The sequence below is a fragment of the Myotis daubentonii genome, chromosome 17 (genome assembly GCF_963259705.1).
Source record: "Myotis daubentonii chromosome 17, mMyoDau2.1, whole genome shotgun sequence".
Lineage (NCBI taxonomy): Eukaryota > Metazoa > Chordata > Mammalia > Chiroptera > Vespertilionidae > Myotis > Myotis daubentonii.
Window position 1 is genome coordinate 4,597,541 of NC_081856.1, and position 72,089 is coordinate 4,669,629.

Genomic DNA, 72,089 nt, shown 5'->3' on the forward strand with positions numbered 1-72,089 from the left:
AATTCAGGTTGACCCCAGTACTATTTTATTTTGTTGTTCAAATTGTTACAGATTTAGCCATTGCCTCCTGTGTCCTTTTGACTTACCCAACGCCGGGAACCAATTCCAGCATGTCATAATTTCAAGAGTTTCATCAAAAAGGTTGATGAGACTAGGGGACTCAACAGGGTTGAGTCACACATGTAGTCACCTGTTGGGAATGGCTAAAGCATTTCCCCAAACCTGAATAGGAAACGGATTGTGGCTGCCAGACAGCTAAAGGGCATCTTAATCTACATGTTATGCCTCCTACTGGCCAAACACCTGAACAGCCGTAGGCTATCCCCCAAACTGACAATGCTGCTGTACCCTTTGAAACCTTACCCTTTGAAGTGTATTATCTCCACCTTGCCTTAGGACAAATTGTGTTAATAAAAGCAAGGGTCCTAGACAAGGAGGGAGTCTCCAGTTCCTTTAGCTGAAGGTCCTCTGACCCCCAATGCCTTTCAAAGTTATATCTCGTCTCCGGACTCTTTATTAGTCTCTGGACTCTTCAAACTACGCATGGCCTTCTCCAGATTCCTGAGCCCTGCTTGGTGCTGGGACAAGAACCCCGGCACCCATTATTATTATTTTGTTTGATTGTTTTGGATTGATTTTTGTTTTTGTTTTTGTTTTTTGGTGTGTGTTTCTTTTTAGTACTTTCTTATTTTCGGGCACTAGAAGATGATTAAGGCTTGTTTTCTATATTTTCAGACCCAGTTCTAAAATTATACCAAATTCCACACATATTCATGTTTTATAACTTTCCTATGATTTATCATTCTCTCTCTTCCTCTCTCTCTCTGTCTTCTTCTCTATCAATTGCTTTTAATATTCTGCCCCAATAACTTATGTAATTGATTTCTCAATATATTTTGTAACATTCCTCAAAAATAAATACTAACAATTTTAATTGAATTTAAAAATACCATTACCTAGTCTGCAGACCTCAGTCACAATCACAACTGTTCCTTTAATATCTTTACTGTAAAGTAAATAATATTTCTGGGAGGGGTTCAAATGGAGGATTACTCATTGCACTCATGTCATCATTTTTGTTGGTAAACTGAAGTTTGGAGCACTTTCAGTCTTTTTCTTTTGTCTTCAATGACCTTGCCATTTCTGAAGTATGTGAGTTTTGTTTTGTGGAAATGTCCCCCCAATTTGGTTGGTCTAGTATTTACTCACGATATGATTATGGTTAACATTTTGGAAAGAAAATCATTGAAATGATGCAGTATATACAGATGATATTTATTGCTTTCTTTACTGGCGACATTAATTTCAATCCCTTGGTTAAGGTAGGGTCTGTTACATTTCTCAACTGTACAGTTATTATTTTTCTCTTTATAATTAAAAAGTTCCATGTAAAGGATAATGTAAGACTGTGGAATCATGCCATTTATAGTTATGTCCACTTACTAGCTTTAACATTTATGATTTTTCTTACTTGAAACTTTTATTACTATGGTGATTGCCAAAGGGTAATTTTCTAATGCCATCATTTATTTAATATTTTAGATTTCATATTTATATGAAGAATGTTGCTCCTTTCCTATGTCTCTATTTATTTGATTAAATCAGTATGGACTCCTGGGTTAATAAAAATTCAATGGTTTAAAATCAATTGCCCGTAACCATGTATTTTAATGTTCAATTTGCCCCTGGTTTAGCAAGTGGGACCTTATCTATGATACTTTCTCTATATTGCAATATTTGCAGTTGATTGTTATATATGTAGTAGTGTCTCAAGTAATGATTTCCAGGAAGTTAGAGGTACAAGATATCATCAAAATATAAATCCTTTCCTCCCTCAATAAATTATTATTAGAATTGCATTAAACAAACTATATAGCAAGCATTTAATGTTAAACAAAATTATGACTAAAAACAATTTTTAGAAAATCCTTATCATGTTAGTCATTATAGGTATACTAGGTAGAAGAATAATTGTTTTTTAATTTTATTTTCTTAAGAAAACAATCTTAAAAGGAATGACTGAGATGTTGAAATTTGATTTCTAAATTGGGGCAACAGTTTACCACAAAAGCTTTAAACAAGGGGACCTTATCTATGATACTTCATGAATTTCTTCAAACTATGCCAAGCTCACATTTCTCTGGGCTTCATCTAGAAGTGGTCTTGCACAGTAATGACTGGTAAACTTGGTGGAGATCTGTAATTTCTGAAGGTCATTGTCTCTCCTGCTTTAATGCCTCCCTGCTGAGTTCAGTGGGTTAGGAACAGTTGATGATGATGGCTTCATAATTAATTCATTATAGAAAATCTTAAGATTTTCCCTTCCTTGTTGTTGTCTGTTTAAATAGATTGTGAGCAAGAATGAATGGAAAATCTTATATTTTATTGCAAAAACAAGGAGCATGTTAATTTTCATAGCTTGTATGCTTTTGATGTTTTGACCAGAAACCTGCTTGACTACTCTAGTGAAAATAAAAGAGAAAAAGTTTGGGAGATAATTAACACCTTTCCTTTATTATATTTTGAATAATATATGTTATTTTAAAACTTAAATTCCCCCAGATAGTAGACATCTAGTTTTTATAAAATGTATTTTAAAGATACATATTTGTAGGCAATCTCAGCATTTTCAAACTTCAACAGAGAATTATGATACTAGTGAGTTTAAATAAATATGTCTCTTGTGAAGAGAATGACCTTAATCTAGCTTTCTTGAAGAATATTGAAGGATGTGACTAATTGTATATATAGATAAACCATCAGGGACAGTCATCTGTGGTGATTGATAAAGAACTAAAAGCAAGAGGTGAGATGAATCCCAGCAAAGCATGCCTGAGTAAGCTCAATGTAACTACTATTTATTAAAGTAACATAGTGTGTAAGCAACACTTAAATTCTATACGAGTGGAGCTGGACATCCTCCCCAGCTTGGTAATTACTGTCTCACTATTTGCTTGCTCAGTGATAAATCAGCTAATTTTACGTTTGCGAATCAGAGTCGTTTCCCCCCCCCCCCCAACACTCCACGAAACTTTTTAAAATTTATAGTTATTGTTGGAAGTATTACAGACATCCCTCTTTGATCTCCTCCACCCGACTCCTGCCCCGTCCTCAGACCTTCACCACACTATAGTCTGTGCCCATGGTTATGCATATACGTATCCAAGTTCTTTGGTTAATCTCTTCTGGATCTATTTTGTTCATCATCAGATTCCACATGAGTGAGATCATGTGATACTTGTCTTTTTCTGACCGACTAATTTCACTTAGCATAATACTCCCCAGGTTCATCCACTTTTACTCGAACCCAGTGGTCGGCAAACTGTGGCTCGTGAGCCACATGTGGCTCTTTGGCCCCTTGAGTGTGGTCATGAAGTTTCAATCGCACTGTACGTGCGCACCCACACGTGGTATTTTGTGGAAGAGCCACACTCAAGGGGCTGCAGTTTGAAACTTTAACAATTGTGTGAATTATATTACAGCCTTATTTGGGTCTTGGATGACATGAAGCTAAAAACAAAAACAAAAATTGAACTTTTATTTTCTGAATGTGCACTCATTAGGCATCTGCCATGAAATAATGAAATGATACATGTTAGAAACGCAGTGTTTTCTTCTTTTCCTTAAACATCAAGTACCATTGATGAACTATTCTTTCCTGAATCATTGAGAAAGCAAGAATGATGGAACTGTTTGTAAAATCATTTTAATTTCGATCTAGATTATCCAATAAGATTCTTTAATCAGATAACCAATGTGGAGATTGTTTTGCAAAGTAGGTGATTCTTCTTTGCCTCTTGGCACTCACAAGGCAACAACAAGAATAAAAAATAGACATGAAAAGATTAGGAGAAAAATGCCAGGGGCTGCTGATCTCAGGAAGCTCCAGAATAACAAATATTTCACAGACGAGGGAGTCAGGAGGAGGAACAGACCCACATGGCAAAGTTTGCAGAGAGAAATAGAGTTCCTGCATGTGGCATTAAGAAGAAAAAAATGGCAGTGTGAACATTCACATAATTGTCTATCCCCACTGGATAATCAGACTCAATTGTAGAAACGCAAGGCATTATAAAGGCAAAGTAAGTAGATGCCAGTGTGAGAATGCACTGAGGAAGGTTGCCATAGAGCAGGGCTGAGAAACTTTTTTTCTGATGGGCCAGATAGTAAGTATTTTAAAGTTGGAGGTCCTAGGGTCTGTCACAACTACTCCAATCTGCTCTTGTAGTGGGAGAGCATCCATAAACTGCAGGTGAATGAATGGGCATGGCTGTTTCAGTCAAAGTGTACATAGGGACACTGACATTTGATTTGCATAATGTTCATATACCATGAAACAGTATTCTTCTCTTGCTTCTTAAAGATTTTGAAAATTTATTGATTTAAGAGAGAGAAAATAAAGGAAGGAGGGATGGAGGGAGAGAGAGAAATGTTGGTTTGTTGTTCCACTTATATATGCATTATTCATCGGTTGATTCTTCTATGTGCCCTGACCAGGGATCGAACCTATAACTTTGCGCACTGGGGCATTCTAACCAACTGAGCTACCTAATATTCCTCCAAAAGCTAAATACGTGTGTGTATCAAAGCCATTGCCTATAGAAAGTAGTGGCATAAAACAGAAATATTAGAGCAAAGACAAGATATTTTGAGGCAAAGTAGGTAAAATGTGAGCTGGTAAAGTTCACAAAGTGTAAGAAAAATAGAATAGAAGGATATGCACATACAGTAACATACCTTGTGAAAATATTAAAAGACATAGATGATACAAATACTTAAAGAATCAAAAAAAGAAAATGACCAGGAGTTGAAGAATGTTAGAGAAAAATGATGCTTCTAAATGGCTGAGTAAACAACCTACAGTGGAATTTCTAAAGAAAGGTATGAATGGTGGGACAGAAAGCTATTTTTGTGGCGATATAATTACAGGCAATGTTCAAGAGCAGAACATATAGGGTCCCATAGGCCATGTGCAGGGGCTCCCACCCTTTGATTGTGAGACAGAAAGAGCAGTCAGTGGTCCTTCTGTCAGCCTGAGGGATGCCACAGGTGGTGTGCTATCCAGTGAAATCCAGAAAAAGGAAATTCCATTAGATTCAGGGAAAAGATGGGAAGTTAACTTTTTAAATGGTAATTTTGGGATATCTATGTTCATATTTTAAGTTCACCCAATGAATTTATGAATTATAAATTCAATAGTTCTTATTTGCGAATATTTTTACTAATCTTAACCATATCTAATTTAAATGTATCACCTATAACAGTGGATTTTAATAAATCTGAGATATTTTCACCTTGTTTCTTGTAAAAAGAATGCTTTGAATGAATGCAATATTTGAATCCTTTGTTGGAAAAGAATGACAATTTATAGAATGTTATGGAAAAAATCTGGAAATTAAACTAATAGATATGACTACTCCCTAATAGGTTAATTTCACAAATGTGGACAACAACATTAATATTGGTAATATTGGTTAGATCATGAAGCATTTTTTATTTCCAAAGAAAGTTATTGAAAATAGTTACCTTCCTCATTATATTTGGTTTATCAAAATCAATTTATTACTTTAAAATATTTTATAAAACTCCATTAAAAATATATTTATTTCCTGAAAATTAATTTAGTATTTTCTTGGTATGTAAGTGATAAGATATTTAACAATACAGCCTACATTTTTTAACATCGTGACCAAAAATGTTAACAGTGAAACTTCTGAAAAGTGTTCTATGGTGTATTGTTGCTCTTAAAATTCATCTCATGATAATATCTATAGGTTCCATTCTAAAATAGAGAAAGCTTTAGATTGATAACATCTAAGATAGGTAGTTCTTTTTTGCAGATAATTCTCCTCTATAGAAAATAGAATAGTTTGTTTCTATGGAATCACATTTACTCATTCCTCTTAGAGGTCACTGAAGAAAGTCATGATATTATACCAAAAAGAGGGAGAGAACAGGAGTACATTTCTGAACATAGAATTTAATTTTTGCAACACCAGAATGAATTGTGCTTTTGATAAAGATATAAATTTCAAATAGGCAATATAAAAATGGTAATATCCTAATATTATGGAAAAATAGACTAGATTTTCTTAATTTTTTGGTGTGTCTTCTACAAATCTCTCTCTCTCTCTCTCTCTCTCTCTCTCTCTCTCTCTCTCTCTCTCTCGTAGATATCCTTTCCGTTATTTTTTCATCATGACTCTTGATCAGAAGGGATTTTTGTATAAAGATTGACAAATCATAATTCTCAAATAAATGTTTTTCTCTGTCCCAATAATTAATATTTAAAAAGACATGTAGCATTATGAATTTAAATTAATTTTGGTTTTTAAAATTACCCCTTCCCACAAAATATCGATTTGGATGGGCATATATGGGCTTCAGAGTACTGTGGTGTAATAAAACTATGGTCTATAAAAATAAAGATAACTTGCTTGTAAGGTCAAAATCTATGGGCCTGATATATAATTAGAAAACATATTATATGTCAACTGAAGCAGAGATTATCATGTTTGCTGATCTTAAGATCCAGAGAAAATCAATAGCATAAAATACTATTTTCATATCAGAAGCTTTCAAGCTTCTAGAATAATTTAATAAAAATGTGACTAAATAATTTTATGAAAAGAGGACCTTGGTAATGAACTGGGATTTCAAATAGAACAAGTAACAAATGTATACTTTGCAAGAAAGCAAATAAAGTATTAGGTTTGCATGGACCTAGCTATTATAGCAGTAAGATTTAAATCAAGTTATATTGATAAAACACTAAAAATTACAGAGTATTGTTTAAATGAGATTACACTTAAAGACATCAAAGCAGAAGAGAGCCATTCAAGCAGCTTAAAATATATTGGATGTGAACCGTAATGGTTGCTAAATTGTACTAAATCATATGCATGAGCAGCCTGAGAAATGATACCCGTGCTCCTGTGTTAATTTGAGTACCATCTACGCTGTGCCTGTGCAGTATGGGTAAGAATCTAAAGGAAAAGGGACCAGATGCCTCAGGTCTGTACTGTTTTGGTTTTTGATTCTATTATCATGCCTGGTACTTATCTAGGCACTGTCTGTTTTTTCATATGTCTGGTAACTTATTTTTTAAAATATATTTTAACTAGAGGCCTGGTGCAGGAATTCATGCATGGGTGGGGTCTATCGGCCTGGCCAAGGATTGGGGCAATCAGGGCTGTCTCCCACCCTGATGAGGATCTGGGGCTGATCAGGGTGAGCTGGCGGGGGGGGGAAGGAAGGGGGTTGCCTGTGGGAGTCCACTGACCACCAGGGGGCAGCTCCTGCATTGAACGTCTGCCCCCTGGTGGCCAATGCACATCATAGTGACTGGTCAACAAGTCGTTCAGTTGCTTGGGCTTTTATACGTATAGATTGATTTCAGAGAAGAAGGAAAGGGATAGAGAAATAGAAATATCAATGAAGAGAAAGAATCATTGATTGGTTGCCTCCTACATGTCCCACAAAGGGGATCAAGCCAGCAACCTGAGCATGTGCCCTGACCAGGAATTGAAACATGACCTCATGGCTCAAAGGTGGATGCTGAACCACCGAGTCAAGTCAGCCAGACTGATAACTTTATCTTTAAATGGAATTTTCACTTTTTCATGTGTCCATTATTTGGGGTGGGAAGAGGGTAGCATGGGGGGAGGAGTTTAAACTCTCCCAGAGGGTGAACCTTGTACCGCCATCTTCACATCTGATATTCAGTCCATGCCTGTGCCGAGAGCTGTGCTGCAGCCCCACTTGCAGATATACTCTCTCAGCAGGACTGATTCCAGGGCTGCAGACACCCCTCTAACTGAGCATTTATTTTACTCTGTGGATCAATGCAGCTGAATACAGGGTTTAATTTCATTTATTTTTTGCTGAATGAATCTTTTAATTGATAGCATTAAACATTTTTATCTACATTGAAAAGCCAGATATAGACTCAAAATCACTTAAATGAATATCCTATATAATAAAGAGGTAATATGCAAATTGCCATAATGCCCTCACACAAGATGGCCGCCCCCATGTGGTTACAAAATGACCACCACACATGGCCACCAGCGGAGGGCAGTTGTGGGCAATCAAGCCAGCATTGGAGGGCAGTTAGGGGTGACTAGGCCTGCAGGGGAGGGCAGTTGGAGGCAATCGGGCCTGCAGGGGAGGGCAGTTGGGGGCGATCGGGCCGGCAGGGGAGGGCAGTTGGGAGGGACCGGGCTGGCAGGGAAGGGCAGTTGGTGGTGATTGGGCCATCAGGGAGGTCAGTTGGGGACGACCAGGCCTACAAGGGAGGGCTGTTGGGGGCAACCAGGCTGGCAGGGGAGGGCAGTTAGCAGTGACCAAACCGGCAGGGGAGGGTAGTTGGGGGCAATCGGGCTGGCAGGGGAGCATGTAGGTGTCGATCAGGCTTGCAGGGGAGTGTTTAGGGGGTGATTAGGCTGGCAGGCAGAAGCGGTTAGGGCAATCAGACAGGCACGCAGGTGAGCAGTTGGGAGCCAGCAGTCCCAGATTGTGAGAGGGATGTCTGACTGCCGGTTTAGGCCCGATCCCACAGGGGCAACTGGGCCTGCAGGGGAGGACAGTTAGGAGTGACCAGGCCAGCAGGGGAGGGCAGTTAGGGTCATCCAGGCCAGCAGGGGTGGGCAGTTGGGGGTGACAGGCTGTCAGACATCCCTTGATGGGTCCTAGATTGGAGAGGGTGCAGGCTGGGCTGAGGGATACCTCCCTCCCAGTCACAAATTTCATGCACTGAGCCTCTAGTTTTAAAATATGTTAGGTTAGGTTAATCAGATAATTTATGAACTGAATTTTAGACTATTTTTATTTACTGTTAGACACAAGTAAAAATAAGTAGAAAGACAATATATTCCCATGAGAGAACCAATGTATTCTCTAAGTACACATTGGTTAAATTAAGACTAAAATATAAAGGTGGACACAACCAGACATAACCTGTCATTTTCTGAGGCACTATATATCACAATCTGATCAGCTCAGGAATGAAACTCTTAGCAACTATTGGGTCTCTCAAAAAAAAAAAGTTTATTTATTTGGAGTGATAGTGTAAACCTTTCCTTCTGCCACTAAGAATTTTCTTTTCTCTTGAAAAGTTTTTGAGTATGACACTCTAAATCATCATCGACAGATTCTGAGAAACAATAACAACAATATTTGGCAATATTTTATTTCAGTACCGTTGGTCCCAGCAGAGCCTGAGACAGGGATTTATTTATTAATTCTCCTCCCATCTCAGACTGTCTCCCGTGTCTAGTTCCAGGAGTTGATTTATTGAAGAGCACGTTTTCTCCCCAGGTAAGTCTAACACCACTTTCTATGACATCTAGTTTTTAAATTCCATTTTCACTATCTTGAAATTAAATTCACAATAATATAATCTAGCTACAAGTATACTTTACTAACAAGTATAACTGTAACACAGGGGAGAAATACAACAAAAGCAATTGGCAGTGAACTGATATGTATCCAGTATTTCAATGTTTGGGAAAAAATACACAATACACATAATGAGGTAGCCCGATTCTTGTATCTGTGTGCAGGTCGCCACAGATGAGTTTTCAACAAATGTACAGGAATACAGGTTTGTTTAAATTAAGTTGGTGTGTGTATATGTGTGGTGTGTGCATGCATGCTTGTGTTGATTGATTGGGAGGGGAAGCTGTTGGATAGTAAACATAAACAATTGAGAAAGACATATGTAGGCTTACTTTTAAAAATATTATATATCATGTGTAAATACAAATAACCAGTAGCTCCATGAAAATATTGACAAAAATAAGAAAATTGAAGAGTTCCAAGTTTGGTTTTACTTACCTTCTGATATGTACTCCATGTAATGCTTTAACCTATTAAATAAAATTTCAGATAAGATTAAATTTAAAAATCCAAAGTTAGAGAGTGTTTACTTCTTGCACCTGTTTGAACATAAACTCGTGTTTTCTGTAAGTCTTGAAAAATGTGATAATGAGAGATGTCCTAACTTCTACTGTAATCTAGGCAACACACTTCTGTTATGTTCACCATTTTTATGACAGTAACTGGGAGATCGGTATGTGATGGAAAGTTTGAGAGTTTGGCTGTCTGAGCCTCAGTTTCCAAATGGCTTTGCCCTTGCGGGAGGGCGGGGGGGAGGAGGGAGGTGTAAACGGTGTGGTGATGGAGCCAGAATGTCTTATATGAGCTCTTGATTTAATTCTGGAGCTGATCAGATTTTAATTCTCAATAATGCATCTAAATTGTGATCTCTAATAGGTGCTTTGATATATATATATCACCTTAGAAAATGACAGATTATGTCTGGATGTATCCACCTTTATATTTTAGCCTTAATTTAACAAATGTGTACATTAGAGAATACATTGGTTCTCTCATGGGAATATATTGTATTTCTACTTATGTTTACTTGTGTCTAACAGTAAATAAAAATAGTCTAAAATTCAGTTCATAAGTTATCTGATTAACCGAACATAACATATTTTAAAATATTCATGAAGATTCATTCAGCAAAAAATAAAATAAATGAAAGCCTGTATTCAGCTGCATTGGTCCACAGAGTGAAAACAATGCTCAGTTAAAGGGGTGTCTGCAGCCCTGGAACCCGTCCTGCTGAGAGTGTATCTGCGAGTGGGCGCAGCGCAGCGCTGGGCACAGACAGGCGTGGCCACCTCAGACATCATTACAGTTGCCCTCGCCCTGCTTAGTTGTCCCCACAGTATCTAAGTGAGGTGTTTACCATGGCATGTCCCACCTAGGGTGCCAGGCCCAGCAGTGGGCAGGGCAGGGCTGGAGGGAGGCCAGGGTGAGCCAGAAGGACAACAGTCTGAGGGCGCTGGGAAGGACCCTGGGCATTTTGAAGTGGCTCCTAACCCTTCTCCTTCGCAGGACTGGGAACGTTGCTACTGAGGGGGATTCCTTTCCCAGGTTCATCAGCCTTCCTTTCCAGACCTGCAGTCTCTCGAGCCCCCCGCCCTGGCCGTCCACAAACCCGAGGTTCGCTGTCCAGTGTCTGGGCACAGACTGGGCCCCGCGCGGGTCCAGCGAGGCCAGAGCCATCTGAGCGCTCTCTCTGCCAGGCTGTCCCTGGGCGGCACTTCCTCTGCGCCCCCCCTCAGCAGCTCAGCTGGATTTTAAAGCCACCCACAGATTAACCTGGAGGAGCAGATCTTTTCTAGGGACTAGAACTCAACACAGTGCTTGGGAGAGCGAGGTGAACCCAGGGCTCAGTCTTGTGTTCGAAACACCAAGATTTCATTCCCGTTTGCCCCTGAGTAGTTCAGAAGTTGTTTTATCAGGTTTTGCTGAATATACAGTGTAACTGAGTGTTAAAATACACACACACAGAGAGCAAATGGCTTTCTCTGAGCATGATTGCATGCGAATGCACCTGGTTTTTGAAGCACAAATATATTAATTAAATCTGTTAATATACTCTTCACATATTATCCTCATTCCAAGCCCCTCCCTCCAGTTCTGGGCAGATCAGACTGTTTCACTCCAGTGCCACCAGGACCATGGTCTGCAGAACTCAAGATTTTTTGCTTGTGCATGTTTGTTTGTTTGTTTCTTGAAAATTCTTTTCCATTTTAATTGCATTGTATGTGGTTTGAAGTTGAAAAGAATCATAATAATTTAGATGCCTTGGACGACAAACTTAATATACTCTACATTTCTCAATGAAATTTTTCCAAATACATTTTTATAAATGCAGAATGAAGCCTTAGCAGTCAATTATGATTCCTTCAAAACAGAAGTTTTTAAGCCACTGTCCTTAGTTAATGGGCAAAAGGCTGTCCAGTTAACGTGCTATACTGTCGGGTGCTGCGCTTCGGGGAAACGGAGTGGATGGGTCATGGGTGGAGTCTACAGAAAACATCGCTCCGTTCACAGCCCCTCCCGTAACCAAACATCGAGCTTGTCTAACTCTCTAGAGAATGTTCCGGGCCTTTGTTTCCACAGACATTCCATACGGGTCCCACGCCCCATGCCCTCGCTATTTATAAAATGCAAACCAGCAGTGGCAGCTGCAGGGGCCCTTGTCACACCTTCCTCTGCTCATGGGACTCACGCGTCAGCTGCTTGAGACGCTGTGTGCCGGCCACCAAGCCACAAGTGAGTGCTCAGTGTGCACCGGTTTTCTCAGGCTGTTTGTAAAGGTGCTTGCATGTTCTGGTTGGCTTCTCTTCTCTTGGAGAAAATGAAAGTATATCTCACTTTAAAAGTCCTTTTATTGATGACAGCAGGATGTGGACAAATACAGAAATCACTGACATTTAAGCTTTAATTAGACCCACTTTGGACAGAGCTTGTCATTTGGATTCACTTTTGGATGTAAAAATAGAACATTAAGGGATTCTAGAAATATGGAGCATTTGAGAATGGGTTTCTCAGGAAAGTGCCTGGAGGGCCTGAGGCTGAGGATGGCGGGGAACTCCTTTTATCCACTCTGTTCTCCGCTACAGAGAAACAAGCCAGCCGGGTTCTCGTCACTGAATGACAATTTCCTTCACATTTCAATTTTCCTTTCATCAAAATAGATGCCACTGGAGTTCCGATGTTTATCCATGTATTCACCTGCTCACCAGAGGGGCATCTGCTTACACTGGCACTGTCCCTGCAGCACTGACCAGTGGGGGTTGGCAGTGGTTACGACGAATAGCTGACTCCAAAGCAGATGGATTCTGCTTAAATGGCCCTTCACATCTCAAAGAGGGTGCTGCTCAAGCTAAAATATAATCTCAACAAAAACAAGCCCATTTACATTTTCTACCCTATTACTTGGCTTGGAATAAATAGGCGAGCAGCCACCCTCACCGACACAGAATCCCGTAAACACACCCCAGATCACAGCCTGGTGTATCACTGGGCTGTGAAAACGCTGGCTCACTCCCTGCTTCCTCCTGGGAAGCGGGCAGCTCCGTCCTGGAACGCCACGAACACAGCAGACACACAAACAGTTCATGTAACTTGTTGGCACTTACTATAAACTTCAAATCTGCTTGTGTCTTCTAACATCCACATCGACACGGTGCTTGGTTATGTTTCCAAGTGTGTTAATAACTAATGTGAAACTTGATCACTGAGAAATCTTAAAGTACGTGTTCTTCAAAGAGCCCAGTGGCACGTAGATGCAGGGTGATTTAACTAAGGAAATCAGACTTAGGGACATGTGTGCTCTGGTGACTTGCTACAGGAAGTGTGGTTCCCTGAACAGGTACTGGATCACCCTAAAGGCTGTCAGCACAACCTCAGGCTGGTCGTTGTGCCTCCACAACCAGATAGCATTTTCAGAAGGTCCCCGGATTATTCTAAAGCAGGTTCACATTGGGCGCGTCCTGCTCTGTCCAACGCTTATGTATTTAGAATTCAAACCGAAATTCTACTTACGTCAAATCAATGTATTCTTTGTCTCCCATTCAACGGTGTCTCTGAGTATTTAGAGAGAGAACGACAACAGAGAAGTTTGTGTTTCTTTATTTTAGCATGGATTCTGGAAGCATGTCCTAAGTATGTTTTGTGGGGGCCCTGGCTGGGTGTGGGTCATACAGACATGATGAGACCACTGCTCTACCGAGTAGGCACCCCACGTCCAGGGCAAAAACAGGTGGAGAAAGGATTGCAGTGCTGTGTAGGTCTGACCTACACTGTAGGAGGTGCTCTTTCCAACAACTCACAGGTGAGAAATTCACCTCCACGTGGCCAAACTACTTTATAAAGAGGTAGAAATAATTTGATAGATGGGCCTCCTTATAAGTTGCCTTTTGAAGCTAAGTAAGTTTTCTTAAATAGTTGACAAAGACTATGCTTAGCAGATTGTACACTCAACTTCACATAGATGTGTTTGTGTCTATATTTATATAGTTTAACCTATATGCAATGGAAATATAAATAACATAGTGCACATATCTAGTTGATCCCATACACACATTTTAAATTTAAATTTTACAGACAGGGTGATTAAGAACAAAAGAATCACCTAATTACCCCAAGGTCACAGAAGGTGTAACAGATCAGTTTGGAATTCACATTTTTTGAGATGGAATTAGAGAGTATTTAAGGAATTGACATAATAATAATTCACTTTATTTGCAACAGTTTTTGCGTTTGGTTATATTGGCAGCAAAATCTTTGATTAAGGCATCACAGGGATGCTTTTCTGTCCATATATGTAACATAGATGGCCCAGGTATCTCATAGCAGACATTCCATAAACTTGACTTAGAACACCTGTTCCCGAAGGCATTTGCCTCAAAGGAAATTGTTGGAAGAGAAGAAAGAGCTCAATTATGCATTTCACAATTATGTTAAAATATTTAAAGGGTTTTAATTTTGTTTTTTAATTATGATCTACCTTTAAAACATCAAAATGATGACTTCCTACATGTTAGTTGTCCAGGGAGATCTTGCTTCACTGCCTCCAAGTGACATAAACTGGAGCCACTGGGGCTCCAACCGAGCAGATGGCCTTCCGGAGGCTCCGAAGCCAGAAAGCAATGGACGGTGTTCAAAACCCGAATGCAGGAAACGGGCACGCTTTCTGGGGTTTGTTTGGTAAACTCTGTGACAGCTGGGCTTCTGCATATCATAGAAAGGAAGCATTTTAAAACTCTCATTGAAACCTGTCCATGTGAATTAGCAGGCCCATTCTCTGTAATTAAGACTAAGTAGTAGGTGTCTGTCAGTAGCCAAATGAATAGAAATGAATTAGAAAACCTTGGAAGGGACATGGCAGGCTGATCTGTGTGGCCTGACCCTGAAGAGGGCATTTTGTTAGAGTAAGATTTCCCTGTCAGAAAGACATGCCACTCCTGCAAATGCTGAGGCAGGCAGGCAGGTTTTTCAGAGGGCACAGTGCTTATCAATTACATGCAAATGAGCATGTGCAGGGCACCATCTGAGAAATAAATGGCTGCTTCCAGAAAACCAAATGGTGCCCTTTGGCACCAAAAGTCATTCACTGGAGGGTGAGGACACTGCTTTGGAAGCCCAGTCTATTTATTGTGCAATCCTATTTGCTTCCTCTTTCATTTAAAGAATGGCACCGTGTGTCCTGGCTGGTTTGATTCAGTGGATAGAGCACTGGCCTGGGAACCAAAGGGTCCCAGGTTTGATTCTGGTCAAAGGCACATACCTTGGTTGCAGGCTCCTCCCTGGCCTGGGCCCTGGTCAGGGCTCATGCAGGAGGCAACCAATGTTTCTCTCACATTGATGTTTCTCTCTGTCTTTCCCTCTCTCTTCCACTCTGCCTAAAAGAAAAATCAATGGAAAAATATCCTTGGGTGAGGGTTAACAAAAATAAAAAATAAATAAGAAGATAAAGAACGGCATTGTGTGGTTAACATGCCCAATGGTATCAGGGTCATGAATGAAAGCTGGATTGTTGAAGACCTAGTGAACAACCTGGTGTATTTTCAGCAGCCCCTCATGGTACAGCCATGGAGGTGGCGAGCAACCAGAGGGAGCCAGCTCTGATCAAACCAGTGATATCGCTGCACCACAGTGTCTAGAGCTGCCCCATCGTCTCAGGGCAGAAGGCTCTGGAAACTCTGGTAGTGAACTTTCCTATATCTGTTTAGCTCTACAATTCTGGGCATTGGGGGCCTGTTATTTTTTGCATGAAAATTTCAGCTCAGCTCCAACAATGTTAAAATCATACTAATGATTATTTTCTTATGAGAATGAGACAAAATTGTGAATTGGTTTCTATCCTTATAAAATCTCCAAAGAAATGTTAGCACAGGCTCCTCCACATGTATTGAATTTGAGCTCTAGTCTTCACTGATATGTTTTCCCATTTTTTTTTTCTTTTTCTTTAATTTGTGCCTTTTTATGTACATACTAGAGGCCCGGTGCACAAAAAATTTGTGCACCTGGGCAGGGTCCCTAAGCCCGGACTGTGCCCTCTCACAGTCTGGGACCCCTCAGGGGATAACCACCTACTGGCTTAGGCCTGCTTCCCGGGGGATTGGGCCTCAGCTGGCAGTCAGACATTCTCTGGCAGCCTGGAAGCTCTCGGGGAATGTCCAGTTGCCAGCGGGGAGCAGGCCTAAGCTGCAGTCGGACATCCTTAGAGCTGCTGAGGAGGCGGGAGAGGCTTCCACCACCATTGCTGTGCTGGCAGCCGTCAGCCTGGCTTGTGGCTGAGCAGAGCTCCCCTGTGGGAGCTCAATGAACACCAGGGTGCAGCTCCTGCATTGATATCTGCCCCCTGGTGGTCAATGTGTGTCATAGTGACCAGTCATTCCCAGTTGTTCTGCTGTTAGGGTCAATTTGCATATTACCCTTTTATTATATAGGATAGAGGCCTGGTGCATGGGTGGGGGCCAGCTGGTTTTCCCTGAAGGGTGTCCCGGATCAGGCTGGGGGTCCCTGCTGGGGTGCCTTGCCAACCTGGGTGAGAGGCTGAGGGCCGTTTTCAGTCTGGCCACACCCCTTTCAGGGAGGGGGGTCCTGCTGGGGTGCCTGGCCAGCCTGGGTGAGGGGCTGATGGCTGTTTTCAGGCTGGCCAAGCCCCCCAGCCGGGACCCTCACCCCATGAGGGTGTGGCTATCTTGGGTGAGGGGCTGATGCCTGTTTGCAGGCTGGCCACGGCCCCCAGCCACCCAAGCTCCCAGTGGAGGCTGGCTGGAAGCAGGTATCTGGGATTTATTTATCTCTATAATTGAAATTTTGTTGCCTTGAGCGGAGGCCAAGGCCGGCCAGGCTTGCTCCAGCTCCGTGGCTGATGGCCGCCATCTTGGTTGGGTTAATTTGCATATAGTTGCTCTGATTGGCTGGCGGGCGTGGCTTGGAGAGTAGTGGAGTTGCAGTCAATTTGCATGTTTCTCTTTTATTAGATTAGATTAGGGGCCCAGTACACAAATTCATGCACCTTAAAAGGAACTGTGCGTTGTGAGGCTGTGATGGGCACAGGGGCGAGTCTCAAGCCATCCTCTGTGACCCCATCTAGCCCCTCCTGCCGTGGCCCTTGGTCCCATCTGCCGGCAGCCCTGCTCCAGCCACTGCCGCTCCTACGCACTGACAGTGCTGGCCCTGCTCGCACCTGATTACAGTGCGAAGCAATTGGGGATGGCGCCAGCAGTGGGTGCAAGTGGAACCGGGGCCATCAGCAGGTGCAAGTGGTGGCTGCTGCCCGAAGTGCCCCTCAGGTGCAGGGGGAGGTGGAGAAGCCCTGAGGGGTGATCGGGGCCAGCAGCTGCCAATAGCACCCGCTGATACCGAGTGATCAGTGCTGGCACCAAGCACCGGCAGTGGGTGAGAGCGGCGGCTCTGGCACTGGCAGCAGGTGTGAGCACCGGGCAGGATTGCAGCATGTGGGAGCAAAGAATTTTCAGTGACCATCAGAGGCTCGCCTCGATGACAGTGACCAATGCCCCACCTTGGTCTGGCACCCCCTCTCACCTGCTCGACCATCCCGCCGTGGCCGACGCCTGCCATGTTCTGCATGCACCTCTGCACCTCTTGGTGGTCAGCGCACCTCATAGCAACTGGTTGTTTGGTTGTTCTGCTGTTAGGTCTATTTGCATATTAGGGTTTTATATATATAGATATTTTGCGTGTTTTCTTAAATATAGTAATGGCTCTTAAATTTGTCCAGCTTTATGGAGATATTGATATGTAATAATATCAAGTTTAAGGTGTACAATATGATAATTTGATACATGTATATGTGGCAAAAAAAAGAGACCACAGTATGGTTTCTTAACACCTTCCTCCATGCCCTCACATAATTTTCATTTCTGTATGTGTGACAATGATATTTAAGGTTTATTCTCTTAACAACATTCAAGTATATAATAAGTCATCATTAATGTAGTCATCATGCTGTACAGGAGATTCTAGAACTTTCTCACTTTTACAACTGGAAGTCTGACACTTTGACCACTGTCTCCTCATCCCCCCAACCCAGCCCTGGTAGCTACCCATCTACTCTCTGTTTCTTTTTACATTCCACATATATGTGAGAACATGCAGTATGTGTATGTTTCTGTCTGACTTATTTCACTGAACATTATGCCATCTAGGCCCATGCCGGTGCAGATGGCACAGTTTCCTTCTTTGCACTCCCATTCTGTGGTGTGTCTCTGTGGTGTGTCTGTGTGTGTGTGTGCACGTGCTGGTGTGTTTCTTTGCTCAGATTGGAGGTGCTGGGATGTTCCTTCAGCCTGGTATGTGGCAGTTCATTGGGAATCTGGGCCATAATGGCCCCCTGGAGTGGTGGGAGCTGGCAGGTGCCAAGATGAATTGGATCCCTGGTTAAGGGGGGCATCTAGGAGCCTGGAGCTGAGGAAGCTACTGAGCCACCAGGGGCTTCTGGAACAGGCAGGCGCCCATGGGGGCTGGGATCCTGGGTTCCCAGCATCCTCTGGAAGCCTCAAGCCCAGGGTGCTGCCTGGGTCTGCTGGGCCAGCAGGGACCATGGTGAGCCAGGGACCTGCCCTAACAGGATCCCGCTGGGATGCTGGTGGCAAACCTTTATGTTACCTCTATCTCATTTTCCCCCTCTTTTCAACCTGTGACTGCATTTCCTGTAGTTGATATTCCTAAGGCCATCCTCCCTCTCTCACTCTCTTATCTTACTTCTACTCTTCTGTTTTCCATCGCATCCCCTTCCCCGTGTCTTCTGCTTTTCTTTCTCCGTCCACTCCTTAGCGCTCCCCTTCTCCCTTCCTCTCCTTCCCACCCCTAGGTTATCCTCTCCATCTCCTCTCCTTCAGCCAGGATGACCCCGTCCCAACCACACTGTTTTCAGCATCTTGCCTGTGGGGGTCTAGGAGAAGGCTTCCATGCCATCTTGCCTGTCTGACTATCTGAACCCAGGGCCCAGTCATAGATCTGTGATTCTTTTAGGTTGTTGCTGGTTCTAGTTAAGTGAAACTTATTATTGCTTCAAAATTATATGTTTTTATTTTATGTTGAACAAAGGATAAAAATAAACCTTCTGTTCATCCTTACATATGGGATATATATTCCCAGACAGTAAAGGCTGGTTTCTCAAAATTCTCTGATTACATATTCAGGAAAGAGACGGAAATCATGGAAGAAGGCAGTCATTCCAACTCATTTCTCCCCTTCCTCCTGAGCTGAGAGGTAAGTCTAGATCAGTGATGGCGAACCTATGACACGCGTGTCAGAGGTGACACGCGAACTCATTTTTTTGGTTGATTTTTCTTTGTTAAATGGCATTTAAATATATAAAATAAATATCAAAAATATAAGTCTTTGTTTTACTATGGTTGCAAATATCAAAAAATTTCTATATGTGATACGGCACCAGAGTTAAGTTAGGGTTTTTCAAAATGCTGACACGCCAAGCTCAAAAGGTTCGCCATCACTGGTCTAGATCCTGATGAGTGGCAAAATGCAGATGGACCTTCAGAGACTATACTGCTGCTGAAACTGTGGTTTGAGTTTAGCCACATTTCCCTTAAAAAAAGAGGATTTGTTTAATAACACAATCTTGAATGTTACTTTAAACAAATTTCAACACAATATGTGGAAACTCAAATATAAGATAACCTTTGAAGCGTTGAATTTAGTCTTTGTTTCAACATGTCCTGAAGGTAATCTGTGCACAATTAGCTACACTGTTGTAATTAATTGCATTGTATGGTAGATGTAAATGATTGAGATAATTTCCTATTGAAATTCCATTGTAAGACAATTTAGGAGGTAAGTCCTAGTACCAAATTATTCTCATCCACCAATTATTCCAAATGCTTTCTCCCTCCAGTCAAAACTTCCCTTGGCTTCATGACCATGAAATTACGTCAAAGATAAGGAATCTATGCCTGCTAGTTCCTTGGTGCAAGGGCCACGGGTGTTAATGAGAGCATATTGAGCTCAACCTGCAGACCTAGCAAATGTGAGAGAGTGACATTAGACATGAATGAAATAATAGTTGACGACGGGAGTTTAATGAGATATTGATTTTCCTACAGTTGTGAGGTTTTATAGATTTTGGTTGACCTTCCAAATGGCAACGTTCAGTGACCACTACTTTTAGTAGCTAATTCATGCTTACAGGTTCCCATTCAAATCAGGGCTTAAACAGAGGAGGTCGACTCTGTGACTGTACACTTACGATTTTGCATTTTGTCAGTTACCTGCACCTGTGTGCGGACAAAATAGGCGTCTTTGTAGATTAAAGGTGAATAGGGAGAAGTATGAAATCAAAGGAAGGTTCATAGACTCTGAAGGAAATTTGCTGGGGGAGTACTTTGGGGACACAAAAGGCAGCATAAAAAACATATCTTACTTTAAGTCAATATTTTGGCTCTAAACCACTTTGCTTTCCACTATTTTTTTCCAAATGTCCTGGAACTCCTTTGGATATGTAACTTTGAATAACAACTAAATATATATTTAAAAAATAAAGAAAGGATTAAAGGTTATTATTAGTAAGAGAAGCACTGCTCATTCATAAATCCAAATTGGTTGATCTTTTTGTTTTGGAAAATTTTGAATGTGTTGTCTGAAAGCATCCAATACAACAAGACCTGCATCAGTGAAGCTTCTTTAGTTCATTTTATGAAGTGGAACAGCAAACATTTGAAATTAAACCACATTATCTTTAATTGATCAATAGGTTTTTAAATTACATTAAAATATATATACCATCCAATTGAGTATTTCAACCCTGTTAAGTGTCCAGGGAATGCATCTGGGGAAGGAGGGGGCAGGCCTGGGCAGAGAGCAGCTGCGGGTAATTTAGTCTGGCCCCTGGCTAAGCAAGCCCACAGAGGCCTGGGGACTTGTCCTGAGTCACGGAGAAGGCCCGCCTTTATGTACCTGTGACAACTGGTAATCCTGCGAATGGGGTGGGACGATGGACCCGAGGAATCTCTTTGGCCCAATCTATTCCAAGGTAACAGAGAGGGCTGTCTGGGGGCAGTGACACCCCCAGCAGGAAAACAATGTTGGTCCTGAAAGGTCACCTGGGCAGCTGGTGGCAGAAACCCTTCTGCGCAATTCACACCTGTTCTGGGTGCAGGCGGTTACCTCACAGGAAGCAGGTTAACCAGGGGGATTCGGGTTTACACCACACAAGGAGTGCTTTCCTTTTATTAACTGCAGAATTAGCCATGTTACATTAGCGAAGGGAAAGTATGTAAAAGTGGGCACTTATTGACAGTTTATCTTGTAGTAAGAATGATTTTGAGTAATTTGGTGCTAAGAGCAACAAAGAAAATAAAAGCAGAAACAAATTTCTGGTGATTGATGGGGAAGCTCAGACCTCTTGCTGTGATTCAGCAGTAATTCTGGCTAATATCTGCATTTAAATGTTTACAAGCCACTTAGTGGGAGGTAACTAGCGGTGAGAGAGCTCCTAGAGATTTTTCTTTGTCCATCACTCTTCCCCCCCCCCCCCCCACACACATTTTTGTGCGCTTTCTGGTACTAAAACTTCCCAGCGTCTCCTGCTGAGAAATGAAGGTAGGCACCGCGGTGCATCATGTTTTTGACAAGCTCGAGCTCTGCGACCCCTGAAGAATGTACTCACCTGCCTCTTCCCCTCAACACCTTGGCAAGGTCGCTGTGCATTAGAGTCCAGCATGCGTGCAGGCTCTGACACCGGAGTGCTCACTTTTCCCGAGGAAAGTGTGCAGAAAGGTATAATTTTAACACATCGCCATCACTGCTGACTGCATGGTAGGCAGTTTTATTTATGGTAAGTGAACTTCTTGCATTAAAATACATCAATCAGAAAGCAAAGTGTTACCAGAAAAAGCCAGCTACATCTTTCAAAGATGCATTGGTTGACCTCTAAATATCATTGTGGCTTAAAACTAAACCAAGTGTTTTAAGCAAGTTGAGCCATTGAACCCTTTCATTGAGCAAAGACTAGGAAGAGAGTTATCTATCATCTATCTATCTATCTATCTATCTATCTATCTATCTATCTATCTATCTATCTATCATCTATCTATCATCTATCTATCTATCTGTCTATCTATCTATCTATCATCTATCTATCATCTATCTATCTATCTATCTATCTATCTATCTATCTATCTATCATCTATCTATCATCTACCATCTATCTATTTATCTATCTATCTATCTATCTATCTATCTATCTATCTATCTATCATCATCACCTAGATATAGGGGTATAGGGTGTTTTCCCTCCATCACCTCTCTCTCTCTCTCTCTCTCTCTCTCTCTCTCTCTCTCTCTCTCTTTTTCTCTCTCCAGAGCTTGGAGGCTAGCTTATTTCTCCCTCCATCCAAGCATAACTAAGACTTTAACCTTTGAGCACCCTAATATAATCTAGGTAAAATTTTGAAAACCTCTGTCAAATTTTAGAGTGTAAGGAAACTATATAATAGATATTTTTAAACAGAATGACACATTTTGAACATCTATTTTAGCAATTTAATGCCTATAAAAGGCTAGGTTATATTGTATACATTTTATCTACCTGCCTATATTTTGATTCAGGATTATGATTTTTTTAATATTCTATATATTTTTTTACATTAACCTAATAAAAGTTTGGCACAGTTACATTGGATTGAACAGAACAAAATTTCATAAATATTTAACTTAATATGTCATAAAGTCCTCCATAGAATACTATTTCTACATTAGTTTCCCAGTTATACAATCCTAATACTAACATGGAAAGACTATGAGCCAAATACTGTAATGGCTACACATCAGAATCTTCTCTTGGTCTTTTACTCTTTTTCTCTTCCCCTGCAAAGCTTAATAATATGTATATCATATCAAATACATAAAACACACACACACATATATATATATATATAGTAGAGGTTCAGTGCATGAAAATTCATGCACTGGAGGGGGGGGGCGTCCCTCAGCCCAGCCTGCCCCCCTCTCACAGTCCAGGAGCCGTCAGGGGTGGGAAGCAACCTGACCATCAGGGGAAGGTGACTCCCCATCACACCTCTGCTGCTGCCACTGCCTTCAGCGCAAGCCTCGGCCAGCCCTGGTTACCTGAGCCTCGGGCGGCCTGGGCCGCTGGAGGGCTGAGGGGATTGGGCACTGCCATCTTGTGGCTGTGGACGCTGCCATCTTTGAGGGAAGGGAAGTCAATTAACATATTCCCTCCTTATTGGCTGTGGGTGCCACCATTTTTGAGGGTGGGGCAGCAAATTAGCATATTTCCTCCTTATTGACTGTGGGTACCGCCATCTTTGTGGCAGCGTGAGGGTCAATTAGCATATTCCCTCTTTATTAGATAGAAGGCCCAGTGCATGAATTCATGCACCAGTGGGGTCCCTCAGCCTGGCCTGTGGGATCAGGCTGAAAATGGCTCTCTGACATCCCCCAAGAGGTCCCAGATTGCAAGAGAGTGCTGGCCAGGCCGAGGGACCCATGGGTGCACAATCAGGGCTGGGGAGGGATGCGCGGGTTTTACCCGCTGGGGAGGAACCACGGGAGGGCTCCAGGGTGAGTCCAGCTTGTCTGGCTCAGTCCCGATCAGCCGGACCCCAGCAGCAAGCTAACCTATGAGTTAGAGCATCTGCCCCATGGTGATTAGTGCATGCCATAGCGAGTGGTTGAGCAGCCTTAGCATATCATTAGCATATTATGCTTTGATTGGTTGATGGGTCAACTGGAAACTTAGCATATTAGCCTTTTATTATATAGGATACATATACTAGAGGCCCGATGCAAGGATTCATGAAACAGTGAGGTCCCTTGGCCTGGACTGTGGGGAATGGGCCGAAACCAGCTCTCCTACACCCCCCAAGGGGCTCTAGATTGTGAGAGGGTGCAGGCCAGGCCAAGGGACCCCACCGGTGCATGATCAGGGCTGGGGAGGGTCTGCAGAAGGGCTTCAGGGCATATCCAGCCCATCTTGCCCAATCCCGATCAGCAGGAACCCAGTAGTAAACTAACCTACCGGTCAAAGGCTTTGGCCCCTGGTGGTCAGTGCACATCATAGCGACTGTTTGACTAGTCGAACACTTAGCATATTAAGCTTTTATTATATATGTAAATAATTAGGCTGATAACTTCAAAGATTTTAAACATTTGGGGGAAATCCCCAGTTTAATAAAATTGTCAATGTCCTCTATTATGTTAATGAAAGACTTTGAACATTGGTACATGTAGACCCTGGCACACCCCCACAGGAGCTTTGCAGCAAACCCTTCGCATCCGTGGCAGCACTCTGCTGATGCGTGTGCTCCATCCTCCGGGGAGCTGCTGGCCCAGCACAGGCTCAGGAGCCACAGGGCGCTTGGGAGGCTTCTGTTCCCCCAGCAGCATTCATGAAGCACAGAACATTCCTAAACTTGTGTGCAGAACATAGTAAAGATGTCGTAGGCTTCACTGAGACTCTGGTTAATAAGCTTTTCATGAAACTGAGCAGTGGACACTGTGACCAAGTCCTCAGACCTGGAGCAGTTGGCTGCAGACTCATTTACATAGACTGGGAGCACATGTGTGACTTCATGCCAAGGAGTACAGTTAATGTGTGAAGTCACATGCTGGGTTGACACTAAAAACCCCATTGTTTTCAGATTTAAAAAATAAAATTAATTTATTAATTAATTTATTTATTTCCTTTCTATTGAATTGATGGGTGAAACTGGTTAACAAAATCATACGGGTTTCAGGTGTATAATTCTGTACTCATCATCTGTGTATTGTATTGTGTGTTCACCAACCTGAGTCAAGTCTCCTTCCATTACTATTTATCCCCCTTTACCCTCCTCCACTTCCCCTACTTCCCCCAACACCCCGCACCTCTCTACCCTCTTCCCACCCCTCAGCAGTCACCACACTGTCATCCGGTTAGATAGGTTAGATATTCTGTTTATTGCACTTTCTATTAAGGCTTTAAACTATTGGCAAACATTGAAAGCTTTTAAACTCAGTCTTTGCATTAAAAACAGACTGTTTTCTAAACAGTCTGTGACTTGGGAAATCTAATTTCTTTCTTAGAAATGAAAGAAAGAAGAATGAAAGAAAGAGAGAGAGAGAGAGAGAGAGAGAGAGAGAGAGAGAGAGAGAGAAAAGAAAGAAAGAAAGAAAGAGAGAGAGATAGAGAGAAGAAAGAAAGAAAGAAAGAAAGAAAGAAAGAAAGAAAGAAAGAAAGAAAGGAAGGAAGGAAGGAAGGAAGGAAGGAAGGAAGGAAGGAAGAAAAAAAGAAAAAAAGAAAGAAGGAAGATAGATATTGGTTGTTGTTTATTTGTTTTTCAGAACTCTAGGTCGACCTGACTGGCTTGGCTCAGTGATTGATCGTCAACCTAGGAACCAGGAGGTAACAGTTTGATTCCTGGTCAGGACACATGCCTGGGTTGCTGTGTGAGGTGTGCAGTAGACAGCTGATCAATGATTCTCTCATCATTGATGTTTCTATATCGCTCTTCCTCTCCCTCCTCTCTGAAACCAATAAAAATATATTAAAGAGTAAAAAAAATAAAAAAGAAATTGAGGACGAACTTGGTCAATATTGTAAAAAGTCTTACACGTTCATAAAAGCACGTGGTTTATATACCTGCTGACATCAACTCATTTGAATTTTGATATTCACAATTTAGTGATCTTGAAAAGTGAACTGTGCTTATTTCAACTTTTAACAAACTGAATTTGTCAATAAAGAATCGAAAACCAATCAGAAAACTGGGACTTAACCTAATTTATTTATTTTATTTTTAATGTTAAGTATCATGTATTTTCATATATATATAATATATATATTATAGGTTTCAAGTGTACAATCTTATATACATCATCTGTGTGTTGTATTGTGTTTTCACCACCCCAAGTCAAGTCTCCTTCCATCATCCCCCCTTTACCCTCTCCTACATCTCCCCATCTCTTTCTGAGGTTTTTCATTCTTTCTTTTTGCTTAATCCCTTCATCTTTTTCACCCAGCCCCCAAAACAGCTGTCGGTCTGATTTCTGTATCTATGAGTCTGTTTCTATCTTGTTTGTTTATTTTTGTTGTTATTTATATCCCTTTAAAATGACTTCAGGGCTGCTTCCTTAGGTGGTTCGGATTATCTGAAGATGTCCCTGTGCTCACCGTCAGACACCGCCGTGGACCTTCTCCGGCAGCGGCCTCTTGGCACCAGGCGCTGAGGCGGAGAGGCCTGGCAGGGAGGGATTCCAGTGGGCGGGAAAGGCGATGGGGAGGTGCTGAAGGATGTTGCTCTCCACTCTTGCAGCTTGAAAATGCAAATGTTGCCTTGAAGAGAAAACAAAAATCTAATTTGAAGACATTGAAAATATACCCTCCAGCAATTAGTAGCTGTGAATCCCAAGTCCACCTGAGAAATTCTTTCTGCTACTTAAACGTGCTCTCGAGGAGATAAAATCTTTTCAGTACTCAGGACATTTTCTGCCTAAACAGGTAAACACTGAGCTGACAAGATCTAAGTTTTAATATGTAAAGAGAAATATTCTACCACAGCTCCCTGATGTTTTCCTCCAGGCTGCCCCAAGGAATGTTTCCAAAAAGCTAAAGCCATCATTTCCCACGTTTCATTCATATTCTTTAATTATTTCACATAATAGAGTTGCTGGTTAGGTATCATATGACCACTCGGAAATGGTACGTGTGGCTGTTGGGAGCGATGAGATGAGAAAACCATGGCTGTCGCCAGGATGAGCAGGAGAAAAGGTGCCTTTCTGCCTGCTGCCATCTGCCGCACAGAACGGAGCAGAAGCCTGCGGACTTTCAAAGCGTTCACCTGTGGTTGCCTCAGCTCTGCTCCCTTCCGTGGCCCATGGCCCTGGGAGGATTCTGGGTCTTCATGAGCCCTGCCCTCTGTGACCTCACACCTTTCTCAAGCTCTTCCTCTGCTTGGAATTCCATGCTGTGCGTGAGCCAGGGTGGCCAGCTTCTGGGTCTGGGAAGACTGGATATAGCCATCCTCTCTATGCCAAAATCTTCCCTGATTCATTCAAGCACTGAAAGTTCTGCTCCCTCGGCGACTCTGTTTGCCTGGGTGCACAGCTTAATCCTGCACACTCCATCATGGCTCCTTTCACTTAGCAAATATTACACCAGTGACGGTGTACAGAGTCTATGCAATGAACTATTCAGGGACTTGAGTTTGGGTGGTAAACACACAATACAATATACAGATGAGTGTGTGTGGTTGTGAATACCTTAGACATGCTTATATGAATATGATCATGCATTCTTATAAGCTTAGGGCCTCGGTTAAATATCCTAACTGTATTCAGGTGCTTATTCTGTCTCCAAAATTAAAATATAAGCTCTTTGGAACACTGATTAGAGCATATGTTATTTGGATTCCTAGCATCTAGTACAGTGCCTGATATAATGTAGACGTGTAGAATGTTTTGACAGACTAAGTTGATTTAATAACACATTTGGATAGTGCCACTAATTATATTTTTTTCTTCCACTCAGTTATGCATGCCTAAATTACATACTTATATGATTTTTAGTATAGTAAAAGATCTGCAGTGGATCACACAGGGGAAAATTGAAAGGAGACTGCTCTGGTTGCTGAAATCCAATGCCATTTCCAGGAGTGCTAAGTGCCAGAAGAAGCACAATATCATAGCTGATTATATAACAACTAGTGGGTTAGCAATTCAAATGTCTTCTCACTTGAAAGAATGACTTGAACATATTTTGAGGCAATTATTTTTAAACCCTTAGAAAGAAAAAACAATAAATAATGAGAAAACAGTATCTAAGGAGAGCTAGTAATAATAATTTACCAACAAAAGTCAGTGGAGACAATCCAACCCATCACTTCATAATATTGGTGATGTGATTTCAAAACATGGGAAAAACTCAGATAAACTCTATCTGATTATCTGTCTAGAATCAGACTAGAAAAAAAGAAGGGGTCAATAAGCAATTCATTATTTTACATCTGCATGTAACTAAATGCATACCATTGATTAATTTAGAGCTCAACTTAAATAGATATCCAGCTTAATAGAATTGGGTCTGTCAAAATTAAACATTGCAAGACTGTGGGCTCTTAGTAGTTAATAGAGTTTCTACAAGCTTATACTTGTGTGTGTGTTTTTATAATTTAGACTTAAACCTTTAAGATTTAAAATAATCACTGTCCTTTAAAATTCTATTTTTCTCAAAGAAGGATTATTCTTTAAAGTGCTTTATTATTTTATTTCATAGTAATTGTTTTTAATTAATGTGTGGGGAAATGTGTGCCCATCTAAACTGTTTAAATGGCCAGGGCCAAGGAATGTTAGAAGCTGTATCTAAATAAAAATTAATGATGTTAAACCTTGAAATATTTGCTAATTGCTCTGGCAGGTGAAAAAACTTTAAAATGTAAACTATATCATCAATTACAAGGAGTTATTTTATAATTGTTAATGAACCTTGTTTATACTACTAAGAAGAAGAGATGTCAGACATAATTACAATGCCAGGTAGATACATAACAGGATACTAGTATTGGGTGTAGGTGTAGGGGTAGGTATAGGTATAGATATGGATATAGATGCTGATATAATTGCCTGCCCACCAGAGACACGGAGCCCACTTCCGTGTGCAACCCGGGGTGGGCCGGGGCTGGGGCGAAGGAACGAGGTGTCCATCGCCTTGCCCGAGCCCTCGCCCGCCCACCAGAGACACGGGGCCCACTCCGAGAGACAGAGAGAGAGAGGAAGAGAGAGAGAGATTTAGAGAGAGAGGCGGAATTTGGCATCCCGCATCCCTCCCTGATCGACCACTGCGATTCCAAGCCAGCGAGGGCTGCCTTCAGGCCGCAGCTCCAGGTCCCTCACCCCCACCCCAGGCCTGAGAGCACAGTGCTGGGCAGGGGCACCCAGGGGTTCTGGAATGCAGTGCGAGGGGCCAGCACGACATGGGGGTGGGCGGGCTGTGTTTACACCGCCAAGTTCCCCACTTCTGCCCTGGCTAGCACATGCCTCCTCCTTTCCCTCAGAGGCCCAGCTCCTGCCTACATGCTTGCTGGGCAGGCCCAACTGCACCGGGGAGTGAGCCATGGTGATCAGGATGGCCACTTCCTGGGATAGGACGGCCAGACCACGGCAATTCATGAGGGCGATGAGGTCCGTGGGGCATGCGCAGCCCTTGGGCGGTGGGGGTGGCTGGCCAAGCCAGGTCTGGCTTCAGTGGGGTCAGTGGGAGCCCGTTGAGGCCACCCCAACCCCCACAGGTCCTGGGCGGATGGTGGCTCAGTGGAGAGCAGTGTCTCCATGCATGGTGCCCAGGGGTGGCTGTGAGCTGCTGCAACCCTGTGCCACACTTCAGGGAGGGGGAAAAGGCTCGCAGCCATCAGCACCCTAGGCTGCACCGCCTGTGCCTCAGCCTGCCAGATTGGCAGGGTCCAGAGCAGGTGAGCTGCTCCCTTCCCCCAGTGGTAGAACAGGGAGGAGAGTGCTGGGTGCAGGGAGGGGACCTCAGCTGGGATCCTCCTGGTGTGGGGAAGGGGCTCAGCCTGGGCCCGGTGGGGAGCTTAGGAAGTCTGGCTAACCAGGCGCTAGTTCATACCAACTCTTACTCTGCCATCTTCCTCCAGCTCTTCAAGCTAGCCCCCCTGCCCCACCTGTCCAGGGGAATGGGCTCTGGGTGACCTCCCTGAGCTCAGATTGTGGACCCAGAGACCTCAAGGAAGAGTTCAGGGGCCGGTGCAGAAGTACCAGGGCAGAGTTGCTTTGGTGTCTTGGTGAAGTTTGAAACTGAGCCAAGGAGGAAACCCGAGAGGGGAAAGGCCAGGAGGCATGAATTGCCAGCACTTTAGCCACTTGAAAACAGCTCCACTTGGAATGTGAGGCAGTTGTATGTTCAGCTGAGAAGTGAGGGGGCTGATCTCCACCATCGCTGGGCTCCTGTCAGTCCGAGGCCCAAGCGTCCTACCCTGCCTGCAGTATGCAAATTAGCCACCATTTTTGTTAGCGGTTAACCACCATCTTAGTTGGCAGTTAATTTGCATATCACCCTGATTAGCCGATGGGAAGTGTAGCAGAGGTATGGTCAATTACCATGTTTGTCTATTATTAGATTATCTACATACTAGGGGCTCGGTGCACGAAATTCGTGCACTGGGTGTGGGGCGGGGGGGAGTGTCCCTCAGCCCAGTCTGCCCCCTCTCACATACTGGGAACCTTCAGGCGTTGACCCCCATCACCCTCCAATCGCAGGATCGGCCCCTTGCCCAGGCCTGACGCCTCTGACAGAGGCGTCAGGCCTGGGCAGGGGACCCTCATTTCCCCCCATCACTGGTTCTGCCCCCAGCCCAGGCCTGATGCCTCTGGCCTAGGCGTCTGGCCCGGGCAGTGGGGACCTGCAGTGGCAGCGGGGGGCGCCGCGATCACGCGGGCTCCGCCCCTGCCCCTGCAGGATGCCTCTGGCTGAGGCGTTCGGCCTGGGCAGCGGGGACCCACAGCTGCAGCGGCCCCATGATTGTGGGCTCTGCTTTAGGCCCAGGCAAGGGGCCCCTAGCTCCCGGGACTGCCAGCTTCGACCGTGCCCAGCTCCCATCGCTGGCTCCACCCCTACTTCCTGCTATCACTGGCCAGGGCGGAAAAGGCTCCTGATTCTCTGATCATGGCTGGGGGGCAGGGCAAAGGCGGCCCCAGGGCCGCCCCCCAGCTCTTAGCTCCCTCCTGGGTTTCCTATCACTGTCAGTGGCAGGGGGCTTCTTCCTGCTTTCCCTTTCACCTCCCTGCATTGTGCCTACATATGCAAATTAACTGCCATCTTGTTGGCAGTTAACTGCCAATCTTAGTTGGCAGTTAATTTGCATATAGCCCTGATTAGCCAATGAAAAGGGTATCGTCGTATGCCAATTACCATTTTTCTCTTTTATTAGTGTAGATATGATTTATGTAGTCTAATTCTATAAAATAACTAATTTGTATGTTTTAGTCTGCTAATTTTGGTATATGCTGGTCATTATCCAATAAATTGTTTCAACAACTTGCTGAGTAAAGACTTGTATGTTTACCAGTGGTGGGCAAAATCTGAATTAATTATTTCTATGATATCTCAACAAAATGGAAGTTTTTTGCACAATGTAGAAGGAGAAGGTTGACTGTTAGATTACAAACAATTTTGTGGTGTTTGTAGCACAAGCTACTTGCCTATACATATTCCCTTTCTGTGATTTCTTGAACTAATTACTATAATTATTTAAGGCCTAAAAGCACCCTTTCTATAAGAAGTTGTACTTAGTTACTACAAAATGGATTAACTGTCTGTCCCGTGGTCTCCTGCATTAAATTTTCCTTACCTTGATCACGCTTGTGTGAAGCTTTGATGTAATTGTTAGACTGAGGTCATGCACTTCTTTTTTTCTTTCTTTTCTTATACTTGACTGTGCACTTCTCATGGCTTCACGTATTATTTAATGATCTGTCCACTCACCTTCTAACAGAGCGTCTGGCATGTATACTTAACATGGATTCTGCATGACAGAATTTATAGATTTTGAGTAAACCTTCAACATGAAATTTGTAAGTTTTCCATCATTTTACTGTATTTATAGGGTACACTTTAATATATACAAAATTATCTTCTCTTATGATTTTAATGTGGATGAAATTTTGCCTTGCAAAGGGATGCACACCCACTTTTATATCTTTATGTACTAATGAGTGAGTTGGTCATAGCTGCTCTTGCTAAAAACATCATGACTGCAATGATTTAGCTGTAATTATGGTGTCTCTCATCCTACATTTTTCTTACCTTGATCATGGCCTGTTTGTACAACAAGCACTACAGGGAAGGGACAAGTACAAAGTTATTGTTATTTTTATCATTAGATGTTTATAGAATGTGAAGAATGACAGGATAGAGATATCTGGAAATGTTCTTAGTTCATCATTTGTTATATCAGAGACATCACAATCCCATATTACAAACTCAACGCATTCTAATTCCAGTACACATTTATGAAATTAGCTTGTTTGTTTGTTAATTCAATCAAAACCTGAACAATCTACCAATTCTTGTATGTTGAAACCATTATATTTTTTCTTGGAATTGTGGTATAGGTTTACTTTCTGAAATAATTTATATTTGACTTATAATAGAAGTTTAATATACACATATATACATATACATGGAGAATTTTATGTGGTGAAAATAATATGCTCTCACATGTTGTAAGAAAGAACAATTAGCTAGCATTTATGTTTGCATTTGAAGCTCTGAAAATGAAACAAATACCTCTGCCTTCAAAGTGTCCACATAACAGTTTTATTTTTTTTAATTAGTTAAATCAAAGTTCATTAGAAAAATTCAAATGACAGAGTACACCTAACTACTTAAGCAATTTAGTGAGCTGAGGTTGATGGTGAAGAAATTAGTCTTCATTATACTCAGAATTTTCTGGAAAAAAAAATCAGGATTTAATGGTAGGTCAGTTTTGTTCAAAGATGGAAATTGAAGTCATACTCTTTATTAGATGTTCTTTTTCTCGTGGATTTACTTTTTCTCATAAAGGGAATATGGACAAGAATCAACACTTTTTAAAAGAGTTAACATTCAATCACTTTCTCCATTAGATATATTTTATATATCTGTTTTCTTCTTTAACACAATCATTGTATTCTAAGTAAACAAGCTATAATTGTCAAAATATTCTCATAATAGTAAATAACAAAAAAACACTTATTACATCTTTATGTGAAATCAAAGCTCTATGTTGCACATAGATTCCTATAACAACAAGGTAAACTATAGGACACTTCTAATCTCACAATAATTAATTATTATTTTCCTCATATTGAGCCAATGACATAGGATAATTGTTGCAGGGTTTTGGATTTCAAAAATAATGAGAAGACATTAGGGGATTGTGTGATGTAATCTATATATATAAAAGACTAAGTGACCTTAATGACCATAACAACCTGTCTCTATGATGTGCAGTGACCACTAGGGGGCAGACACTCAATGCAAGAGCTGCCCCCTGGTTGTCAGTGTGCTCCTACAGCCAACCTCCCCTGGTTGGCCAATCTCCCGTGGTCCCTTCCCCACAGCTGGCCAATCTCCCATGGTCCCTCCCTCCGCTGGCAGGCCCCGATTATCTGATCGAGGCTGAGCCTGAAGCTGGGATTGGGAACCAAGGGTGGGTGGTGGCAGACATGGCCCCTTTCCCGAGGGCCAGCTCCCTCCTTGGGGCTGGTGGCCAACCTCCATGCTCCATTCTTCCCCTGGCCAGCCGGCCCTGATCAGCCTTATCAGCCTGCTGCCTGCCTGCTGAGGTGGCAGCAAGAGAAGGAGAGTGGGGGGAGGCAGGAAACCATGCAGTTCTGGGGCACAGATGATGGTGGCATCAGCATCATGCATCTGTTCATTCTGCACCTGACCTGGTGACCATCGCCTCCTCTCTCGACCCCGCTGGGGCCTTTGTGCCCCAATCAGCCTGGCACCAATCGACATGGCCCTGATCAGCTCTGATCACCAGCCAGGCCTAGGGACCCCACCCATGCATGAATTTCATGCACTGGGCCTCTAGTTGACAAAATTTTATTAGGTCAAACTATCAAAAGCAAATCATATAGGCAACTCAAAAGAAACAAAGAAGATAAAGAGGAGAAAGAGGAGGAGAAGGAGAGAAGATAAAAAGATAAAGGGAAACACTGGCACACATCAGCATTGGATTGCAGGTCAAAGCATTTGTGACATTTTAGGTCCTTCATTTTTGGGGAAAGGCGTTGCCTTTAGACAGTCCTGCTTGTTTGGAACTTTTGCTGAACAATGATGGAAAATATCATCTCTAAGGAGATAAAAGTTATTTAGGACTTTATAGACCTTAAATAAGTATTATTTTTTTTCACAGTTCATAATAAATTAACCTTATGCTGTGAAACCTGCTGAAATAAACAGTAGTTTGTTTTAGTAATTGGAACTGTAGATTATAAGATTTGGGGAGAATATATTTGTTGATACTTTATAGGAAAAAGAGAAAGATACAGTGGAATTTGGGAGAATCATGTATTTTGGGGATAAGAAATTAAGGAAGCACAAGCACTGAACCCAGAAACATCCCTCCCCTAGCCATACATGGGAGCAGGTGAGTCTGAGGAATTTTCATTTCCTATTAAAGACACTGGGAAGCCACCGGGAAGGAATTTGGGTGACTAAGGCTTTCTCAGTAATGGACAATAATGTCTAAAGAAGTAATGTTTGGAAAAGAAAGAGGTGATAATCATGTCAAGGAAAATGGGAAGATTTAAAGGTCAACAACTCTTCCTATCTCCAGCATCACCAAGGGAAGAGTGTCCCTAAGATTTCTAAAGGTACTTCTTTTCCCCCTCCATGCCTTATGTGGTGTTGCCACATTCAAGCAGGTTGCATGCTCATTGGAAATAGCAAACTTATTTCATTTGTAGCTGATCCTTGAATGTGATGCCCCCTGCCTAGTAAAATAAATTACTTTTTGTTGGCACAAAGTAATAACATTTTGAACACACCTGTGTGTTAGACACCTGGTATTATTTTTTGCAATCACTCTCACAACTACTAAAATTGGAGTTAGTAGCAACACTTTACAGTTGGGAAATATAGGTCAGAAGATTGAAGTTACTGTTTAACAGACACACGGTTGGTAGAAAAGTCATAAATTGAACCCACCTATTCTTTTTGTAATTGAATTTATTGGGTGACATTGGTTAATAAAATTATAAGGTTTCAGGTGTGCAATTCTATAACACATCATCTGTATATTGTATTGTATGTTCACCACCCTGAGTCAAGTCTCCTTCCATCACCGTTTATCCACACTTTACTCTTTTCTCCTTTCCCTCACCCCTCTTTCTCTCTTGTAATCGCCATACTGTTGTCTGTACCCATAAGTAGTTGTTTTATTTTTTAAATATTTTTTATTGATTTCAGAGAGGAAGGGAGAGGGAGAGAGAGATAGAAACATCAATGATGAGAGAGAGTCATCGATCAGCTGCCTCTTACACACCCCCCCTCTGGGGATTGAGCCCACAACCTGGGCATGTGCCCTGACCAGAAATCAAACCGTGACCTTAACCACAGAACCATGCCAACTGGGCTGTTTTATTTTTTAAACCAACCTCTTTCTGATCCCAGTCTACTTTTTGTTTTAAATGACACTGGCTACCTTCCCACCCTATTTGTGACATTACTTGCTGGCATCTTCTTATGAAAATTAAAGTGAACACCATATTACTTGACAGTTAACAGTTTATTGTTTCTATGTTTGATAATGTTGACCTAAATAAATTGTGAATTTTCAAGAGGGAGAGTAGCATGTCATATATTTGTGCCTTTTCATAGAGTCTCCTGTGGACTTAGACATGCAGTCACAGTCTGATGTGTATCTCTGGATCTGGATTGATTTCCTATGATTTTGGAAAGGCCAAAAATAATGTGAAATACAATTGTGCTTAACCACAGACTCATTCTTTTTATTTCGGTAGCTGCAATGTCAAATAACCTTTTTGCCTAAGCTTTTCACTTAGAAACTAGTTATTTTTAGCAACTTTAAATACAATTTATAGAGTGAAAGGGGAAAAAACACAGATGGTAATTTACAATGAAAGCCATTTATCATTATGGGGTAATTAAAATTATGCAGCCTTTTCTCATTAGCCTTCTTCCTCAACTTAGTTCCTATTGATTTTTGTCTCAAATAATTGAGAGAAAATTATTATAAATTTTATGCACTCTTCAAAACTGATCCTAAACCAAAGCCTAATTGCTGAATGTTCGCACCTGTATCCATCAGGCTCGCCTGGCCTGCCATTTGTTCTCTCTTGTGATTAGGCTCTGCCCAACGTCATCAGCTCAGCGTGAAGCCTCCGAGAAAGCTCTTGGGCTCTGCTTAGCGCTCCTTCAGAAAAGTGAAGGCAGCCTTAAAAACAAAATTCTAACTTAAGAAAACTGACACTAATCTAATATTTTGCACAAATAAAGGAAATCCATCAGTACTAAGACTTGCACGTATTATAAAATACTAACATTGCTAGGGCATGAAATGTCATCAATTCCACATCTATTTTATGGTTGCTAAGCTACCTTTGTTCTTAGCTGAACACTTCCAGTGGCTAAGAAAAAAGTATTTCTAGAAAAGCTAATAACAGTTCATAGCATTACTAATATGGGGCTTCCCAAATAAATATAATTGTAATCATTGTTTTTACATTTTATGATTCCCAATCTTGTTTATGTGATACTTCATAAATAATCTGAACTAATAAGAGGGTAATATCCTAATTAGACCAAACATCTGGGTGACCTTCCGGATGTCCTTCCAGACAAAGCCATGGTAGCGGGCCTAAGGAAGGTGGTTACGGGTGATCAGGCCAGCAGAGGAGAGCAGTTAGAGGGCTCAGGACATGAGGGGAGAGCAGTTAGAGGGATCAGGCTGGCAGGCAGGTGAGCAGTTAGGAGCCAGGTATCCTGGATTGCAAGAGGGATGTCCGACTGCCGGTGAGGGATTGGGACTAAACCATCAGTCAGATGAAAGGCGCACCGCCTCTCCGGGCGGTGCGGGGGGAGGAGTCTGACCGCCCGGCTCTGAGATCCCTCCGCGCCCGCAGTAGGACCTGGCCTCCCCGGAGCGGGTCCGAGTCTCCGGACCGGCTGCATGGTGGCCGGCGGCGGGCCGAGGGGTGGGGGCCTGGCGGCGACCGACCATGGGGGAGGTCATGGGAGCGGAAGGCCTCACCGCCTCGCTCTTCCCTCCCTTCCCCCGTGGTCGGCTTCCCGCTTGCCCGCGCTGGGGCCGAGGGTCCGTGCAGCCCTCGGGGCCCGGTCGGGGGGGACCGGGGCCTGCGTGGGCCGGCTGCTGGGCCCCATGTGGGGGGCATTGGCTCCCCAGCCCACAGCGGGAGCCCAGCGCGGGCTGCCCCCACCCCCGGACCGGGCCCAGTGCAGCAGCGGCGGCAGCGGAGTGGGGCGCGTGCCCTGGCTCGGGGAGGCCGCCATGCTGCAGTGTGCCGGCCCCATGGGCCGGGCCTGCTCCTAGCGGATGCCGCTCCTCCAGAGCTGGGCCGCTCCACCGGCCGCACCCCGTTTGCTGGGCCTGTGCCGCCCAGATGCGCTGGAGTCCCGGTCTGCCCACAGGCCAGCTGCGGGTGCTGTGCGGGAGGGCCATCCTGCCTTGTGTCGAGTTCGAGCGGCAGCAGCAGGAGCCGGACAAGGACTGCGCCCTCCATCTTGCCTTGGGTTCTCCATTTTGGGATGGGGCCATGTGCTTCCTCATGGGAAGAGGCCGCTGCTAACCACACCCAGGATTTCTCTGGATTAACCAATGGTGATCAAGGGAAGTGCACGCCATCACTATGACCACATCCTGTACCGACTCGCGCCTGGCCAATCGGCAGGGCCCACAGTGCCCTCTCCTGCCCCCACTCCACCCCCCTTTAAAACCCCCTGTCCCATCAGGCCTCGCTCTCTCTGCCACTGGACTTTCTGCTGTGTCGGTGGGTCTGGTGAACGGGGAGCGCAGGCCGGCTTGCATAATAAAGGACTCTTTGCTTTTGCATCGGACTGACTGGCTCCCTGGGGGTCTTGGGAACTTTGAAATCTGGGCACAACATCAGACATCCCCCAAGGGGTCCCAGATTGGAGAGGGTGCAGGTCAGGCTGAGGGACCTCCCCATGCACGAATTTCGTGCACCAGGTCTCTAGTCCTATATAATAAAAGGCTAATATGCCAATTGACCAAACAGCAGAAGGACTGGTCACTATGACGCACACTGTAGTGGCCAACTGAAGATCTGGCCCACCCCCAATTCCCCCACCCCCAAGCTCAGACGTTAAGCGTCTACCTCCCCCTGGCCTCTTAGTCTCCATGAGTTGAGGCTGCTCCAGTGGGTGAGCTGCACCCACATCTACAGCCAACCTGGCCAAGTTCAACCTGGCAAAGTTCACCCAGGGCAAGTGCTCCACCCTCATTGTGACTGACCTGGAACCCGGGGCCTGGACATCCAGCTGCTGGACATCATCAACTTCAGCTTCTGGCCAAGGGCAAGCTCTTCCTGCACTGAATGGGTCGTGTGGCCCAGGTTGGCCGAAGTGGCACAGCCTACTCCTTGGTGGCTCCAGATGTGGTCCCCTACCTTCTGGACCTGCATCTGTTACTGGGCCATGACCTCACCCTTGCCCACACCCACAAGGAACCCTCAGGTGTGGTCAGCATGGATTGCATGTTGGGTAGGGTGCCACAGAGCATGGTGGACAATGAAAAGGTGTGGTTGGAGCTGTGGGGCCTGGGCTGCATGGCCAACAATGCCCAACAGCAGTACATGCACTGGAGGCTGTCACCTTCGCCAGAGTTCATCAAATGGGCCAAAGAGCTGGACCTTGACAGGCTGGGCCTGCACCCCCTCTTTAGCTCGAGCTTCAAGGAGGAGGAGCTGCCGCTGCTGAGGCTGGTGGACAGCATCAAGCAGTACCACTTGCGGGCAACCATCTTTGAGATCATCGCCTCCAGCTGGGACCTGAGCAGCCAGGTGATGCGGGCCAAGCAGCAGAAGGACTTCAAGGCCATTGCCAGCTTCCAGCAGAGCTGGCAGGAGTGGCAGGAGGGCCTGGCTGGCCCAGCCCTGAGCTGCCCTGAATGGCAGGCAGAGCAGTCTGTGAAGGCAAAGGGGGAGGAGGAGGAGGAGAAGGAGGAGAAGGAGGAGAAGGAGGAGGGAGAGAGCATGGAGGACGTCTTCACAGAGGTCATGGGCCAGAAACGGCAGCAGCCAGGACTTGAGCGGGGAGCCAATCCTGGCCACTGGACCAGGATTTCTATGTCCCCTATCAGCCCATGGACTTCGACAGTGACCTGGAACTAGGCATTGGTGGGGACAGGGACACCTTTGAGCAGCAGGCGGCTGTCACTGTCCTGGACCTGATGGGGAACGAGGTCCAGAACCTGACCAGGGACCAGCAGCAGCTCAAGTGGAGCCAGAAGAAGAAGCAGTTTGTGGGACAGTCAGGACAGGAGGACAAGAAGAAGATCAAGACAGAAAGTGGTCGCTACATCAGCAGCTCCTACAAGTGGGACCTCTACCAGAAGTGGAAGCAAAAACAGAAAATCACCATATGCTCAACACCTGAGCCCCAGCAGGCTGCCAGCAGTTGGCCCTGTAAGCAGCGCTGTTTCAGCCCAATCTGGTCGGGGTATGTGCAGGAGGCAATCAATTGGTGTGTCTTTCTCACATCCATGTCTCTCTCTGTCTCTCGCCTTCCCTTCTACTCTAAAAATCAATGAATGCCGAAACCGGTTTGGCTCAGCGGATAGAGCGTCGGCCTGTGGACTGAAAGGTCCCAGGTTCGATTCCGGTCAAGGGCATGTACCTTGGTTGCGGGCACATCCCCAGTGGGGAGTGTGCAGGAGGCAGCTGGTTGATGTTTCTCTCTCATCGATGTTTCTAACTCCCTATCTCTCTCCTTTCCTCTCTGTAAAAACTCAATAAAATATATTTTAAAAAAAATAAAAAATAAAAATCAATGAAAATGTCTTCAGGTGCGGATTAACAACAACAAAAAAAAAATGCATACATACATACATATACAAAAATACATGAATATTGGGGGCTGGGAGATGGGGCCCCACAGGGCATGAATTTTGTGCACTGGGCCTCTAGTTGTAATATAATTACATTAGTAACCTTCCTACTAATGTCAGAATGTAAGATGGAAAGTGAGGTACAGCTATTTCCCACCTGATAAAGTGTCATAAAACGTACCCAGCCAATGTTTGCTGGTGTTTCCAAATGTAAAAAGTTCCGTATATTACATAAAACCATGCTTGACTGGGTGGCAATTTGCTGGGTTTCCACAGACTCCCATGGATGGTTTAGGAGAGACTGCAGTAACCTCTTCCCTTGCTCTTTAGAACATCAAGCAAGAAGTTGAGTTTGTATCAATAGTACATAGAGAAAACACGACCTAGCTTTCCAACATGGTGTGGAAACAATCTACAGGGTGGACTTAACTTTCATTTTCCTTTTTATCCTTCTTCCCTTTCCTCTTGCTTTTTTAGGGTGGACAGAAGGGGAGGAAGGCACTGTATAACTGAAATCGACAGTGGAGTTTCTGATGGGAAAAGGATCCTTACCCAACGTTTAGAAAATGAGGGTATAACAGAAAGGTTCTTTTCAATCACGTTCTACAGTCATTTTATATTGGCCATATACCGTGTTTTCTGTTTGAATGCTATTCATTTCAGAAGAAAATATGTCTCAGGTAGTTGTCCAGAAATGACTTGCAAACTTTGTGGGTAAAAATGAAAGAAACATTATTTTGGTTTGCTGAGGTACAGACTGACATGGATTTGGTAAAAATGCAGCTAGGGCAATTCAAATGTATGCATAGTTGTCATTCCTTACAATTTATCTTTTCAAAAATTCTACATGCAAAAGGAAAAGTCAAAAGAGGATATGAAATTTAGGCATTCGGTTTTATGATGCAAGGACAAGTACTACATAATGGTTTACACAGAGTTGTATAGTGTTCAAGGCATTCTAACAGGATTATTGATAATCTGATCTTCCCCACTACACTAGGTAGGTAGTCTTTGAAAGTTAAAGTTTTGCTTTCTTTCATTACTATATCCTCTGCTTGGCCTATGGTCATTGATTAGAATAGAAATGAAGACTCAATACACTCAATACTCCTGAGTGACTGTTTATATAAATTGAGTTTTAAAATCTGTCATTTTTTGCCAGATTTGGAACATAAAAAGTTTAGCAATATATAACCATGACATGTTCACATGTGTCACCTTTTTAAAACAATAATATTGTACATATTCCTCTAAGGAGTATGAAAAATGATACTGCATTTAGTTTTTAAGTTGCATTTTTCTGTGACATACCTTTAGTGTTCTTCACAGGAAATTCTGAAATCATAATTTCTCCCCCAAAGGGTGCATTTAGAAAAAACAAAAACAAAAACAAACAAAAAAACACACAAAAAACCAGAAAGACTAAAGAACCTTTATACAACTACTTATACAAATGAAAAGCAAGTCAACCTCACACAGCAAGACAACAATAATGGCTTGTAAAACACTTTGTAAAACACTTAATTTGAACATTTTCTCATATGAGGTCTTTATAAATACCAGGTAGAGAAATGCCCGACCCTGACTGAACATCATGTATCCAGGCTGTTGCTGACACTTTGATTACTAGAATTTGGGGAAACTATCAGGTTGATTGATGACACAGGAAAGTTAAGTGCATTTTCCTTTGTGTTTTGCATATTTGTGATGGGTTGGAGATAGGAGCCAAGGTGCCCAGCATTTGCTGCAAAGCAGGGAGACCTAGTTTTCCTCTGACATGAAAGCTGCTGCGGCAAACAAAGAGCCTCTGAGGCCTCCCTCCACTATTACATCCACTTTAAGAATTAAATTTCTTTTCAGAGCATGTTCAGGGAATACACAATTCAAAGAACTGAAAATTCAGAGTTCCAAAACGCTAGTACATCTTCCCAGGACTGACTAAAATGATGCTTCGTTTTGAATCACTGGTGACTGACAAGAATCTGGGGGTGGGACATTTCTAGAGTCACCTTGTACACCTAACATTCTAAATCTGAAAATATAGTTTTTAGTCAATTAAGAGAATAGTCACCCAAATTATAACCTTTTTCTTTTGTTTTGTTTTATTTTGCTAAAGAATAAAATACCATGCTAAATATAGATGTATTCTAATTCAACCATGATTTGAGGGAGTGTTCTCAATGGTGATTCAGTGCAAATGCACAGCTGTGTGAGTTACCCGGTTCCTGCCATTGTCATTCTTCTCAGGCCTGTGACATTATCAGAAATTCATCCTAAAAACCTTAGCAGCTGAGTTATGATATATTTGTTGATTCTTCTCTTGGCAATTAATTTCACAAAAATTTCTGTAAGCTGTTTGTTTCCCCTCCTCCCCCCCCTGCCCCCCGTGGCAACCCAGTTTTCTACAAAGTTTATTGGATATTTATGTGCTAAATATTTAATGAGACTGTTTAGCAACTATTTCCTAAGAATTTCTCCACTGAGCACTGAGCAGACCTTCCTGGAGGAAAGTGTGGTACCCACAGTGGTTAGATCTTTTCACTCGTCATTTCATGTTTAGAAGCTTGTGCACATTAAGACTTCTAAAATGAATTCAACGATTTTCCCCATTAATCACGTCTACGCTCCATTTAAACTCATTATTTATGACTGCGGTTGTAGAGTTTTCTCAACAACCCTAAACATTTATTGTGAAACATGAAAGTAACTTTACTATTGGGATAATTAACTCTCTCCTCCTTCTAGCCACTAGTGAGAGATTTATTGTTTGTTAGAAAGTGTGTTTTCCTGTTACTCACCTCCCCAGGGTCAACATTCACATAGTTTTCCTGAGAATATTAGTTGATTTAACAGGGTGTTTTCAGGAAAATTCAACCCATCGTCTTCTGGGGACAATGATGCCTAATTCATAAAACATGTTAAGCAAGTTACACGAATCAGAGAAGACATCTGAGACCAAATTTTTATTACAGATTATGAAAAAAGGCTTAATTCAACTGCTAATAAATTGTATGTCAGCAAGAAAACACTCACAGAACATTTAGCACATCTTAACAAGCTTAAACTGAATACATTAAAATATAGACTATCAATAGGAGAGGGGAGGAGTTCTACTTCCTTGGATTTATTTAGTCATTTTAATTTTCATGGCTGGAGCCAACTCAGAACTTGTGGTCCTCTCTCTGTTTTTGCTTTTCTGTTATGTTATTTGTGGTTAGGGTTGATTGGTTGGTTTTTAACCTCAGGAAAAGAGAGTTGTTAATCCCTCTCTTCATTCATGGGTGATTGTTCAATTTGTTTATTATTTGTTTTATAGGTTTACACAAGTTTTATTAATTATCTCTTCTAATCAAATTCTTTCTTTCCTTTCACAAGCCCATATGATTTCTCAGATGGGTGTGTATTTATACCTGTGACTATACATCCTATCTAATAAAGAGGGAATATGCTAATTGACCCTCATGCCATCGCAAAGATGGGCAATCAGGCAGGCAGATGAGCAGTTGGGACCCAGCAGTCCTAGGTTGTGAGGGGGATGACCAACTGTTGGTTTAGGCCCAATTGGACCTAAACTGGCACTTGGACATCCCCTGAGGGGTCCAAGATTGGAGAGAGTGCAGGCTGGGCTGAGGGACACCCACCTAGTGCACAAATTTCATGTACCGGGCCTCTAGTACATACATAATATATATACATGTAGATGCAGACAGGAGTGCAGTGAACTTCCTGGCATCAAAGGTTATTTAAAATTTACAGTTAATTTCATGTAAGTAGTTTAATCTGCTGTGGAAATTGACACCTCTAGGAAGTATCAGAACCCAGCAAGTCTCAAATAACCACACAGAGTCTGCCTTTGATCCTGAAATATGTAAAAGTTTATGTGTGATTGGAAAACAAACAAAACACCATAATTCACATTTTAAAAAACCGTTTGTAGCCCTAGCCAGGTAGCTCAGTTGGTTATTTGTAGGTTTGATCCCTAACCAGGCACATCCAAGAAGCAACCAATAAGTGAATAAATAAGTGGAACAACAAATCCATGTTTCTCTCTCTCCTACTTCATCTTCCTCTCTCTAAAATCAATCAATAAAAAATAAATTAAATTTGTTGAATTTTAAAGAAGACATATTACTATTGTGAAAAATATATAAAAAGAGCCACTTTGAAATAGAGTTGAATTGCCATCCCCAGGTACTGCCTTAGTGGTCTTGTTAAAACTTTGCAATGTTCAAATGGAGCAAGTTAACCTTTAGCCTGGGCCAAACTGACATTGTCTTACAATTGTTTGTGAAATTAACAGGAAAGCATATGTCCTGACCACAAGGAATAAAGAAGATGGACACTCTTTCTGAAGACAGAATCAGTAATCAGCCATGTCCAGCAAAAGAATAGCTCAAATTGTAAGCACCAATAGGAGTTTCTTTCCTCAATTCATGTAATCATTTCCTTTCCTTTCTTTATACAAACCTCTGGCCTTCACCCCGAAATTGGAACACAATTTGGAAGCTTTGCCTCCAAATTACTGTGACCTCAAACTCTTCTTGTCTCTCTCTTTGTTTTTGTTTTTTTTAAATGTTATTTACTTATTTATTTTTAGGTTGACATGTGTGTATTGAATAATCATATTCAATTGATTTTAGGTTTACTAGATATAGCTTATGTAGTGTTTTATAAATACACTAAAGGCCCAGTGCATGAAATTTGTGCACTTGAGGGGGGCATCCCTCAGCCTGCCCTGTGCCTGCTGACAGTCCACGAGTCGTGGGGTGGGGGATGTCTTATTGATGCTTAGTGGGCCTAAGCCTTCAGTCGGACATCCTTAGCATTGCCACGGAGGCGGGAAAGGCTCCCACGACTGCCGCTGTGCTCACCAGCCGTGAGCCCAGCTTCTGGCTGAGCAGCGCTCCCCCTGTGGGAGCACACTGACCACCAGGGTGCAGCTCCTGCATTGAGGGTCTGCCCCCTGGTGGTCAGCATGCATCATAGTGACCGGTCATTCCACCATTTGATCATTTGCATATTAGCGTTTTTTTATGTAGGATACATTGTAAATGAGGGCCCCCTAGAACCATAAGAAAAGCAAAAAAAATCACTGTTAACTCATTCTCGAATTTTCCCCACTTAAAATCAAGTTGCCCCCCCATGGGGTGTGTGTTGCACCTTGGGAACCATTGGGCTTGACACTTTTCCTCTCTGAGCTTCATTTCTGAATACATACACATATGCCATGAGAATTGTAATCTCTTCTCCGCCTACCTCACTGGGTTGTCATGAGGAGGTTCTGAGCTAATAAACCTAGAATTGTTTCATCAAGTAAGTGAAGTCTACATGGGAAGGAATTGTTATTTTTAAGCCCACGGGTACCCTCACAGGTAGTAAGTGCTGAATAGGAAAGGAGGGCATGATTGTTTCTTGGGACTGTAGCTATGGAAGCTTTGTAGAGGGTTCCTCAGGCCTCGGAGGGGAGTGCTCTGGCCAGCAGCCCTGTAGTGGTGGTCATCTCTGGAGGTGCTGGCGGGGGGCAGGGCATTAGAGGGACACTGTGGGGGTGGTGAGGCCAAAGGGGAAGTAACTGTCAAACTTTCCCACTTGGCACCATTCTTTAAATTGTATGTGGCTTTTTGGCAGCTGTACCTGCTCAGGGCGGGGCTCCAATCTCCTGTAATGGGGTAGGGACTGGGCCAGGGCAGAGTCAGGAGGGCTAGGAGGGTGGGTTTAGCTGTGCCCATAGCAAGGTTCAGCACTCTTCAGCTGCAAAGATGGCGCTGCTGATGTCGAGGGTAAGGACCTGACCCTGGAGGGGTCACTCAGGCCTGCCTCCACCTGGGTCTGGAGTCGTAGGGAGGCTAATCGGGCCTGGCCCAGGTGGAGGGGGCCTGGCAGTGGCAGGCCACAGGCCCTGAGTGCCTCGGGGGTGATGAGGGGTGGTTACTGGCGTGCTATTGTTGTGGGAACCCCTGGCAGGGGTGACGGGGGAAGAGATCGGGAGTCGTAGGTGCGGGCTGCAGCTACCCCTGAGGCTGGGTCTTCTCCCCATCCAGTCAGCTTCCCCATCCCCCCAGGGGTGTGGAGGCTGGGGTAGAGTGTCTGGCTGTCCCCCTGGGGGTGCGGGGGCTGGGGTAGGATGTCCGTCCATCCCCCTGGGGGTGCAGTGGCTTGGGTAGGGTGTCTGTCCATTCCCCTGGGGGTGTGGGGGCTGGGGTAGGGTGTCTGGCTGTCCCAAACAGGGGTGCAGGGGCTGGGGTAGAGTGTCTGTGCAGGGGAAGAGCTCCCCGTGGCCCCTTCCTCTTCCTTCTTTGCAGTCCGGGCTCCTGTCAGGCGCTCTCCTCAGACTCTCGGGAACTTGGCTCCGGCTGCCTCCCTCCTGCTGCATGTGCATCAATATGCAAATTGGTCATTATTAGGACCCTGTAACGGTCAATTAGCATAGTACCTCTTTATATGTATAGATGTAGAAAACATTGAATCTAAGTATTTTATCCCTGGGGGAGAGGGATGCAATAATTTAGTAAATATCTAATTCAAAATCAGAGTGCTGAGATTAGAAGGCAAAGAGGATCATTCAGAAGAATATTTTCTAAAATGTCCTAAGCTTTTTTTAAAGATTGTTTTGAATAAACTCTTCATAAATATTTTATGTAGAATGTTGATAGTTCTTCCAAGGATGAATAGAGTCATGCATGACCTCAAACCTTGTAAAGTTGAAAGAACAATTTTATTTCCTTCTAAGAAAAATCACAGACATGGAAAGTATATTAAACTAATGTTCAGAAGCAAGAATAAATTTTCAATCTTATCAGAAATGAGTTGAGATACATCAACTGGACTGTGTTGTATTGAGTCTATCAGAATAATACAATAAATTTGAGCATTACACCATAATAACACCTCCACCCATGAATAGTATTAATCACGTGTAAAGTGTGGATAATAAGACAAATTATGCTGATAGCTGAGATTCAGAACCAGATAAAGGGTATCATTATTGACAGTGCAAGAATAATTGAAAAAAGCACAAAATTACATTTTTAACAAAGTCAGTGTGCGAAATAATTTTCTCACCTGTTTTATTTAAATGTAAGCAACAGAACAATGTGTAAGCTCTATGCAATAGAAAAATAAAGACTTAGGAATAAGAAGTTGAATATCTCAATTTCAATCACACTCTTTTCAAAATCAAATATATGCTTACACAAATTAACTAATCAGAACTAACTTCCTGGAAGGTATTGCTCAAAATACAACAGCCTAGCATGAGGAATAATGTGTTTAATGTAAATCTCCCACAAATATAACTTAATAAGGAAATATTTCTACTCCTTATTAAATATCTATGAAATAAACAATCCATAACTTAAATAGTTTTATTTATTTATTTATCCTCACCTGAGGATATTTTTCCATTGATTTTTAGGGAGAGTGGAAGAGAGGGAAAGACAGAGAGAAATATCAATGTGAGAGAAACATATCAATTGGCTGCCCCCTTCAAGAGCCCAGATAGGGCTGGGGCCGGGGAGAAGAATGCAACCTAGATTCGTGCCCTTGACAGGAATTGAACCTGGGCCCCTTTGTTCCACATGCTGACACTCTGTCCACTGAGTCAAACTGGCTAGGTCTTGGACAGTTTTTTACATAAAATTTAAAATGCTATATATACTACAAATAAAAGTTATATATTTGTGCTATAAGGCACATATACTGCATGAATCCTGGGTAGTTTTTTTGTTGCTTATTTTTTTTTGGGGGGGGTGTAGTTTGTCAAGGAACCAATTTGTGTTTGGACCAGACAGTCACTCCCACTGACTTTAAGTGAAGGTGTGGATGGGGGTGTGGAGAGGCTTAGCCTTTATTCCACTGCCACATACCACCCAAGACACTTCTTTCTTTTTAAAAAGAAAATTTATTGATTTTTTACAGAGAGGAAAGGGGAGGGATAGAGAGTTAGAAACATCGATTGGAGAGAAACATCGATCAGCTGCCTCTTGCACACCCCCTTGACCGGAATCAAACCTGGGACCCTTGAGTCCACAGGCTGACGCTCTATCCACTGAGCCAAACTGGTTAAGGCCTAAGACACTTCTTACTGGAGGAACACATTTTCCCCTTTTAAAAAGCAGTTCAAAAGGGTGCATTCATCGTTACTCTCCCTTCTTCACTGGTAGTAAATAAATAACAATAAAAGCTAAAATTAGAATGATAAAAATAGAAACAGCCTCATGGAATGAAAAAAATATAGATTCAGAAGAAATAGATTATAGACCCCAGTTTCTCAATAGCCCCTCATATGACTTTGATCTACACAAATCCTCCTAGCATTAATATCCATATCTGTAAAATGGAAATAAACTCTCCATAAATATTAGGAGACTTAGCATTTGAACCCCTCTGGGGCTTCTGAGGGGTCAGGTTGAGCCTGCTGCCGCCCCTTAATAATGCACTGAAATTGAAGAATGGAGGGGAAGGCGGGATTTGTGAATTTTGTCCCAGCGTTAGGAGCATTCCCCTCCTGAATCTCCTGCTCAGGCTCAGCCCACTTCTGCTTTGATACTGCATTGCATTAGGCGGTGAGGGGGTAGAGGGAGGGAGTCAGGGAAGGGAACACTGGAAGAGAAAATCAGGTGTGGGGGGGACTAACTCATGGCCAGTTTTGAGTTTGTGGGCTCATTTATGTCCTGAATGTCTAGTATGGTTTTCTAGATGCAGTAACAAAATTCCAGTATATTGTCTACAGGATTACATATTATGTACCTTTAAAACATTTTATACATTTATTTATGCATTTAAAATATTTTAATTCATAGATACTGTTAGTAGTAAAATGTTACTAAAAATAAATTTTAGATAAGTTAAAAAGCCAAACTCAGCTAATTAAATATTTTTTGAATATAATAACACAATGTTAGATTCAGAAATGTTAAATATAAAAGCATGTGTTAAACCTGTTTGGAAAACAGGAAAATAAAGAAATAAAGGAAACAGAAACTAATTTTATTGTCAAAATTGAATAAATAAGCAAAATAACACAATGGGGCAACTATTTTTCATGAAATAACAATTTTCTTAAAGGTACACTGCTTTTTCACTACCCACCTGTCTAGAAAAAAAAATATTAGACTGAACTCATAGTGAAGAAAAATAAGATAAAATATTTTTTTAAATTTACTTCCATATTAAATATTCCCATATTTGCATATCATATTAATTTCCTAAAGCTCAAAACATTATGTGGTCTGTTAGTTTCCTGGCTTGATCAACCATGTTTTACACATGGATAATTTTTATATTAAAATTAAATTTATTGGGGTGAAATTGGTCAATATGAACATGTAGGTTTCAGGTGTGGGTTTCTATGTTACAAGATCTGTACATGTTGTACCATGTGCTCACCACCCAGTCAAATCTTCTCCTGTCACCATACATTAGGAACCTCTTCTCCCCCCATTCCCTGTCCTCTGGCAATCACCACACTGCTGTATGTGTTCACAAAGTTTGTTTTATATCCCACATATGATTGACATTTTACTTAGCATAATGTTCTCAGGGTCCATCCATGTTGTTGCAAATGGTGCTATTTCATCCTTTCTTATGGCTGAGTAATATTCCATTGAGTATATGTGTCATATCTTCTTTATCCAGTCCTCTTTCACAGGACACTTTGGTTGTTTCCATGTCTTGGCCACCATCAATAATGCTGCAATGAATATAGGGATGCACATATATTTGCATATACATGATTTTGAGGTTTTCAGCTATATGCCCAGGAGAGGAATTGCTGAGTAGTAGGGTACTTCTATTCACAATTTTTTGAAGATGCACCAGGCCACTTTACATAGCGATTGTACCCGTCTACATTCACACCAGCAGTGGATGAGGATTCCCTTTTCTTCCACAACCTCTCCAACACTTGTTATTGCTTATATTGTTGATACTGTAGTTTTGATTTGCATGTCCTTAATTGCCAGTTAGGTTGAACATCTTTTCATATATCTGTTGGCTGTTCATATGTCTTTTTGGGAGAGGTGTATTTTCACGTCCTCTGACCACTTTTTGATCAGGTTGTTTGTTTAGTTTTTGAGATGTAGCTGTAGCTTGTTTTTTTCTTTTGAGTGCATCTGTCACAAATTATCCCTGTTTATGCTGTAAAATTTTTGGTGATATTACTTATACTGTTGTGACCTTATGTTCTTTGTTTCAGGTAGAATAACTTCCTTGAGTATTTCTGTAATGGATGTTTTCTTGTGATATAATTCCTTAGCTTCTGTATGTCTGGGTATGTCTTTATTTCTCCTTCATATTTAAAGGATACTTTTGCTGGTTATGTTATTTGTGGCTACTAATTTCTCTCTTTCAGAGGTTTGAATATTTGGTTCTACTTTCTGCTGGCTTATAGAGTTTCTGCTTTCTTGCCGGGGTCCAGCCCCAGCAGGTCCAGGGGTCCCCAAAGGTGTGGACGGAGTCGGTGAGGAAGGAATGACATGGACACAGCATTCAGTTGATCAGCAACCTAGCCAGGATCTCTAGCCCGGATCTCCAGAGAGGTTCTGCTTCGGATCTCCAGTGAGGTTCTGTAGCCATGTTCCCTCGCTAGGTTCTCCAGCCAGGTTCTGTCCAGGCTCTCCAGTCAGGTTCAGTGTCCAGGTTCCAGTCAGGTTCTCCTGCCAATCTCTGTAGTCAGGTTCAGTCCAGGATCCCTTGCCATGTTCTCCCGCTAGGCTCTGTCTCTAGGCTCCGAGGCCAGTCCCTCTCCAGGATCCTCCGGCATGCTCTCTCCAGCAAAGTTCTTCTGTCTCTAGGCTCCGTGTAGGTTCTGTCTTCTTGATTCTGTTCTAAGTTCTGAGTGTTTCTGTCTTGTTACAGCTGTATTTATACCAGTTGATTCAATCCTATCAATCTCTATTACAAAGGTTAGGGCGTTTCTTATCTCCATTCCAGGGAGAAAAGATTATGTAGCTTAAGCATGATTGTTTGTAGTTAAATTGATTAACTACCCGCCTGGCACTTAGTTAAAAGGTTTTATTCCCTCCCTAACTTCAGGGGAAAATTCCTACGTGGGGAAACAACCTTTCTCGGAGAGGTGACCTTGGTTAAAACACAGCGCCAAGAAGGTGAGCAAACATATTAAGAACCGTATGCCATATATGCCAGGTCCCTTGAAACAGCAAGGATGGACCGGCTCCCGGCACTTTCTCACTTGTGTCTGAGTCACATTTTGGTAATTCTCTTAATATTTCAACTTTTTCTGTCATCAGCAAGCTTTGCTGTAATTATTGTGACTAGAGCCCTGGTGCACAAATTTGTGCACCAGTGGGGTCCCTCGGCCTGGCCCGCGGGGATCAGCCAAAACTGGCAGTCCTACATCCCCGGAGGGAGGTAGTAGTGCATGAAGTGGCAGCTGAGGAGGAGCCCGAATCCAAGGCCGGTCCCAGTCTGGATGGGGAGGGATGTGGAAGGGGTGTGTCCATGGGAGAGGCTCGCACCACTGCAGCTGCGCTCACCAGCCATGAGCCTGGCAACAGGCACCCGTTGGTCAGCTGAGTGGCGCTCGCACTGACCACCAGGGGGAAGCTTCTGCATTGAGCATCTGCCCCCGGTGGTCAGTGCACAACATAGCTACCTGTTGACTGGTCCACCAGTCAAAAGGTCGACTGGTCACTTAGGCTTTTATATACATACTAGAGGCCCGGTACACAAAAATTTGTGCACTCGGGGGTGGGGGTCCCTCAGCCCGGCCTGTGCCTTCTCACAGTCTGGGACCCCTCGGGGGATGACCACCTGCTGGCTTAGGCCTGCTCCCCGAAGGATTGGGCCTAAGATGGCAATCAGACATCCCTCTGGCAGCCCAGCAGCCCTCGGGGGATATCCACTTGCCAGCGGGGAGCAGGCCTAAGCTGCAGTCAGACATCCTTAGCGCTGCTGAGAAGGCAGGAGAGGCTCCCACCACCACCGCTGTACTGGCAGCCATCAGTCTGGCTTGTGGCTGAGCAGAGCTCCCTCATGTGGGAATGCACTGACCACCAGAGGGCAGCTCCTGCATTGAGCGTCTGCCCCCTGGTGGTCAGTGTGTGTCATAGTGACCAGTCATTCCCAGTCTTTCTGCTGTTAGGGTCAGTTTTCATATTACCCTTTTACTATATAGGATAGAAGCCTGGTGCATGGGTGGGGGCCAGCTGATTTGCCCTGAAGGGTGTCGTGGATCAGGGTGGGGGTCCCGCTGGGTTCCTGGCCAGCCTGGGTGAGGGGCTGATGGCTGTTTGCAGCTGGCCACACCCCCTTCAGTGTGGGGGTCCCCACTGGGGTGCCTGGCCAGTCTGGGTGAGGGGCTGAAGGCCGTTTTCAGGCTGGCCAGCGACTGAAGCTCCCAACCTCTCTTTTCTTTTTCTTTTTCTTTTTTATTCTGAGATTTATTTACCTTCTATAATTGAAACATTGTTGCCGTCACTGGCGCTCCCATCTCTGAGGCCGCAGCTGGCTGAAAGCAGGTATCTGGGGTTTGTTTAGCTTCTATAATTGAAACATTGTTGCTTTCGGGCTCATAGCCGGCCACAGCAGGCAGGGAACCTTGGCTTCCTCCGTCACTAGAGCAAGCAAGCCTCATGTTCGCTTCAGCTGCATGGCTACTGGCCGCCATCTTTGTTGGAAGTTAATTTGCATATCACCCTGATTAGCCAATGGGAAGTGTAGCGGAGGTACGGTTAATTACCCTTTTTGTCTTTTATTAGATAGGATATATTAGGAGCCCAGCACACGAATTTGCATGGCACTGCCCACCCTTGAGTTGCCTCGGGCTGGTCCTGCCTTCTCCTGCCTCCTCGCCTCCCTGTTTCCCTGCTCCTGTCTCCCTGCTTCCTTCCCATCTCCCTGCTTCCCCGCTCCTGTCTCCCTGCTTCCTTCCCATCTCCCTGCTTCCCCGCTCCTGCCTCCCCACTTTCGCCGTGTCTCCTGTCTCTGGAGCAACGCCCTAATTATAGGAACTAATAAAGAGGTAATATGCTAATGATCTGGTCGTGACACATTTCGGCATACTGGCTAATTTGCATATTACCTCTTTATATGTATAGATGGATTATTTTGGGTGCTGTGAACCACACCCACATAAGACAGAAAACTTAATCCATAACTGTGTGTGTTCTGACTGCTCCACTGACCAGCCATTCCCTCTCCTCAGGCCTCCCTGTGTCCTGAGACACAGCCAAATTGAACTTAGGCCAATTAACAACTCTACAAGGGTCTTTATGTGTTCAAGTGAAAGGAAGAGTCACATGTCTCTCATTTCAAATCAAAAGCTAGAAAGTATTCTTCTTAGTGAGGAAGGGATGTTGAAAGCTGAGATAGGCCAACGTCTTGCACCAAAGAGTTAGCCAACTTGTGAATGCCAAGGAAAGTTTTTGAAGGAAATTAAAAGTGCTACTCGAGTGAACATAAATGATAAAGCACAGCGGCCTTATTGCTGATCTGGAGAAAGTGTTAATGGTCTGGACAGAGGATCAAACCAGCTGCAACATTCCCTCAAGCCAGAGCCTAAGCCAGAGTGAGACCCTAACTCTGCCATCCTGTGAAGGAAAGTCTGAAGGAAAGCCTGGAGCTGCAGAGGCTGGTTCATGCGGTTTGAGAAAAGAAGCTTTCTCCATAACATAAAGTGCCAGGTGAAGCAGCCAGTGCTGATGTGGAAGCTGCAGCACGTCCTCCAGGAGACCGAGCTCAGATAATCGATGAAGGAGACTACGCTAAACATCAGACTCCAATGTAGACGATGTGGAAAGAGCAAAGAGGACTTGGAACCGGACTTTAATTAGAGAGAAACGGCTGGCTGTTATATACGTGTTGTCTGTCTCACCAGATTTATGCAACCCAGACACAATGCAGAAGTCACAGGGAGCAGCCGCTGAGGGGGCCATGTTAAAACCTGCAGTGGAAGTCTCAGTAAAGTTCTACGTGGACTGATGGTCAGTGCCTTTGGCCTTCATCCACCCTCTCCCTACTGATATCTTGGTGCATGCCAGTTGCTACAACCTTGGCATAACCCCTGGAATAGGTGGGAATATGGTAAGAATGAAAAGTAACGTTTTTCCAATAGAGCATCAGAATGGGGACCTGGATTCAGATATTTTAAAGCATTGTTTACATTGGTAAAATTGAGAACAGCCCTAGATGGTTTGGCTCAGTGGATAGAGAGCCAGCCTGTGGACTGAAGGGTGCCAGGTTTGATTCCAGCCAAGGACACATGCCCAGGATTGCAGGCTTGATCCCCCAATGGGGGCGTGCAGGAGGCAGCCAAACAATGATTCTCTCTCATTATTGATGTTTCTATCTCTCTCTCTCTCTCTTCCTCTCTGAAATCAATAAAAATATATAAAAAGTATTGAGAACAATTTTAAACCCATATTCTGTTTCATTGTAAGCACTAAAAATAAAATTCTTAATAAATTATAGTTGATCTTCCTCATCATATTTGCATGTAACAAGCTATTTACTTATTTCTTGTTGAACTGAGGCCCTATTATTAATGATAGTTGTGCTCTCCTGAATAATAACTAAATGGGTTAATGATGTATTAACCCACATGTTAAATAACAACCAAAGATCTTGAGTTTTATTTCTAGCCGTCTAATTTGTTACCCCTTTCTTCCTAACCTCTAAGTGAGTGACTTCCCTCTTCCTACTTAATGTCCATCTTCTTAGCTTTTTAGATTAGGAAACATGATAATTAACTATTTTGAGATTATTTTTAAATATAAACAGACTCTGAGTAATGGTATGATAATGTATTCAGTGTATACCATGAATTAAATTTAGCAACTTTAACTGTGACCATTAGATAAATTTTCTGCTTTTACAAATGAAAATTGAGTGATTTTCGTTGGAGCCTAATAGGAGAATGCAGATATTTATTACTGAATGATGAAAAAATGCATTTCTCTTCCATATGGGCATCTGGTCTCCTTAGGAGCCAAATTGCATCGTGAAGAAGAAATGACCCGATTTAGACAAGTTTCCATTAATCTCCCAGCTTTTTATTTGCTTGGCCTTAATCCATAGCGAGGGCAGAGATTTAGTTCCATACTCTCAGGTTCTCCTACATCTGGCACCAGGATCAAGTCAGTCATGTTTCCTTCTTACCTCCCTTTGTTAATGGCAGAATTTACTTATTTTTCTAGATCACTCTCAAGCAGAAATGTTACTCTGTAAGATCCTAGTTCCATGAGAGAAGAAGGCACCGTCTCCAATGCCGGTCTTTGCGCTGGACCATAGCTTTATATCCTGCTCCTCATGAGTCCTTTCTGGGAGATTTAGTCTTTAATAATGGCGACTTGTCTAATTGCAGACAAACCAACTTGATGTACTGGACAAAAATTCAAAAATGTTGATTTGAAAGTGTTAGAGAGCTATCCAGGCAGCTGGCACGTAAGGTCTAAGAGAGACGCGGAATGCAGGAAGGGAACTTGACAACCTACAGCATCTTTCTTCTCTAGGAATTGCTTATTTTCAAGTGGCTCAGGTGGAGAAACAGAGAAGACAAGCATTTTGTAGACGCTAGGTGGGTGGGTACTTCGCTGAGTTCTCGTGATTATGGAATAAGAAAATGTATGACTGAGTTGTTTGCCAAGGCAGTCAGGATAGGAGCAGCCAAGATTCTGGAATGAAAGAATGCAGCCAGAGTGGAGGAAAGCTGAGAGTCTGGGAGGGCCCATGTTCACTGCAGCATTATTTACCATCAAGGCATGGAAACCACCTAAGTGCCCATCATGGACGAACGGATAGATACGATGTCATAGAGACTAGCCAGTGGCGTATCTTTCCGCCGTAAAAAATAAAGGAATCCTGCCATTTGCGACAACATGGATGGACTTGGAGCGCATTATGCGAAGTGATATGTCAGACAGAGAAAGCCAAAGGCTGTATGTCCTCGCTCATATATGGCATCTGAAGCATAAACAGAAATGAACACATGAATACAGAGAACAGACCAGTGTTTGACAGGAGTGCCGGTTGTGGGGTGGAGGAAAGGGGGACATTGGTCAAAAGTTACAACTTTCGGTAGAAGATTACAAAGTCCGGGGGGGGGGTTATGAGTGGCCTGGTGACGAGAGTTAACGTTACTGTACTGCATATTTGAAAATTTCTAAGAGAGTATATCTTAAGAGTTCTCAACCAAAGAAAAAAGAAGAAAACTTGTGACTAATTGTGGTGATGGATTTTAATGTCTTTATTTTGAATAATACTTTAGCTAGGCATACAATTTTAATCTTAAATTTTTTTGTATTACTAATTTGAAGTTATTTTTCCACTGTATTCACATCCATAGGTTTTCATGAGATATATGTTGTATGTTTTTACTCTGTAATACCTGCTGTGGTTGTTTGAAAAATTATTTATCCATGATATTTTTAGTTCCATTTGATACTTCTAAAAGTGTAATTATCATGTGTAGTACTTTCCAAATTTAACTTCTCTTGAATTACACATTTTAGGTACTATTATCATTTTTACATTGTTTCTCTGGAATTCACTATGTCTGCAATAAAAAGAAAAAAACACACATAATAATCTATGCCACTACTAAAAAGCTAATTTTTCTGTGTTTGTTTCTAAATGAAGTGGTTTGCATTACGTTTTCTTTAATAATACGCAGCACCTGACCAGTAAAATGATTATAACATGGATTTTACTTGTTTCAGACCCTATATCTTTTAAGAGAACATCTACAGTGAGGAAGTCAGAGTGATTCTTACCTGCTTCCAAGGATGTATGGTTGCTCTGTTTCAGAAGTTAAAACGGAAAGATGGGGGGCCGAGTTTAACATGTTTGATTTTAAATCCCATTTTTACCGATTGAAAAAATATATTGGACCAGTTAACCCAAAATGTAGAGGCCAAGAGCTTAAGAGGCTGCAGGCTCAATTTCACACTCTCTAGGCCATGAGGGAAAAACCTGTTTTAGTCACAGACCCTGTTCCAGCTCACGCATGGGAAGAGGACAGCCACGCTCCTGGGGGCACAGCTCAGTGAGAAAACCCTTGGGTTAAAGCACCCTAATCCATGGACCTGCAGATGTCGCCTGCAGGGTCCCTCAGGGCCCCACCTCCCTGCACTTCCCTTTTTATTTCTGACACAGAGCTCTGAATTTGCTGGACTCAGGTTCCATAGGGACAGGGTGGGGATGGGGACACAGTGTCGGAGGTTCTCACTCATGTCAGTGAGTTCTAGCCCAGCAGCTCAGGCACATGAGGGAGGGTTGAACCCAATACAGAGGTTTTTTTTGTTTGTTTGTTTGTTTGTTTTTTTACCTGACCGATGATTCTGTAAAGATGCTTTGTGGGGCGGGTGCTGTTAGGGCTGTGTGTATGTATGTGTGTGAGCATGTGTATTTTTTTTTTACGGTGGCTGTCTAAAATATTTTTAGGGCATGTTTAATAACCAAGTGCCTTAAAAGCCGTGGTATCCTACAAAGTGGAAATTAAGGTCTAAGCCTGGGGTGTGAAGTGGAGGTCATGTTGCAATGCCTCCGCCTGTAAGTCAAATCTGGTCGGGGAAACACTGGGTGGCTTGGGGATGCCCGCCTTGGTGGAGGGAGCCAGCGATGCCCGCGGGAGACTGGACCCATTGCTGTTGCGCAGCCTGCCTTTCATTTCTAATGGAATACAGTACTTTTTTTAATAAGGAGCCATACTTTTTTTTTTTTTAAGTTTGAGACATGAATGTGATTTCTAATTGTATCAGACATTAATGTTTTAAAGCTATAACAAAGTTTCAAATTTCTACATTTTGTTTTTCATTTATTGTAACTGTTCTTTTTATCTATTAAACTAGGGGACCAGTGTACAGATTCATGCACTGGTGGGATCCCATGATCTGGTCTGCAGGGATAGAGCCAAAACCAGCTCTCCATCCCCCGAGGGTCCTGGGTTGCAAGAAAGTGGTTCTCAGGTGACACACCCCAGAATTGGACTCCCTCCTCTGGTTCTGGGTGCATCACCCAAAAATTGCAGCTGCCAAGTCACCGCAGCTTGGCAACTCCTGCATTAAGCATCTGCCCCCTTGTAGTCAGTGCACATCATATGTACCGGTCAGATGGTCAAACAGTCTGATGGTCACTTAGGCTTTTATATATATTTATAGACTAAAGGCTCGGTGCATGCAATCATGCATGGGTGGGGTCTGGCCGACCTGTCCCTATGGGGGTCTATCAAGGCCAGGTTGGCTGGGGGGGCCGGTGTGGGTACAGGTGGTTGGCTGGCTGGCCCTGTCCCCTATCGTGGTGGGGGGGCCAATTGTGGGTGGGGCTGGCTGGGGGGAGGTTGGGAGGCCGATCAGGGCCCTGACCAGGCCGGTTGTCCGCCACAGTGCGTATCATAGCGACTGGTCATTCCGGTTGTCCTGGTTGTTCCATTGGTCCTGGACGCTTGGCTTTTATATATATAGATTGTATGTGGATGGGAAGTTCTGTTTCTCCTTTTAGCATTTGTTTCTATAACCAGAAATAAAATTACATCTTAAAGAAAAAAAAAGTTAAAACAGTATAGTCAACAACTATATTTTCAATCTAATGGTATTAAGTTTCAGTACTTAGCAGAAAATACCCTCATAGTTTAAAAATAAGTTAAATGACTGTCTTAGTTTTCCATGTTGTTGTACTCAAGTTTATATTCTATCTTCATAAGTATTTTATTGAAAAGACAACTGTGTCTGTCAGGGACTAGTAGTGATATGTTTAAACTACATCAGTTATATTTTAAGGTGAAGGATAGAATTTAAAAAAAAAAACAATCATACACAAGGAAGTTTAAGTCAACTAATTAGATTAATCTAATTAACCCTACAGACTAGAGAGGGTGTTTGCATACAGGAAAATAAAGCTGATTCATATATGGCAGCAAAATGTTACTGAATTTGACATTAAACCTGTGATGGGTCAATTTTACTGCAGTATTTTACAAATGCGAAAAAATAAAGAGAAAAATTATAAAAATTTTAGAGACCAAAAATAAAATATTTTGTCAATACAATTAGTAACAAGATAAATATTAATAAACCATCAGTATTCAGTCTTGATTTTTAAGGTATATAACATTTCCTTACCATTATTATAACCTACCCAGACATTCTGTGTGATAAATAATATAATTCATTTCAGTTTATTCTAAGAAGATTAAGTTATTTGGAAATGGAATATACTATAGTATGTTTTTTATGCTGTAAAGTTAAATGAAAGCTAAGACAAATTATTTTAATTAAAGCAGGTGTCACTAATGTGAATAAAATCAATTTTAGTCCATTAGACTGAAATGTCTAGTGAAAAGAAAAAGGTTATTTTGGTTTATTCAAATGCAAGTTTCTTTAGAAAAAATGTAAGAAAAGAAATAAATCCTTGAGAGGAAAAGAATCTCTTGAGAGAAACAGGTCACCAGTCTGATCACTCAGCTTCCCTTTGGCAAAGCATAAGTCTGATTATAGTTGGTGATTGATAATAGTCATTTTCCCTGACATGTCTAAAGCAAGAGCAAAGTAAAACTAAAGCAACATCAAAAACTAAACTAACTGGACTAAACAAATTACCATCTATATAAATCCAACATAAGTTGTTTTTGCTTTTGGTTTCTTTTTAAAATACTTAAAATATTTCAATGAGCATCTCATTATTGATAGAAAGCTCTATTTAGCAGAAAGCCATTCTTGCCCATAGAAATAACATTTCATTTCAGATTGGCAAAGAGAGTTTTATTAGTACACCGTTAATCATTCCCTTGGGAGTGACACCTGGGGAAAATGATTTAGAGGGGATTAGAACAATAAAAAATAACACCAAGAATGTCCAATTTATTTCCACTATAGTCAGTGAGATATATTTTAGTAAATAATGACACCTATAAACATTTAAATCAGCTAAGATTTAATTGACTTTTATTTACTAATGCTATTAGTTTAATTTTGTTTATTACATAAAATGACTTTAGTTAATTAACACATTGTTAAGTACACCATGATATAATAAATATAATTTTAAGATGTAACAGTATTGATTATCTATATATATAAAAGCCTAAGCAACCGTTACGACCTAATGACCAGCTGCTATGACATGCACTGACCACAAGGGGCCAGAACCTCAAGGCAGGAGCTGCCCTTGGTGGTCAGTGCACTCCCACAGCCAATCTCCTGTGACTGGCCAACCTCCTGCAGTCCCTCCCCCTGGCCAGCCAGCCCTGATTAGCCCTGATTGGGACTGGGTGAGACAGCCCTGATCAGCCCCCAATCACAGGCCATGCAGAGGGACCCCACCCATGCACCAGGCCTCTAGTTATGTAATAGTGAACACATAGAAATTCAGTTAATTTTGAAGTTGTTTTTTTATTCCCAATTTCTTCTCCATATCTCTTTTCATTAGAGAAACATGCTATCATCTTATAAATTCAATTTTTCAAAGAGAATGTAAAATATAATTTTAAAATTGTGTCTCCTTCTAGAGATATAGCCTATATTTATTTATTATAACATTATTTTTATTTTATGATTTATTATTAAATTTTATCCACAAGTATTTATTTACTAATCTACTAGTATTCCAAGTTATTTGGCTTGGTAGTAATATGTGGAATAAAACAAACAAAATTTCCTCATCCATATAAATTTTACTCACTCCTGAGAGAATCATCAATTGTTCAAGCATCCCCACAGACAAATTTAAATTTACAAAAGTGAGTACTGCTATGCACTAGACATGCATAAGTCAATGCTATGAACATTTAAGGGAATAAACAAATGTCTTATTTGAATTACATATTGATGTACATTTTAATTTTTAAAAGTTTTGTCTACTTAAAAAGACATCAAAGACAGTCATGCTGTGTTGACTCTTTCTTCCTCTATCCTTACACCATGGAACCTGTATTCTGGGAACTAAAGGTTATGTTAATCTCTAAAATTATTATCGTTTTCAAGATCATCATTATTCAAAAGCACTTACTAAATAGTAAATGTCCATGTTCCATGTTCTTAAATGCTTCACACACATTATATGTCAATCTATCAAACATGGCATCAGTATTTACCCACATTTATTTGAGAAAATAGAAGTTTGAAAAATTTAAATGTATTGATCAAGATCTTATAAGAGGCATCCAAGATTAGATTTTCTTTATAATTTCTATTAATTGTTATAATTTATTATTATCATTATTATTGTTGTTGTACTTGTTAGTAACTGTGTTGAAAGTCGTACTCCTAGCTGAAATAATGTTAGGATGAGAAGTGTTTTTGACATTAATTATCTATCATCTATCTTATCTATCTGTAGCTATAAAGATGTTGCCTCATACTAATTTAATTATATAATAATCTCATATTAATTTAATTGTAGTTTCTTAAAGAAATATGGCCATAAAGTAGTCATTTTAAGCTGACATAATGTGAAAAAGGTAGAGGACAGATTGGGGATCGTTTAAAAAATGAGAATCATATTTTCTATCTGAATAGTTGTAGTTGCATCTTCCAAGCTTCAGTGTTTAATGGATATTAAACACAACTGTTCTTCTGACACAATTTGTCACTTTCCATTTCCATTCTTTCCTAATAGAATGGGAATGTCAGGAGCAGTGGGAAGGATAAGTGTAGAAAATAATGGTGGTGTAAATTCTGTTCTCTAGACTGTGGATATGTCACAGATCACAGTCATAAACTGGCTTTGCCACTGTGCGTGAGGAAGAAATGCTTTATTAAGTCAGTAGGGGTAGACTGGATACTTCACTTTGGAAAAGATCATGCCTGGTGTCCTGTAATTTACATAATACAAATATTTCAGCAGTTTTAAGATCAGGGGATTTTAAGCAACAGTGAAAAATATCAAAATTCTCTAAATATTAGGAGAAAAGAGGGGAGGGGACTTGATTATACTGATATAAAACTAGAGGCCCAGTGCACAAATTTGTACACAGGTGGGGTCCCTGGGAGTGGCCTGTGGGGATCGGGCCAAACCCGAAATCCAACACCTCCTGCAGCTCCTACCTGCCGCTCCCGTTCATCCTGGCCCCACTGTAACTGCTGCGGGCTCATGCCAATCAGTCCCGACCATGAGCCCTGCCTCTGGCGCCCTCCCAAGGGGAGTGGCCTGCAGGATCATGCTGAAACTGGCTCTTCAACATCCCCTGAGGGGTCCTGGATTGTGAAAGGGCATAGGCCAGGCCAAGGGACCCCACCAGTGCATGATCAGGGCCGGGGAGGGGCTGCGGAGGGACTGCTGGAGGGCTCCAGGGCATGTCTGGCCCTGTCTCGCCCAGTCCTGTTTGGGGCTGATCCGGGCCAGTAAGGGCCAGCCAGCCGAGGAGGGAAGGAGGTTGGCCAGAAGGGGAGGGACCACAGGAGGGCTCCAGGGCATGTCCGGCCCATCTTGCTCAGTCCCAATTGGCTAGACCCCAGCAGCAAGCTAATCTATCAGTCAGAGTGTCTGGCCCCTGGTGGTCAGCACCCGTCTTAGCAAGCAGTTGAGCAGCCTTAGCATATCATTAGCATATTACACTTTGATTGGTTGAACAGTCGACTTGTCACTGAACGACCAGACACTTAACATATTAGACTTTTATTATATAAGATAGAACACAGTTCTCGAGGTTTGAAGTTTGCTCTCTTTTTAAACAATGAAAGCTAGATGAAACACCACATGCACCAGTAAGCCATGTTAAGTATATATTTTTAAAAAATGCTAACATATATTTTTAATGTGGGTAGGTTGAATTAAAAATGTAGTCTAAATAGGACACAAAATCACAACAATTTCTATCTCATGTTTAATTTCTTTATGGAAGGAACCATAAATATGTATTTTTCTAAGTATATAATGTATATTCTGGTTTAATACTTTCTAAGTGCTATATACATGATGTAGTTTGCAATTACATATGAAATGGCTTATTAACTTTTTTCCCAACACAACATGAACTGTGTTTTTTTCAATAAAAAGGACAATTTTATTGCTATATATTTATATAAAATGTATTTATCAGTTAGAAGATTTTAAACCAGAATGTGTCTATAAGAGATGTTAATACTATCTTCAAGGAATTTTTTAGAAGTCTGGTAGGATATATTTTTTAATAATGCCTGAATTATATTTTGTGCATGCATTCTCTAAACTTATCCTACCACAAAATATAATAACGCAAATACTAATTCATTTATACATCAGGAAAACAAAATTATAATGGTCATGGTTTCATTTTAGATATAATTTTTAAATCATTTAAAAATTAATTTAGAATCCATGCAAAAATTTCAAGAAAGCTGACATACTAATATAGTCAAAGAAGAAGACATATAAATACTTAAATTGTATTAATTAATATTTAAATGAATATCCAGAATTTAATAACCTCCAATTCAATTAATCAAGAGAATATAAAGTACTGTGCCTATTAATATTTAACTGGATCCATTATGCTTGTGATAAAGGTCAGAGATTCATTTGCAGTAGCATTATCTCTTAAAAATGAAACTTTATATGAATTGACTGTTCTCAGCTGCTAGATGTTGCTACAGCAACCAGAAAGGCTGAAAACAAGGACCAATGCGCTCAGAAGGAAGAAGGCTATAGCCAAACCGTGCTTTGTTAATAGATTTGCATTCTTATTGCAAGACATATGAAATGGCCACAAACTGTTTTCCAACAAAACTTAAAATTTCTTTTTTGAAAATAAAAATACCAATTTTATGATAAATTAATCAATTACTTAAATATGATTTTGATTTTAATGTATTTAATAATTATTATTTGCCATGTGAAATTAAATTAATTCATTTGCATGAGAATGATTTCACATTACTAAATTAGATATCTACAAGGTTTGATCAATAAGCTGATGGGTATATTGATTTAAAAAACAACAACACGATACTTTGGTCACATCCCAAAAATGTAAAATTAATTATATATTAAATATATGCTTAATTAATTTCGTTATTCTGGGGTGTTGTAACAATAATATGGGATTTACTTTAAGTTTAATATGCATATTCTGTAACTTTACCCTGTACTTTTTGTTAGAATTAGATAATCATAGAAAGACAAAAAGTAAAATAGCTTAGAGAGTCCCCTTTGGGTTCTGCCAATAGTTGCATTTAGAAATAGCGCTATGATATTCTGAGTCATAATTTTTTAATAAAATATTATGTGAAAAATGTATTAAAAACAATGCCATTTCAAGATAGATATATTTTAAAAATATATATATTTTATTGATTTTTTTTACAGAGAGGAAGGGAGAGGGATAGAGAGTTAGAAACATCGATGAGAGAGAAACATCAATCTGCTGCCTCCTGCACACCTCCCACGGGGGATATGCCTGCAAACAAGGTACATGCCCTTGACTGGAATCGAACCCGGGACCCTTCAGTCCTAAGGCTGACGCTCTATCCACCGAGCCAAACCGGTCAGGCAAGATAGATATATTTTATTTAAACCTGTGCATGCTACATATGCTTATGAATAAATTAAAATCATCCCTAATTCCCCAAAGTATCTTTATGTTATTAAGTAGACAAATAAAACAGCGAAGCCTATATATTTTTTTTTTTCTGGGTGACTCCAGCTATCTATCACCTCTGAGCCTACTTTTATACAGCTTTCTTGAGTTATAAGTGGCATGCAATCATATGCATGGGTGTTGAGTGTAAATTTATCAATTTGGAGTGGAACTGTCACTATAATCATGAAAATTAATGTATTTATTGAACATAGGGGGACAGTTATCTCTGTGAGAGCCTGATTTCAATTATTTTGCATACATACCCAGAGGTAGGATTACTAGATCATGTGACAATGTTATTTTTACTTTATTGAGGAACCTCCATCCTGTTTTCCATGGGGACCGCACCATTTCACATTCCCATGGACCTTTAACACATTGAAGCATATTTGTCAGGTACCGTGTAAAATGTCCCTTAGCTTGGCTTTGTCTGACGTATTCTCCTGATTAAATTGGTGTTACAGATGTTTCATAACAACATCCCGTCGCAGAAGCGCGCTGTTCGTCACATTCCATCAAGGGGTGCAGACTGTTTACACACCTTATCACTGGTCCTGTCAGCCTTGACCATCTGTGTAAGGCGGTGTCTGCGAGTTTCTCCAACATACAGTTCGCCCTTTATTTTCTGTGTCACATTTTGTCTGCCTTTGTTTTGAGTTTTTGCATTTCTTATTTGAGATCATTTTGTTTATCACATGTAAATGCTTTTTAAACAAGATTTAATCAAGTTTGGGCAATTATAATGATTTTATCTACTTCACGTTTGGTTATGGGAAGATTTTTTTACCACCAGAAATGTTTCAAGTTTTTCTATTTTATCCATATATAATCTTTGCATAGTTACTATTTTATATTATTTTGAAATTGTATATTTTTGAAAATCTCCAATAACGGTTGTACTCAGGCAGCTGTGAGAGTGTGAGGTTGCCTAAATTCTGTTCTTGGTTGAAGGCTTCCCTTTTTGTTGGCACAGTCGACTTTGTTCTTGCTCGGCTGCGATATGTGTCCTGGGCCTCCCAATTTTCTTCTCGTTTTTCCTTCTTTCTCTTTCCCACAGTTTCCAATGGCCTGTTTCTCTTGCAAATTGTCCCACTTCCCAAAGAGTGATAGTCTGCCAGCCTCCCCTCTAGAATGGCATTACTAAGATAGTCCCAGCCCGAGCCCAGGTCACCGGCATTAGCGCTGCTGAATTTAGGTTTAGTGTTCTGCTCACAGGTATTTGAAACTTACAATGTTCCGTGTCTCATAGTTATTGCAAAATATCTGACAAGATTCAGATTTAGAAGGCTGTTATCATATGAACTCTTTACTTCTCATTCTTTCTTCTAACCAATAATAATAATAATAATAATTCCTTTGGATGAAAAATAACTATTATATTAAAAAGAATAATGACATGTTCTGGATTTCCCAGTCAGTGATAATAAAAACAATGCTTTAAATGTAGATTTTAAGGAACTGGCTTGAAGGGAAAAAAAGACATTTTCCATCTACTGAGTAAGTTTTGACTGTTTTTCACATATATTTAAAACATTAATACAGAGTGGTGATACACTTCAGCCACTTTATTGATCATTATTTTTTGAACTTTTGTGCCAGGATTGAAAGGAAAAAACTAAAACTGAAAATAAAAAAATGGAACACCAGCCTCACATTTTATGTTTTAGCTCATTACATCGTCAAATACTGTTCAAATAGCATGATCTTCCAGGATTTTCACCTTTATCACAGCCTTGTCCACAGCATGGACAAGCTAGCCTATTCTGAGGAACATTTACATCAACCGAACACATTATTCAAAGGAAAGCTATCTTCTTTTATATTTAGCAGATATTTCTTTGGTTTTCACACCTGAATTTTAGAATTTAGTTTTTACATATCAAAATTCCCACAGAATAATTGTATGGCTTTGAGAATCTTAATAAGAGAATACCAAAACCTGATACCCAATGCATAGAACAAACTATTTCAATAGCATTCGCTGTTTAGGATAATTATGATGGGCCCTGAAACTATCAATGTAAATTTTCAAAAGCACTCTATAACCTTGTTAGAGGATACCAAGTTATAGTTCATTGTTATCTGTATTAAATTTCCATTGTAAATATCCAAGTAAGGTTTACTGTTATTAAATCCTTCATAATTTATTCTGATATTTACTCAGCATTTGCTGTCTTTGGTTTAGCAAGTAATGAAGTTATGGTCCCAGGATCTAGGGTGGAAGTGAATACAGCTTTCTGATGCAAGAAGGACTTAGAGCAGCAATCAATTGAGTCAGAAAAAAAGAAAACTTCTCCAGAAGCATCATTTATTTTACTCTCTGACCTCCCAACCTTTCACCAATGTGACATATAACTGCTACATTAGGAATGTTATAATGTAAGAAATGAATAGAAAGGAAAAGAAGAAGGAAGTTGTAATTGAATGATCTAATAAGAAACAAGTATGTGAAAAAAGATGAAGCCAAAGAAGATATATACATAGCGTACAGATACAGACAACAGAGGGAAAGGAGAGTGGGAGCTGGGTGGAGTTGGATAAAGAGTTGGAAAGGAGCCCTAGCCTTTTTGCTCAGCGGATAAAGTGTCAGTCCATGGACCAAAAGGTCCCTGTTTCAATTCCAGTCAAGGACACATACTTTGGATGCAGGTTCCTCTCCAGCCGGGCCCTGGTTGGGGCTTGTGCAGGAGGCAACCAATTGATGTGTTTATCTCATGTCAGTGTTTCTCTCTGTCTTTCCCTCTCTCTTCCATTATCCCTAAAAATCAATGGAAAAATTTCCTTGGGTGAGGATTAACAAAACAAACAAATAAAGAAAAGCATGGGAAAGGAAATGGGGACAACTGTAACAGTGTTAATAATAAAAATAAAGTTAAAAAAAGAAACAGGTGTAGCAAAGATACTAAGAAGAATAATATCTTAGTCTTCCGGAAAAAAGAGTTATCAAATTTGGGATATGATCAACAAAAAGCAGGTATCAAGGCAACTTATGTAAAATGGAATAATGACACACTTGATAGGGAAAAAAAGTTAAGGGGCAATGAGACCTCTTAGGAAAAGAAATTTATAATATCCTAATATGTAAAAACCCAGGGTCCATAACGTCCAAAACGACCAAAGGCTTGACGGACCAGAAGTCAGTGCTGGGTTGCCATGGCTGAGGGGGCTGTGAATCAGGCCCAAAGAGAGGCCTGGAGAGAAAAGCAGGGTCTGATCCATAGGCTCCATGGCAGCTGTTGATCAGCACTTGCCACTCTCTTTCTCTCTGGGCCTGGCCAGCAACCACACCTCTTTCTCTTGGGCCTCTGCTGGGGCTGCTGATCAACCCTGCCTCTCTGATCTGTCGCTGGAGACCCTGACTGGCATAGAAACTGACCAATCAGAATCAAATATGGGTGAAGTGTGAAGAGCCAATGGCTGCCTAGGAGGCAGAGCTTTTGATGCTGACTGGCATAGAAACTGACCAATCAGAACCAAATTTGGGTGAACTGCAAGGAGCCAATGGCTGCCTAGGGGGCAGAGATTTTGACTTTGACTGGCATAGATACTGACCAATCAGAACCAAATCTGGGTGAACTGTGAGGAACCAATGGCTGCCTAGAAGGTGGAGCTTTTGACGCTGACTGGCATAGAAACCGACCAAGCAGAACCTAATCTGGGTGAACTGCGAAGGCAGACCCTAAGGTGGGGGCTGAGGAGTGGTTTTAAGGGTAACAGCTGTTTGGTGTAAGGTGTAAGAAAGTGGTTAAATTTTTTAATGACCAGTTTGACAGTATAGTGCATATGGCTGGCTATCAGTCCAGATATAGGGATTATGTATTTTTGTCTACCAAGAGCATCTCCTCCTGCTGAAAATGGCTTTTCCCCCCATTTAAGCAATCCTATCCTATATAATCTACCTATATAAATAAAAGGGTAATATGCTAATTAGATTGGGTTGACTGGCCATCTTCTGGACATCTGACTTCCTTCCAGACAAAGCCATGGGGGTGGGGAGCAAGGCAGAAGCTGTTAGGGGTGATTAGGCTGGCAGGGGAGGGCAGTTAGGGGCAACCAGGCCAGCAGGAGAGGGCAATTAGGGGCAACCAGGCCAGCAGGGGAGGGCAGTTGGGGGGGAGATCAGGCCAGCAAGGAGGGCAGTTAGGGGTGATCAGGCAGACAGAGGCAGTTGGGGGTGAGATCAGACAAGCAGGGGTGGGCCGTTGGGGGTGAGATCTGGCCGGCAGGGGAGGGAAGTTGGAGGTGATCAGGCAGGCAAGCAAAGGGGCTAGGGACAATCAGACAGGCAGGCAGAGGAAGTTAGGGGTGATCAGGCAGGCAGGCAGAGGCAGCTAGGGGCGATCAGGCAGTCAGACAGGTTAATGGTTAAGAGCCAGTGGTCCCAGATTGCGAGAGGGATGTCTGACCACAGGGATTGAGCCTAAACCGGCTGTCAGACATCCCCCAAGGGGTCCCCAATTGGAGATGATGCAGGCTGGGCTGAGGGAACTCCCCCATGCATGAATTTCATTTACCGGGCCACTAGTATATATATAAAGGCTAAGTGACCAACTGTCTATCCGACCATCCAACTGACCAACCTGCTGGTACATATGATGCAAACTGGCAATTTAAAAATAAACATTTACCACACAAATCTTTCTTCTAATTAATTTCCTTTCAATGTGCACAAATCCATGCACCAGGCCACTAGTTATAACATAAAGATAAGTATATCTAGATTGATACCTGAGAAGAAAAAAAATAGTGACAAATACCAAAACTCTCAGAGGCCATATTATCATCATAGGCATTATTCTGAGAGCGAGCAGGGTTTTGAACAACAGAAACACAGAAAATCTATCATACTAATGTTTGAGAAAAACCAATTTGCCTAATTTATATAAAATAGATGAGAATGAACATGAGATTCAGAGAGAGAAATCTGTGTAACAATCCAGAGAGATATGATTATGCCATAGTCATATAAGATAATAGGATATAAGCGTGAAATAAAGTATTACAGAAAGTAGGAATACTGCAATTAACTTTTTTTAACATTTCTTTATCAATTAAGGTATTACATATGTGTCCTTACCCCCCATCCCCCCCCCACCCCTCATGCCCTCACCCCTGTTGTCTGTGTCCATTGGTTAGGCTTATATGCACGCATACAAGTCCTTTGGTTGATCTCTTCCCCTTACCCCCGCCCTCCCCTACCTTCCCTCTGAGGTTTGACAGTCTGATCGATGCTTCTCTGTCTCTGGATCTGTTGTTGTTCATCAGTTTATGTTGTTCATTATATTCCACAAATGAGTGAGATCATGTGATATTTATCTTTCTCTGACTGGCTTATTTCACTTAGCCTAATGCTCTCCAGTTCCATCCATGCTGCTGCAAATGGTAAGAATTCCTTCTTTTCTACCGCAACGTAGTATTCCAATTAAGAATTATTTTAAGTAGTATGGTCAATTTAGTTTTTATGACAGCAATTTAGCAAAAGTGACAGACATGGCTTAAAGCAGATGTGTGAGTACGGAAAGGCATTCTGAGTACAGAGTGTCACAAGGATGCATGTTGCTCAGGTTGAGTTGTTCCAAAGCTAAAATCCATACACTGGGTAATTTTATACTAATCAATTTTATATTGTGCATACAAATAAGTTTAGGGTACTCAAAAGCTTACTTATATAAATACTTAGTGATCATTTTATTTTTTTATACCTAATGAAATAATCAACTAAATAAAAAGTAACACAAGGAGAATGCCTACTTGAGTACGTACCAAAGAAGAGTGCTTTGGAGAAGACCTTTGAAACAGTCATTACTACCTGAGTGCCCCAAAGGATGGATAAAGGAATCAAACAAACAGAATGTTTACAAAACAAATACACTTATACCTTTGAGAAATCTCTTGAGCAGCATAACATATATATATTCATATAAATTTAGAGATTTTCATTTTAGCAACATTTCCTCTGTTTCCAATTCTAATTTAAACATCTCAGAAAACAATTTTGTCATGCAATTTATAACCAGCTATAACTAAATCACTGGCCTTATGAAAACTGATCTCTTTCCCACCTCTCACTCTGCTTCTCTATTCCCACGATAGGTTAGCTTTCACCAGCTTCCTGAAGCAGGACACTGTTTTCCCGAGAGCTTACAAAACAATATAAAATACGTGGAGGATTGTATAAAAGGAGGATTGTATTACTATGCAGTAATGAGGTAAAAGCAGACAGTCTGAATAAATCCAAACACCGGACAATTTGTTCATCTTCCTCCTTAAATTGTCAGAGAAAATAATACAGTACCTTGTTTTGTAAATAGCAATCTTCACAAATAATATTATTTTATTTTTGTTATTCTTTGAGATGTTTTCTTAAAATAAATTTGACAGCGGAACACAATTAAGATTTTATAGGAAAGAGACTTTCATCTTGTAGCCTCTGTTTTTCCTTGGTAATTAATAATATGGCAAATAAAGGCTAGTAGTGAGCTTGAATTACATCACCTTAATTAAAACTCTTGGTTAACTTATTAAAAACAGTTTGTGTTTGCAATTGGCATTCTTTTTCTAGCACTTTGCCTTTATCCCTATCAGGCACATTTAAGCTAGACAGGAAATTTGCCCTGGCTTGAAATGTAAATAAGATGAAGAAAGCTTTTTATGTGCTTATCAAAATTAGGTAAAAAATTAATCAGAACAGGGTTATCAAAATATTCAAAGGAATAGGACTAAAGTGTAAAATTAATTTGATTTGCAAATAAAATCATAAATTAAGGGATGTGAGTCATCCTATATAGTGCAAGAATAAGATATGTTGAGGAATTTGAAAATAAAAGAAAAGCTCCATGGAATTGAAATGGACTGCAGAAACATAAAAGGAACCATAACTATAAAGGAGACACAAATTAAATCTATAATGAATGTACTTATCTGAGCAGGTTTCTCACTTAAATAAAGGAATATTCCATTTGATCTTTATGTTAGAAAAACACAAATGACCTTAAAACTGACCCCTCAGAAAACCTATCAAACTCGTAGCTATTTAATGATCTATATATGAAGCCAACAAGTATAATCCCTCATTAGATGCCACCTATCGATTCCTTGATTTTGTGATGACAATAATAGAGCTGAGAGAGGTTAAAAGATAAAAGTTCTGAATTAAAGAAAATGAGCATTTCAGAAGCATCACCACTATAAGGTCCTGAGGAATAAATTTGATATTGAGTTATTCAATTAACACTGACATTTATTTTCTCCCATAAAATGCAAAGGATGAATATGTTGGTCATATTTGTTGCAACCTCCTAACCAGGCCCATGGATATTTTGAATTTTCCTATCTCTAATATCCCTGTTCATATAATCCAGGTCCAATTAATGAGACCAATTAGTAGATGCTCTGCAAAAGGTGTCCACACTTAACAAAACATCTCAGAGGTATGCATACTGGACAATAAATTTGGAAAGGCCAAGAAAGGGGGAGTCCGGGGAGGGAGGATGTGAGCAAAAGGAGGAAGGGGAACTCCTACAATAATGTCAGCATTAAATAATTTATTTTCTTTATATCTTCACTAGAGACTCGGTGCACAGATTCATGCACCTGTGGGGTCCCTTGGCCTGGCCTGCGGGAATCGGCCAAAACCAGCAGTTCTACATCCCCCAAGGGATGTAGTAGTTCTGAAATGGCAGGTGGGAGGGGAGGAGCCTGAGCCCTGGCTGGGTGCCGCACTGCTCTCATTCATCCTGGCCTGCTATGCCTGCTGCTGCCACTGCTCCGTAGGCCCGCTGCTGCTCTGCTGTGGTCTCCATGCGCCTGTCCTACGGTGATACTGGTGTGCCCATGACCAAGAAGTAGTCGTGGGCTCACACCCAATCAGTCCCGATGCCAGTCCCAATCCTGGTCCTGGTGTGGATGGGGGAGGGGCGCACAGGGGGAGTATCCGCAGGAGAGGCTTGTGTCACCACAGCCGCAGTTGCTAGCTATGAGCCTGGCATCTGGTGCCCATGAGTCAGCTGAGTGGTGCTTCCGCTGTGGGAGAGCACTGAACACCAGGGGGCAGCTCCTGTGTTGAACGCCTGCCCCCTGGTGGCTAGTGCATATCATAGCTACTGGTCCAC

At 41.9% G+C, this 72,089-nt stretch overlaps 1 pseudogene; it reads left to right on the top strand.

Annotated features, from left to right (window-relative positions):
- The first annotated feature begins 14,480 nt into the window (after positions 1-14,480).
- On the top strand, positions 14,481-39,976 carry LOC132220099 (ATP-dependent RNA helicase DDX54-like; annotated as a pseudogene).
- The last annotated feature ends 32,113 nt before the right edge of the window (positions 39,977-72,089 follow it).